The sequence below is a fragment of the Phragmites australis genome, chromosome 22 (assembly GCF_958298935.1).
Source record: "Phragmites australis chromosome 22, lpPhrAust1.1, whole genome shotgun sequence".
Classification (NCBI taxonomy): Eukaryota; Viridiplantae; Streptophyta; class Magnoliopsida; order Poales; family Poaceae; genus Phragmites; species Phragmites australis.
In genome coordinates, this window is record NC_084942.1 from 8093644 (window position 1) to 8165732 (window position 72089).

At 41.7% G+C, this 72089-nt stretch overlaps 3 protein-coding genes and 1 pseudogene across 4 annotated transcripts; 3 read left to right on the top strand and 1 right to left on the bottom strand.

Annotated features, from left to right (window-relative positions):
- The first annotated feature begins 1681 nt into the window (after positions 1-1681).
- On the top strand, positions 1682-13325 carry LOC133904985 (MAG2-interacting protein 2-like). Its single transcript, XM_062346661.1, has 11 exons — positions 1682-1865; positions 2299-2386; positions 2463-2651; positions 3863-4058; positions 4171-4397; positions 4643-5600; positions 6164-7367; positions 8241-8600; positions 8678-9908; positions 10062-10327; positions 10576-13325. The coding sequence occupies exons 1-11, from the start codon at positions 1794-1796 to the stop codon at positions 13171-13173; spliced, it is 7389 nt and encodes a 2462-aa protein (XP_062202645.1). The 5' UTR covers positions 1682-1793; the 3' UTR covers positions 13174-13325.
- A 10283-nt stretch (positions 13326-23608) lies between these two features.
- Positions 23609-24529, top strand: LOC133904244 (uncharacterized; annotated as a pseudogene).
- Positions 24530-25005: 476 nt separating this feature from the next.
- LOC133904243 (bZIP transcription factor 1-B-like) lies at positions 25006-33397 on the bottom strand. 2 transcript variants are annotated; one of them, XM_062345700.1, is made up of 13 exons: positions 33271-33397; positions 31907-32033; positions 31744-31812; positions 31245-31331; positions 30426-30509; positions 30273-30332; positions 30032-30201; positions 29888-29942; positions 29555-29594; positions 29234-29466; positions 25712-25789; positions 25502-25627; positions 25006-25426 (listed from the first exon to the last, which is right to left on the bottom strand). In XM_062345700.1, the coding sequence occupies exons 2-13, from the start codon at positions 31961-31963 to the stop codon at positions 25331-25333; spliced, it is 1155 nt and encodes a 384-aa protein (XP_062201684.1). In that variant the 5' UTR covers positions 31964-32033; positions 33271-33397; the 3' UTR covers positions 25006-25330. The 2 variants fall into 2 exon arrangements, with proteins under 2 accessions (XP_062201684.1, XP_062201685.1); XM_062345701.1 differs by lacking the exon at positions 33271-33397 and adding an exon at positions 33066-33257.
- A 23717-nt stretch (positions 33398-57114) lies between these two features.
- Positions 57115-62816, top strand: LOC133904284 (receptor protein kinase-like protein ZAR1). The gene is made up of 2 exons (XM_062345749.1): positions 57115-58831; positions 61756-62816. The coding sequence occupies exons 1-2, from the start codon at positions 57283-57285 to the stop codon at positions 62487-62489; spliced, it is 2283 nt and encodes a 760-aa protein (XP_062201733.1). The 5' UTR covers positions 57115-57282; the 3' UTR covers positions 62490-62816.
- The last annotated feature ends 9273 nt before the right edge of the window (positions 62817-72089 follow it).

The window sequence follows — 72089 nt, forward strand, 5'->3', positions numbered from 1 at the left end:
TTGCTTCGTTGCTCCGATTTGGGCAGTTCTTACGCCCAAATCTTCCTGAATTTGTGTCCTAACTTGTTCTAGTGTTCGTCTCATATGTTTTTTTTTTGTTTAGTGTCTGTTCTTAGTGGTGCTTGTTTTCTCATTTGTAGAGGAGTTTGTTCCAGAAGAGTTTGAGAACATCCAAGATCAAGACTTCAGAGATTTCGAGCAACTCATCAGAGAAGGCAAGTGCCCTTGAATATTTTGCACCTACTTTTATAAAATTTTGTTTTACAAATTGCATGCTCGTCAAACATGATATTTCATTGTTAGGGTTTACTAGTTTTTCCTCAATCTTCATTGTAACCGTAGATTGGTTTTCATGTTGGATAGAATGTGCTTAGTTATGCTTACTCATGGGTAGTATAGTCAAATTATGTTGATATTGATGAACCTTGGTAAAAGTGCTTAGGCTAAGATAGTAGGGTCTAGGCAAGTTGGTATGTTGGTTGGTCTGTGGATGTATTCTAGATAGAATTGTGGGCTTTCGAATATTTGGTTATTACCCCGTTGTTGGGTTGATGACGGTCTTGTCCAGATCATGTTAAGGACCAGTTCGTGGAGCGACCACCTATAAAAATAGTACAACCATAAGCCTAGTATGGGACGAGCTTAGCTCAGTAATTCGTTTTTCTCTTAACATTGTGAAGATCATTTGGTGGTACGGGGACGAAAGGGTACTTCCTGGAACCGTAAGGTGCAAGAGGGGGTTTCTGGGGTGGAGAGTGTACTCCACTTATGTACGCGGTGAAACCTCAGTGGGTCAACACGTGTTGAGAGAGGCGTTGGAAAGACTTTGCAGTGGAATCCTGGCTGCATACCTCGGAAGTGTGTAAGTGTTTGATCGACACAAGCAAAAAGGAGGACTTGTCTTGTGGGTGAAGTGTACGACCTCTGTAGAGTGAAAACTGATATATCAGCCGTTCTCACGGTCATAAGCGGTATGGACTCCTCACATGATTAGTCGGGTGGTTTTTTTAGTTGGTTATGGGTTGGAGTTGGTGGATCACAGCGGTGGGAATTGTGATTCAAGTTAGCTTTTATTTAGAGGTGGTTGGAACCTTGGTTGTGAAGTAAGGTGGTGGGAACCTTGGCTCTTGCCTTAGAGAAATCATTCGTATAGAAGTAATTTGCCTTTATAATTGTTTATAAATAAAATAGCATTTATGCCAATAAACTTTTGAGTTAAGTCTATCTTGATTTTTGTCCTCGTATTATAATTTTTCCCACACTTGCTAAACATTCTATATACTCACGTTTGCTCTCTCCTCTATAATCTTATTGCGGCTCAAAAGCTAGAGCTAAGTTCTAGGCAGATGGCTTTTCAGTCGACTTCCTATGGAGTTAGGCGTCGTGCTAAGTTTAATTTTTACTGTTTTGTAATATTTTTTGACTCTTGGGTTATTGATGTAATAAAGTATGTTATATTAATGAATATTGTGTTTGCTATTTATTTATGACGTCACTACGTGTATGTAATTTAATCTTGGTATAAATGTAGTTTATATTCGGTTTGATTTTAAAATTGAGTGTGACATTTAGTTTGACCGTTAGATAAAAAAAATATGATTAAATTAAGATCTCATGAAGATCTTTGGTAGAAATGTTTTATAAATATACCTCTCAACAGCCATAACCCAGCCGACGCAATCTCACGGGGAAAAAAAGGGGAGAAAGAAGGAACCATTAAACGAACCCCCTCGACTCGAGCTCGAACTCGGAGGGAGGAGATCTCCGGCGAGGCGAGGCGCGGGCGGGCGGCGATGGCGGTGGGGGCCGACGACGCGCTGTACGAGATCCGCCACCACGCGTCAGGATCCCACGTGATCCCCCATGTGAGTCCCGTGCCCTCGCCGCCCTCCTCCACCTCCTCCCATGCCTTCTCCAGAGCTCCAACCATAGAATGCAGTCGCGGGCGCGTCTGTGGTAGGAGGAGATGCGCGTGCCCGTTCCGACCGTCGCGCTGCTTGAACACGAATTTCTTGGGGTTTTCTGTTTCTTTTCGTTCCTTTTCTTTTTGTGGGCAGGTTTGTCGCATGAGTTCGTCGCATTGGCTGGCAACTTCCTTTTCCTTATAATACATTGATTTTTCTGGTCATATTTCATCGAACTATCTCGGGTTATATGCTCGCTATTTGATTTTGTGTATGTTGTTGCCATGGTATACAATTTGGTAATTTTACAAGGTCGTGGTATTCTGAGAGCTACAAAGGTTTCTGCGAAATCTTGATTGTTTTCTTCATCGTAATATAATTCTTTCGAACTCAGCGAGAAGAACACGACGGCGCGGCAACAAGTGGTGGCAGCTCAGGTGCTGGAAGAGGAGACGGCGTCCTCTCCTATCTTTCCTTGCAAGGTACGTGATTTCTCGCATCGAAATCCTTCACGGAGCAACCCAAGGAGCAGTTCTGATTACTACTCCACCCTGGCAGGTGTGAACAAGCTCAGGGAGAGGTGGTCTAGGTACAACACTTCGGGGAGGAGTAATGGGCGGACGAGGGGGAATGGCGTGTCTTTGTTTGTTTCGCCGAGTGCAGAGTATGTGGCTGTAACTGTTGGGAATCGCATCACCGTCTTGAGGAAGGGCAATGGCTATGCCTCGCCTTGTGGTGTCTACACAAGTGAGTGAGCATTCTACCTGTTCCCAAGTAATATTGGGTTTTATAGTGTTACTCATTGGCATTAAATTGCAAGAAAGGTCTGCCCAGTTCTCATGCATGTATAGAGCTTTTTAGCTACTTTTATTAGGGTCTGTTTGTTTGAGATTCTGCTAGCTTCTTCTTAGAAGCCAGAAGCTCAAACAAACGGGGTTGCTGAAAAGTAGCTTATGGAGAAGTCAAAAGCTTACTTCTGAAAGCTGAGAAGCTAGTTGGGAGCTACTTTTCTGGCTTTTGGTGTGCGGAGAAGTTAGAAATTTGTTGTAAAAACCAACAAGTAAAATCCAAAAGCAACTTTCAGAAAAGCCAAAAACAGTTTTTCAGCTAAAAGCCAAAAGCAGAAGCCCAAACAAACGGACCCTTAGATTGAAAGATCACCTAGTGCCCTAGTGTTTGAACGTTTAAGTCCGTTTACGAAAAGTGATATCTGTGATGATGTATTTCACATTTTCAATGAAACTTGGTGTTTGTGGGAGCTGTCCATTGTTGGTCTAGACTTTAGCATTTTCACGCTTGTAATGTTAATTAGATGTAGTGCTGACATAGAAGTAGGGTTGTTGTGACTCTTCATTTGCCTAGTTTGCTAGTTCAGATGCAAGGATATGCGGAGGCACCAAATTTTAGTGACCCAGTTGCTGAGGATTTGGGTGAAGTTATTTCATGCTGGGGAAGAAAAGTTGAACTGATAATTGAAAGGATTTCAGTCCATGCAACATTTTGTTATCATTTTTGCGCATCTAGTACATATTTTTGCAGTACTCATTATGTTTTCATTTCCTCAGACACCAAGAGGAAATTTTGGGAGCTTAGGTGCCAGTGTTTATTGTTGTTATTGGAAATGTTGTGTACTATTGCCAGTTTGCTACAATCCTAGACAGTACTAATTTGCCTCCTTGTACCGTTATTACTTTTATTTTGTACTATTACTAGTACCTTTATTATTATTGTTTTCTCATCATCTTTTTAGTTGGATCTTGTGGGTTTCATTTCTAGCCTACCCTAACTTGCTTGGGACAAAGGCTTTGTTGTTGTTGAAAATGATGGTACAATTTGAAGCATCGTTTTATGTGCAATTCTGCTGCAGTAGATGTCACAGGATTATGATGCAGAGTACTAGAAGTCTAGAACTGCTCTGGTTATATACTTTAACCATTTTTTTAATTGTTTATGGTCAGATAATGACAGAATGACATTTTTCACAAATGGGGCTTGTCTGGAGGCTCAAGGCATTTTTGGTGTGGTGGATGATCTGAGCACACTTTACTTGATCAAAGAAAATGGAGATTTATTAGCAAGGAGAACATGCAATCAGTTGAAGTTATCTTCTCCCATCATTGATTTGGTTGTGCGGGATGGCTCAAGCTTGCAGAGGTGATTCTCACTTGTTTTCAGTTAGAACCTTCCCCCTTAAAGAGAATATGTGTACTTGTTCATTTCTTAGTATATTTTGACAGTAACTAATAAAATCCGTGAATGTTTATAGGCCGGGTCTCTATATTTTTACAAGTGACTGCACGGTTCATAGATTTGATTACACTCAAGAACCTGAGGCCAATTTGTGCAAAATTCCCATATCCACTAAAGATGTGATGTCAGCTAGAACTCTTCAGTTACCTCGGAGTTTGTCGTGCATTGATTATCATCAACGTCATTCACTACTTGTTCTAGTTGCTGATTCCAATGTCTCGTTCAGCTCCAATGGCTATTCTGGTATGTCCATGCACTGATTTGTTTTCAACTGCTACCCCTATAACTATCAGTGGTTGTCAATTCTGCACCACATAGCTTTATGTACAAAATTCTGCACTATATAGATTATCTGATAATCTTCTCTATTGATATTAAATTATCATCTTGAAAGAACATATGGCAGGGTTTTATATTGTAAACTTCACATACCAAGAACTTCTGGTCAAATGGTGCACTTGTTTCTAATTTTCAATCTTATATTTTAGGAACCTATTTTCTATATGTATTGCACTTCGACGGAAATCTGGAACTTAGTCTTTCATTTCAAAGCCTGGAGTTGGAAGGGGTGTTCTCTCCTCCAAAAGATCAAACAACCTTTGTTTCATCCCCAAAAATCAGAATCTCACCTCAGGGAAAGCATATTGCTACGATGGATTTGACTGGTTCTGTAAAACTCTTTGCACTTGATGGTGACGCATGCACTTTTTCGCTTCATCCTCTTGGAAATAGTACACGCTTGATTGATGTTAAGGACATCAGTTGGTGGACAGATAATATTCTCCTGGTGGTAAGAGAGGAAGGTAGCATTAGCATGTACAGCATAGCTGAAAACAAGGTAGTCTCCAAAGATGACCCAGTTTTATCTACACCACTATTGGAGAAGGCAAATGCTACTGAAGGACATGCTTTTGTTTTGCAATCTAGCAGATACGAAAGAAATACTCCACTTGACAAGCAGATGCATAGTGACTCTGAACCTAACCTACCTAGTGGCTCTGGGGGTCATCAAACTGAGTTGGATAAAATGTTTTGGAGCCTGATATCATTCTCCAAAGTTACAGTAACAGAGATGTATTCTATTCTTATCAGAAAGAGTCAATACAAAGAGGCCTTAGATCTTGCTTCCAGATATAATCTAGATAAGGATGAAGTACTTAAAGCACGCTGGTTGCACTGTGACGGAGATACTCATGAGATAGACTCGTACTTAGCAAACATTAAAGACCAAGTATTTGTATTATCAGAATGTGTAAATAAAGTTGGGCCTACAGAAGTGGCTTTAAGGGCTCTGCTTTCTTTTGGCCTTCGTATAACTGACCAATACAAATTTTCAGAGTTGAATAATATCAGCGATGGCTCAGCAATGGACAGTCGCATCATTAGGCTTTGTTTATTGTGGCACAGAGACATGCTAGAGACATTCTTGGGAATTAATATGGGAAGGTATGTTGTTGCCATTCTTTCTTTGGATGAATAAGCATTTACAACTATACTACAGTTGTTGAGCCACATTAATCTTGTACAAAAACACATTTAATAAATTTAACTTAGTTTGTCACTTAGAGGCATAGAGCATCTTCGATTGATAGTGCAATACTTGAATTGCACTATGGAGATTTTCTAGTACTGATATCCCTCAAGCGATTTGGCTTAGCTTTTCACTTATCACCTAATTGAGATTAAGCCAATGCCAACTTGGCTCTTAGTTTTTACATGAAGGAAAAAAGGAAAAGGAATGCAGCCATTACTAAGTTCAAAGTACATGCTTTGTGACTTTTTTCTAGTTTACTGGGGACTTACATTTAAAGCTTACAGGTTGGCCGGTTTCAATTCTTCAAATCAGTTTCCACTTTCTCTGCACTGTCCAACAAAGTTAGCTTTTGTAGCAAAATACTTCACACAGTTAATTACACATATGATTGTGTACAACTTGCCACTTTATTTGGACTTCACTTACTTGCTGTGTGCTAGTTTCTTCTAGCTAAATGCATTTTCTTGCTGTGCAGGTACTCATCAGGAGAATATATCAAATTCCGTTCGATGCCCCTTGTGGAAACTTCCATAGCTTTAGCCGAAAGTGGCAAAATTGGGGCTCTTAATCTTATCTTCAAGCGTCATCCATATACTATCTCTTCAAATATTTTGCGTATTTTGTCTGCAATCCCAGAAACTGTTGCTGTTCAGACTTATAGTCAGTTGCTACCTGGGAAATCCCCTCCTAATATTGTCATATTAAGAGATGGTGATTGGGTTGAATGCAAACAGATGGTGTCATATATAAACAGTTGTCCTGCCCAGTTGGACAAGATTGGAGAGATCAAAACGGAAATATTTGTAAAGCACTCAACAGGCTTTTCATGGCCATCAGTTGCTGAACTTTGTGAGTGGTACAAGAACAGAGCAAGGGACATTGACTGCTTAAGTGGACAGCTAGAAAATTGTCTGACTATGATAGAGCTTGCATGTCAGAAGGGCATTGTGGAGTTGCAGCCTTTTTGTTATGACATTAAATGCCTCTACCAAGTTGTATATTTTAACGAATTGAATGAGTTTGTAATGAACCTTGTGTCATGGGAAGATTTGCCTGATTATGAAAAGTTCAAAATCATCCTTAAAGAAGTCAAAGAAGAAACAGTTAATCAACGACTAGAAGAAAGTGCTATCCCTTTTATGAAAAACAGATTTCACTTGATCTCCTCAAGTAATGACTGCAAACAAGAATCCTACCTGGTTAGGTGGCTGAAAGAGATTGCTGCTGAAAATGAGCTTTCCATTTGCTTATCTGTTGTTGAAAATGGCTGTGGGGAGTCGCCAATTAATGGGCTTTTCAAGGATCTTGCTGAGATGATAGAAACAGCTGTTCACTGCGTTTACGTGTGTGCTGCAACTAACCAGTGGAATACCATGTCATCAATATTATCAAAGTTACTCCATAAGGTAAAGAGAGAGAAATATTTATTGGCTAGTGAAGAAGATTGCAATTTGAAAGATGCCAAGCAAGCTCTTGGTGCTTCTGTGGTTTCTTATGATGAAATGCAACGTGTGTGCTCTGATATCTTATCTGGTTTGGGCAATCGTCCTGAAGATTTTCATGTTTGTGATCCAGTAGCTTACAAACTTAATAATGTCAAATATCTTGATATATTGGAGAAGTGGCTAAAAGTTGCTGAAGGCCATGTAGAAGTGGGGAGGCTATTTGCTTATTATCAGGTATTGGTACCTCTTTAATAAAATTGCTGCTTCTGTATTTATGAAACATGGTCTTGCAATCGATCTACTTGCTCATCTTCAGCAGTGCTTCTCTATGTAGGAAAACCTCCACGAATATGTCACCCAAAAACTAAAGACAATCTTTGTTGTGTGCTTTCCTATCCATGCTTGGAAAAACTCAGTCTGTCTCTCCTCCATCCTCTTCCATAAGACCAAATCCAACCAAAATCCACCGGCATAATTGCTTCCACCAGTTACCTCTCAGAACCACCCCTTCATTGGCAGAATAACCATCACTCTCGAAATTCCTTTTGTTGTAAATAAAGGCAATGCTCCCATTACTTCCTCGACCTCTCATATTCTAACTGCCAAACAGACTTTAAAGATCTTTAATTCAGCAGTTAATACTTCAATTTGTTTAGTCAGCTTATAAGAAGCTTGAAGCATTGGCAGCCATGGATCTTTTTTATGGGAAAGGTACCTGATCTCCAGGAATGATTTCTCAAGGTCCAGAACTTCCAAGCTGTTCCCGAAGATTGAAGGAGAGTTCTCTTTAGTCTTTATTCTCTCCTTTCTCTTCTTTGAGGGGCTTTACCAGCACTAGTAGATCGGGATAAGACAGCACTGGGGAAGATGTGTGCGGATCAGCTGGGATGGGAGAGCATGTGAGGCAGATGTTGTTCGTAAAGAACTTCCATTCCTTCAGATATTTATTTTCACATTGGTGCGCTTAGAATTCTAAAGCTTCGCTAACACCTATGTATAAACTACAAAGCTTACTAGCAGTTATTCCTTTCATTTTTTGTGGATTGTTTACTTGTTTGCCAATAGTTTACTGCTAGCAGTGCAATTGATAGCTGAATGTGATCACAGGTCCCAAAACCAATACATTTCTTCCTCAGTGCTCACTTAGATGAGAAGAATGTGAAGCAACTTATACGTCTGCTTCTGTCAAAATTTGGCCGACATCAACCTGTTCGATCGGACATAGAGTGGGCTAACATGTGGCGTGATTTGAAATTCTTCCAAGAAAAGGCATTTCCTTTTCTTGATTCAGAATATATGCTGGCAGAATTTATCAGAGGCCTTTTAAAAGCTGGTAAATTTTCACTAGCCAGGAATTATCTTGGAGGAACAAGTGCAGTTTCATTGTCCACAGAAAAGGCCGAAAATCTTGTGGTACAAGCTGCGAGGGAGTATTTCTTCTCGGCTTCAACTTTGTCTGGCAATGAAGTGAGTTACCAAATTGTTTTTGATCCAATACTGATCTTCCATTTCATCTTTGATTAATGCTATGCAATCATTTGCAGATTTGGAAGGCCAGGGAATGCCTAAATCTGTTACCTAATAGCAAAAATGTTCAAGCAGAAACTGATATAATTGATGCTCTTAGTGTCAGACTTCCTTATCTAGGGGTGACTATCCTTCCTGTTCAGTTCAGACAGGTAAAGAACCCTATGGAGATCATCCGTATGGTGATTACAAGTCAAACAGGGGCATATCTTCATTTTGAAGAGATTATTGATGTTGCTAAACTTCTGGGATTAAAAAGTGAAGAGGAAATAGCTGCTGTGGAGGAAGCTATCGCCAGAGAAGCTGTGGTAAATGGTGACCTTCAACTAGCCTTTGATATCTGTCTAAATTTGACAAAAAAGGGTCAGGGTGCAGTGTGGGATTTATGTGCTGCAATTGCTAGAGGTCCTCCGCTTGACAATTTGGATACAGGTACCCGTGAAAAGCTATTGGGTTTCTCTCTCAGCCATTGTGATGAAGAATCTGTCGGGGAATTATTGAATGCTTGGAAGGAACTTGATGTTCATGATAAATTTGAGCAATTAATGATTTCAGCAGGAACGAATCCTCCCAATTTCTTGATTGATGGATCATCAGTCACACCATTTCCTGTGCAAAGTGTGCAAGACATACTTGACCTGAGAGATGACAGTAGCCATGATAGGGACAAAGACCATGTGGAAATTGTTAAGGAGATGCTGTCCAAAGTTTGCATGGACTTATCAAATGAAGATGCACATACTTGGGAATCTATATTGGCAGAAAATAGGAAACTCTTGTCCTTCTCTGCATTGCAGTTACCATGGCTTTTGAAATTGTCCAATAACGAAGAGCAGGATGGTGGAAACCAGACTTCAAGAACAGATCGTACCACTAGGAGATATCGATTTTCAACAAAAGTGGAAGCAACAATCAGCATCTTATATTGGTTGGCTGTAAATGGTTTTGCTCCCAATGATAAGCTTATCATGATTCTTGCAAAGTCTATAATGGAGCCTCTCGTTGATGAAGAATATGATGCACTTGGCTGCTCAGTTCTTTTGAATCTCATGGACCCTTTCAATGGTGTGAAAATAATAGAGGAAGAGCTCAAAAAACGAGAATGTTATCAAGAAATTAGCAGCATAATGAATATAGGGATGCTTTATAGTTCCCTCAACAATTCTAAGAAAGAGTGTTCTACTCCTGAGCAGAGGAGAAATCTGTTGCTTCACAAATTTCATGAGAAGTTCACCTCAGTTGATTCAGGTAGGTGCACTACAAACAACAGCGTATCAATACAACCTCTAAACTCTTAGTCATTGTCCTACCTGTGAATACTTAGTCGAGCTAGTCGTTCTATTGTTTGAATAGTTTGTGCTAATGTATGCCATATTCATTTTTTTCCATTTACTTTGGTAGACGAGTTAGACCAGATTGATATGGCACATACAACCTTCTGGAGAGAGTGGAAATCAAAGTTAGAAGAAGAGAAACAACTGGCTGATCAAGCGAGAATGCTCAAACAAATATTGCCTGATATAGACACATCTCGATTCTTGTCTGGCAATGCTAACTATATCAAACAAGTTGTTTTCTCCTTTGTCGATTCTGTAAAACAGGAGAAAAAACACATACTCAAGGAAGCAATAAAGATAGCTGAGACATATGGCTTGCAACGAACTGAGGTTTCTCTCTCTCTCTCTCTCTCTCTCTCTCTCTCTCTCTCTCTCTCACACACACACACACACACACACACACACACAGAGTCAACATGTTTTCTTTGCCGATTTCTTTGATTCAAGCTGCTGTGTGTAATCCGCCGCATCAGCGCACATCATTCAAAGCTGTAGAAACATCAAATGTTCTAGTTTTCTTTTGATACAAACTTCTCTGCCCTGATATCGAATAATCTTATATTGTTGCTTGGTTATAGGTGCTTTTACGATTTCTCAGCTGCAGTCTTGTCTCAGAATATTGGGATAACAATGACATATTGAGTGAAATTTCTGAATTCCGGGAGGACATTGTCAGATCAGCTAAGGGTGTGATTGATATGATATATTCAGATGTCTATCCAGAGATCAATGGGTATAATAAGCAACGCCTCTCCTACATCTATGGAATTCTTTCAGCATGTCACTCATATCTGAAGAGGACTAGTGAGATAGAACTGAGATACCCAGAACATGTCCATACACATAAGCTTGAACCATTTCAGTATTATAAGGTCCTTGAGGAAGAGTGCAAGAAAGTATCTTTCGTTGATGGCTTGAACTTCAAAAACATTGCTGGATTGGATGATTTAAACTTTGAGCATTTCAATGAAGAAGTATGCAAGAATATCCATGCCTCTACCGTCAGTGCTCTAGCTGATATGGTACAAGCTCTAGTCAGTATGTATGTTGATGTACTGGCCAAGGGACTCATATCACGACAAGGTGTTTACAAGCATTATGTTCTTGGCTTGCTGGCATCTTTAGAAGGCCGCAATGAAGCAAGATCAAACTGCACAGATTATGAAAAATTGCAGGCAGTCCTTTTTGAAATTGAGTTGAACTATGATAATTGCAGGGAGTACATCCAAGCTCTTCCAGCCACAGATATTTCATACATTGTCGGAAAGTATTGCACCCTCTGTTTTCCTTGTAACTTAGCCAGAAACCATCCACAGGAACCTTCATGGAAGAAACCTTTGACTGCACTGGTAACATTTTGGACTAAACTTGTTGATGACATACCGGGGGAGTCAATTGATGACTGCTCGTATGAAAGGACAGACTACTTGAATTCGAATAGGTTATCTCACTGCATGAGGGCTTTCAGACAGCTGTTAATAAATGATGACATCACTGTGCATCAAGGTTGGGATGCCATCTCCATGTATGTAAAATTTGGCCTTAGCAGTGGAGTGATGATGAACACATCATACTTTTGTCGAGCTATGATTCTTTCTGGCTGTGCTTTTGAATGTGTAGTTGAAGTATACTATGGAGGACAGGGACAGTTAGGGAGTGAGAGTGCAGATCGAAGCAATCCTTTGGATCTCTTAGAGCTATATAATGCTGCTACAGATGAGTGTTTATCGGATTTGATTGAGGGCTCTTGTGAATATCAAATATTGCTTCATAAGTTGCTGTTGTTTCTGAGCCGGTCAACAAAAAAACATTCTGGCATTCTTGAAATGGTAAGATCTGGTGTCTGGGGGAAGTTGATCAGCTTTTCGGAAAATATGCAGCTAGAGAGCCAATTACGGGTCTATGCTCTACAGCTGATGCAATGTATCACAGGAAAAAACCTTAAAACCCTTCCAAATGAGATGGTTTCCCAGGTTGAGCCATGGGAATCATGGTATGAGCATGGAGCAGGTGCTGCCATAGCTGATGAGAGTATCAGCTCCTCTAGCAGTATCACTGGAACTCTAGTGGCTCTTAGATCTACTCAATTGGTGGCTGCAGTTCTGCCTGATGCCAATATTACACCAGAAAACCTAGCAACTCGTGACTCTGCAGTATCTTGCTTCTTACGATTGTCAGAACATGCTTCTTCTGTTGAGAGTGTTGCTGTTTTGGAAGCAGTGTTAGAAGAGTGGGAGCAACTGTTTTCCCCCAAAGAAGAGTATGTTCCATCTCATGACTCACCAAAAGAAACAAGTGATTGGAGTGATGGGTGGGATGATGGTTGGGAGGCCCTACCAGAAGAGTTGGATAGTCCAAAGAAAAAGCAAGATGGTGCATCGTTGTCTGTCCATCCCCTCCACGGTTGTTGGATGGAGATCATCAGAGAACTTGTTGACCTTGGTGAGGTGCAGAAGGTCATTGAACTTCTGGATCGAGTGTCTTCGAAACATAGCGTGATCCTAGAGGACGAGGAAGCATACCATTTGCTTGAACTTGTATATGATCTGGACTGCTTTGTGGCTCTCAAAATTGTTCTGCTGCTCCCATATGAAGCTCCAAGGCTGCAGTGCCTGCACATGGTTGAGGTGAAGATGAGGGAAGGAACCATGTCCACCTCATCAAATGCTGACGATCATGAGCTTCTTGCCTTGGTTCTGTCATCTGGAACTATGCAGAAGATCACTACAGAAGAGGCATACTCCAAATTTTTCTCTTATGTATGCCATCTTGTCGGACATCTTGCAAGGTTATTCCAGGCTCATCTCCTTGTACAGTGGAGCGATGAAGCCAGGTCACCGAAGACATCAGAGATAAATGGGTCGTTACTCTTTGGTAGGGTCTTGTTTCCATATTTCATATCAGAACTGGTCCTCAAAGGCCAGTATCTGTTGGCTGGGTTTGTCATCTCCAGATGGATGCACACCCATCCATCCCTGGGCCTGATTGATATTGTCGACACCAGTGTGCGACGATTCCTGGAAGGTCAGGTTGCTCAAGCTCAGCAATTGGGAGGGAGCGAAGCTTCTTTTGCTGACAATGAACTGTCTGTAAGACACACAATCTCCACTGTGCGGTCGAAACTTGTTTCCCATCTGCAAGCCGCATTGGCAGCCCTTCCGAACCAAGGGTTTTAAACATGAAGTTTTGTGTACATTTTAACTTTATACCGTTGCTGTACTATCAGTGTAGCTGTAACACAAACTGTTTGCTTGAGATAATGGCGAAGGTGAATTGTGAAGTTTTCAGAATGTTTTGGAAAAAAGGATACAGAGTTCTTTCTTTTGCTCGATCAGAATTTACAGTACAGTTTTTTTTCTGGTTACATAGGTAAATGGTAAAACCCTATTTGTGCTTATCTATACACATTTTTATTGTATCGCAAACTAAGTCGTCATGAATTGGGATGCTATTATCCTCGTATACTGAGAAGATCAGTCCACAGGCGTGAAAGTGGCAGGACTGGTGCTGACAAGTGACAATGCTCGAGAAGTAGCGTCAGTGGGTGCTGTTGCCTTGTTGTACAGGTTGGGTAAAGTTGAATGGGCATGTTGATAGCCTGGGAGAATTTGCGATGCAATTTAGGGTGTGTTTGGTTGAGTGATCTGGCCAGCCGGGTGCAATTCAGGGGCTGACTAATTTAAAAATGTCTTTCTATCCATGCCTAGTGGAAACGTCAGAAATAGACGTACTAGGCTATTCTGGCTTCATTTTGGTTGTCATAGCCAGGTACAACTAATAAAAAATGCCTCTCTAGCCAAGCCAGGCCCCTTGGAAACGTCAGATGGGTGCACCGGTTGATGCAGGTGCCTGTTGGAAGCACGCAGAGGAAGTGTTTTCAAGTCGGTGGACTAAGGCCAGCCTCAACAGATTTTTTTCCTTAAGAGACTAAAATCTCATTATGAAGGGATTTTTATTTTCTTCAGTACTCTAACGGTTTTTCTTCACGACAGGATTCTCAGGATCATTTTTTTCAGGACGGGATTCTCTCTCCTTTCTCTTTGCGATTCCCTTCGAAGGGAAGCTGTTGGAGATGAGAGAAAATAAAGGGAATGAGAACGGAGAAGGAAATCGGGAAGGGAACGAAATGAAGGGAATATGGTTGGGGATGGTCTAAGGCCATGTTTATTTTTTGCATTTGGTTCTGTTACTGTTAGAAGTAAAAGTCAAAATAAACGGGGTTCTGTAAAAGTCAGAAGACTGTTTCTGAGAAAAATAAACTAAAGCTGAAAAGTTTGCTGAGAGATATTTTTTTGAGAAGCTATGTACTGAGAAGTTAAAAATTTGTTATAGAAGTTAACATCATATCTCCAAAAGCGATTTTTTGACCAGCTAAAAACATAACTTTTTTAAAAAAACTAAAAACAGAAATCCAAACAAACAGGTCCTAATCATGATTAGGCAACCAATCAGCCTAGTCTACCGGTCTAGTAGAATCACCTACATATTGCAGTTCATGTGTTGCTGTTTAATCTAGCCCCAAATTTCCTTCTGCCGCCTGTATCTGGCTACGAGCGGGAGAGGAAAATTTTCTCCCGTCTAGTGGCCAGATTGCCACTGCGCTTGTCTCCGACCTCTGGTCACTGGCCCTCCACGAACATGTTAGAAATAGTAATTTAGAGTTATGAGAAGAAGATAGTTATCGTTTATAAGTAAAATGGTGTTTCTCTCGGAATTTAGGATGAAGTGCTTTTGCTCTCTTAGGAAACAGTATCAAAAAAATGCATCTTTAGTTACACTTCTTAATTGAAAATTGCTACAGATGGGATCTCCAACTGCTCATCGCCCATGGATGCGGCAGCATCCAAAAGGTGCCTCCAACATGAGCCTGATGTTGGATGGAGATGGGACCTCCAACCAGAGCGGTAGCCGCACATGAACCAACCTAATGACATTGATGTCAATGAGGTAATTCATTAATAGATGAATGTATTTGTTGATTTATGATGGATGAATATACCGTTTTTCGGTAGTTTCTATTTCCCTTATGTGAAGATGGCTTATCCTTCGGAGGGTCTAACGACCGATGAACCAAGGGGGCATGCTGGCAGAGGCCCAAACAAGAAGCCTAATGGCTGATATGTCATCACAGAAATCCCACAAACTAGGGAGTCTATTTCACCTGTGGGAGCAGTGGCACCATAGAAGCCATGTTGTGGGTATATCGCTAGGTATTGATTGCCCATCTCCTATACGAGTTAGTGTGAGGAACGGTGATGTCCTAAGAAGTTGGTGAATTATGACACTTAGAAATTTAAACAAAATGGCTCTAAAAACTTCACAATATAAATATATCTCAATTTCTATCTAAATATGCTCTAGGTTTATCTAGTGTGTCTACTCTACCTCTCAAGAGGAGTGCAACTTACTCTAGCAAGCTAAATTACAAGTATGTAAATGCGAAAACGTAAATAAGGTAGAGAGACAAACTTGGCATAAGGGATTTTTATCTCGTGGTATCGATGGCATGAATGCTACCCTAGTCCACGTTGGAGCTCCACAAAGGATATGCTTTCGGTTGTCAAGTCTCTTCTGGTCATGGCTCTTAAGTTACCAAGTTACCAAGACAAGGTCTTAAGCACGATGAGCCACCAAGCTATCAAGGCAAGGTCTCACCACTAGCCTCTCTTCCGGTCACTTGTCGTCGTGATCACTTCAGAGCTTGAGCCACCAATACAAAGGTCTCTATATCCCCATACACGTATCTTGCCGCCGCTCCACACCAAGTCAGAGCGTCAACAAGCTTGAGCCTCCAAGACCTAAAATGCCGGTAAGTCACCAAGACTCTAAGGTACCGATGTACTACTCGGTATTAGCTAGGATCACTCCTTGATCCCTTCTTCAAGCTACAGTACCCAACTAACACTCACTCTAGGCATATAAGCGCAAAACACTCTCTATTCTTGTGCTTAATTACCTTGGATAATCACTTTAAGCTCTTTGGTGGCTTGATTGTCTTCTCAAGTGTGTATAAGCTTCCTCTAGACTCCAGCAGCATGCAACATCTTCAAATGATTGAGTAGAGGGGTATTTATAGCCTAAAACCTATCAACTAGCTGTTTTTCCAATGGCTCAGAAAAGCTGTTAACATCGGATGATCTGGTGAGAACAATACTACTAACACCGCATCATTCGGTGAGTACAAATTCAGATTCTAATCATTGGAACTCCACTCACTACCTCTGTAAACACCGGACACTCCGATGCACCTTCAAATCCATCACCGGACCTTCTGGTGAGTTATCTTCAGCTATCCGAACCTTTGCAGCCTCTCTATGTAAAATGCTCCGGTGCATTCATCCAGTGTTCGTTCCAATCACATCGGATCATCCAGTGAGTTAAATCTTCTCTTCTTTTCCCTGAAAATGCTTCGGTGCAACTATCTCTATGATCACCGGACTATCCGGTAAGTTGACCTTCATTCCTCAACACTTGCAGTCGCCTCTACAAGAAATGCTCCAGTGCTATACTCCGATGTGCATAAACCAAGCACCGGACTTTCTGGTGGGTTGATCTTCAGTCTTCTGCACTTACATTCTTCTCTGTAAGAAATACACCGGTGTTACCTAGTACAGATCACCGGACTATCTGGTGAGGTCATCAGTCTTCTCCTCCTTTGTCACAAATACTTCGGTGAGTTTAACACATAGAGCACCGGATCATCTGGTGAAGCTAGCAACCTTCACTTTGCCTCTGGACAAAATACTCCAGTGAGTTTAACCCCTCTGCATCGGACCTTCTAGTGGGACAAATCTTCTTGGAACTTTTTAATTCAATCAAACTTTGTCCCGGCTACGGTGGCTTCTTAATGTATTGTATCCATAAGACCTACTAACATATATTTTTGACAAATATGTTAGTCTCAATGACTATATTATCATTAATCACTAAAGCATAATCATGACATAATAAGGCTATTTTCGCTAAAGTTGGACCAATAACCGAGAAAACCTAATGTAGCGAAAATGGCCCTATTAGGCCATGATTGTGATTTTGATGATTAATGACAATATAGTCATTGGTACTAATATTTTTGTCAAGAATTTATGTTAGTAAGTCTCATGGATGCAATACATGAAGAAGCCATTGAAATCGGGATAAAGTTTGATTGAATTGGAAACAGTCTGAGGAGAAATGACTTCACTAGATGGTCTGGTGTTCACATGGTTGAACACACCGGAGCATTATGTCCAGAGGTATTTGACCTCACCGGATGATCCAGTGCTTAGAGGAGGATACACACCAGAGCATTTCCACTAGAGAAGGTTGCAACTGTTGAAGATCGAAGGTCAACACACCGGAAGGTCCGGTGACGAAGAGAAGTGCACCGAACAATACACCAGATAATGAATAGTGCAAAGACGACGAAGAAGAAGACCCCGCCAGATAGTTCGGTGATTGATTTGAACACACCGGAGGAATGCACCGGAGCTTTGTTCACAAAGGGGAGAATGCAGTGACCTCACCGGAAGGTTCGGTGCTTCGAAGTTCTATACACCGGAGCATATTTTCCAAAGAGGGTTGCATTGGCTCGGCTAGCTGATGATAACGCACCGGATGGTTCGGTGATGAAGTGATGTGCACCGGAGAATACACCGGAGCAATTTACTCAACGAAAAGTCCGGTGATGAAGATGGAGTATACACCAGAGTATCTGGTGTTCACAGAGGTTTAAGTGGGGTTCCAACGGCCAGTTTGTGAGAGTCTACTCACCGGATGATCCGGTGTTAGTACTACTGTTCACACCGGATCATCCGGTGTTAACAACTTTTTAGAGCCATTGGGTTAATGGCTAGTACGTGAGTTTGAGGCTATAAATACCCCTCCACTCAGTCATTTGATCGTGCTGGAGTCCAGAGAAATTCATATACAGTGATTAGTGCTTATAGGCAAAGAGAGTGAGTTGCTAGGTGATTGCTACCTAGAGAGTGGATCAAGGAGTGATCCAACAGTGTACCTCTTTGTATGCTGGCAACTTGGAGTCTTGGTGATTCGTCGGCAAGCTTTTTGACCCTCCGACATGGTGTGGAGCGGCCGTAAGGTGATTGTGTGGGGACGCGGAAACCTTTTTGCCTTTTTGGCTCAAGCTCCGAATTAATCACGACGGTGAGGAACCGGAAGAGAGGATAGTGGTGAGACCTTACCTTGGTGGCTTGCTGGCTCATCCGGGTGGAGGCCTTATCTTTGTGACTCGGTGACTCAAAGGCCGTGATCAGGTGCCTACTGAGAGTATATCCTTTGTAGAGCTCCAACGTGGACTAGGGGTGGCATTCATGCCATCGATACCATGGAAAAAAATCCTTGTGCCAAGTTTGCTCTCTCTACCTTATTTATATTTTCGCATTTACTTACTTGCAATTTACCTTCTTAGATAGGTTGCAAGCGCTTTGATCGGTAGAGTAGACACACTAGATAAACCTAAAGAACATTTAGATAGAAATTGATATAGGTTTATCTTGTGTTATTTTTTGGAGCCGAACTAGTTTTAAGTGTCATAATTCATACCCCTCTTAGGATGTCACCGATCCCTCACACTTAACCTTGGTCCCTACGAACCTCAAGAATGACGTGTGGGTGAGCTGAAAGAGACATTCCAATTCCTTGAAGGATCCGAACCACTTGCGAAGAAAGTTGTGATATCCGCCATGGGCATCTCATTTAAGGATTGGAAGACCAAACTGAACAAAGAGTTTGTGAAGAAGGGTCTAACATCGGACTTTGACACATAACAAAAATTGTGACTAAATTGGGATACCTTTGTAGAGTATAGGACGTTAGAGAAAGCTATAAATCAAGTCAAGTAAACAAAGCCAACTCAGATAAGAACATTTACCCCCACAGACTTGGCATAGATGAATACTTGAAGAAGATACCACTATGGGAGAGACAGGAAGAAGAACTAACTAATAGTGGTGTCACATCTGTGACAGTCTATGATCTAAACACTAGCTGTTTGGGAGGGGAGCTACACTCTCAACTGATGGCAGCTTATGCTTCAAAAGCCCTCGCAAAGAAGAAGTGACCCAAAAGCTTGAAGATGCCCACGTCCAATCTTTTCAAGGAGCCAAACTAACCTTAGCCTTGGGAGCCAAGGAGCACTCTGGTCGCACGTGAGGGGTTGGTGTGGTTCCATACCTCCACTCATTCCGAGAGCACACCGACACTTATAAGAGTTGGAAGAGAAGCAAAGTCGAACAAGAGTAAATGATGAGACGAGTGGATGCCCGCATAGACCAAAATGTACAACAACAAGCACAACAAGCAGTATAGCTAGCCTTGAGCCTAGCGCAAGCCAACAATAATGCTTTAATCACCAGCCTTGATGCTCGTCGGAGTAGCTACATGTCCATGGGACTTTCTGACAATGACTTAGACCATTATTTTGTCGATGACATCACCGTTCAAACATCATGCAAGCTAAATATGCCCATTTTGAACATTTCCCTTGAGGTGGCTATGGACATGGTTTATCCAGGCATGGAGGGTGATGTTTTGCACACCCACCTGATACCATTGGGCTTCGCTAGGGTCCAGGTGGATGAGGTACATCCCTGCAAAAAATGGGATAACAAAACTAGCCGGTGTCGTCCACCATTTCATCATCTGGTGCAAATGTTACACAATCATAGACACAGAAGATTGTGGTGAAGATATTGGTGAAGAGGTGGACTCGCAACCAAGAGACCTCCTGCAACCATCGCCTCTTACGAGAAGTCTAACTCCTCTACCACCACCTAAAAACAAGTCACTATCACCACCATGTCACATGTTCACAGATTAATGCCTACCTTTTAGTTTCTATACGTGCTCACATATTAATTTTTTTCAATTATTTAATCACATCGCATGAAGCTGAACATAAGTAGACTACTACTCCATGAAATCGTAGCCATTCAAGAACAGCTTGCTTGGTTCATCAATAAGCAGGTTATCAATCCAAGGCACGAGTTTCATGACTCGGACTACTTTGACGTGGAGCTCCATGAACATCTTAACCACTTGCCTCCTTGTACATCTCCTTCTTTCAAGACTCATAACTTCCCTAATATGACACCTTCTAGTAAGTAGAAATATGAATTAAACTAAAATTATTTCACATTATTGTAGATCCTTATTCTAAACTTGTTGAAAAACTATGGTGTATGATTGAATGATGAAACCATATGTGGCTGATGAACCATATGTGGATCATATGTGATATATGGGAATGATGAATTTATGTTGTATGCGTGAATGAGATGTGAATGAACTATGCTTATATATTGGTGTGTGCTATTTTCTATTCTAGACGGCGTGGATAGCAATACCTAAAGCTAGTTTTGTATCTCGGTGTACAGAATTATCAATGTCAGTTCATGACATGAACTGATAGTGATAAGGGATACCAATATCGGTTCTTCAACCGAAGTGATAATATGATAATCCCAGATTATCACTACCGTCTGCTCATTGTCGGTCCCAAAACTGGCAGTGATGCCAGTTCGGAACTGTCAGTGATGAGGTGTTCTATGGTAGTGAATGAAGATAAAGAAAGCATTGAGGAGCATGCGCTTCATGATGGTGGAAATGATCCCACTTTTCGGCCTCCACAAGATGAAGATGATGAAATGAAGGAGGTTGAATCTGGAGCAAGGATTAAAGAGGTAGGCACCTTCCAGTTGGATGTTGCTTTGGATGGTTGAATGCTGATGTGATGATTTAGGATGTCCTGGGCTTTTGATGTGGTCAAGCTATCTTCGTTTAGTACTTAGTAGTTACCACCATGGACTTTTATTTTTAAGAACTTGTTTAGTTATTATGCACTTTAATGTTAGCACTATTGTTTAGTGATTGCCTATATGGTTGGTTGGCTGCTATGGCTGCCTTTATTTGTTGACTTTAGCTCTTTTCATATATGGTTCTTCATGTTGATGATCACTTGCTTGTTCTTACCTTTTTAACTTACTTAAGTATGTCTTGTTGTCTAGCTATTTATATTTCTATTCTTCATGTTGCAAGTTGTTGCTTCCCAATTTCAAGCAAAGAAACTCACCAAGAACAATTACATGTTGGGCTCAAAACAGGTAAGTGACCAACTCCTTATTCTTGAATCATGATAATCTATTTGTGTTATCTCTATTGCATGAATCCATGATTTGCAAGATGTTAATGACCTCAATATATGGGTTATATAGTTAGGTATAGATAGTAGTATAAGCACTGGGTAGCCTGGGGCCCACTGGCTGACTTGGTCAACTAGCCAATTGACTAGTTGTGACTAGTCGTCTAGTCAGTGCCCAAGCGACTCGACTTGACTTTTTAACTTGCAAACATTATGCAGGGGTTGTGAGTGTGCTGACCTCCCTCCTCCCTTTTTCTCTCTTCAACTTATTCTGCTCATATCCTTGCCCCTAATACCTTTGTCTTTGTGTCCCCTTCCCCTTCCCCTTCCCTCCTCCCATTTGCTCTCTTCGACTTACTCCGCTCCTATCCTTGTCCCTGATGCCTCTATCCTTCAGTCCCCTTCTACTTCATGACCGCGTCTCCTCCCATCTTTGCCGGATCTGGACGCCCCATGTGTTCCTCTTTGCCCATCTTCGCCAGATTTGGGCTCCTCCCGGTGTGTGTCGACTGGATGTGTAGGGTGGCGCATAGGGGTGACGACAGCAATGTCGCAGAGGGGGAGTGTGTTTGTGGAGGAGGGGCGGTGGAGGTAGGCGTAGAGGGGAGTAAACGAAGCAGTTCGCGCCCATCGCCGAGTTGCTCCGTCGGGCCGCACAGGAGTACAGTACAAATATTTGAGTATTTTCATTTATCGGCTAGTTAGTTAAAGTAATTTACTCTATGTAACTGTTCTGATAGTATTTGATTTATTTTTATGTCAGCTATCTGGTTTTTGCTTCAATGCTTTGCATCATATGACCAAAAAGTCTATTTTAGGTGTAAATTTGTCCCATACATAATACTCCCTCCGGTCACAAATACTTAACATTTTGGACAATATTAGGTCAAACATTTTAAACTTTGACTATCAATAACTTTTAAAATATTTGGTTTGGAAAAATGAAAATCATGTGTAGATTTAGCTCGAAAAATACTTTCGTGGCTCAAAAATTGTTTTACTAATTTTGGAGGTGCGATGGGTCAGTTATGAATTAATCTAGTCACAACACATTTACACAATCATATATGTTACGATAACTAATTCATGAGTTCATGTATTTTAAAAGACATAGGATCATGTAAGAAGACTAACAAAATTAGTTTCATGATTTTTGGATTAGCAAAAAGTAAACTATGCCTTTAACTTAGTTTAACAAATACATTTTCTCATAGAATTTTTTTAACTTTTTTATGATTATAAATACTTTTATCATGTAGATTATGTTACAAGAAAACCAACAAAATTTGTTTCACTTGATTTAAAGCTCAGATGAATTAGTTATTGATTTTATAAGATTGAGCCAATTTTTGGATTTTTTTAACTTCATTGAAAATCAAGAAAATCGCTCAATAAATAAAAAAATGCTCGGTAACCGGTCCTATTCGATCGATTACCGAATGGGGAATCTGACATTTTGTTGTCCAAATTTAGCAAATAAATTTTGTACAAATTTCAACCGAATTTCGAGCGGCTATCACTGTAACCATGTATTTTCAGTTACCGTTGGGAGCTATTACCGTTTTAAAAAGGTAAGTAAAACCCTGCATCTAACCATCCAACTAAACACCCAAGAACTGCATACATGTTAGCCTGGCTTGGTCTGGTCCTGAGTCTAGCCTGGTTAGCTGCAATCAATTTGGCTTGACTGGGGGGGAGGGGGGGGGGATGGCTCAAATAGCTCTCGGACCTGCGGGCGAATATTTTTATTCACATTGACCCCTCACGCTACTTCCTTCCACCCTCCCTTTCCCTAACCCGTCAAAACTTCCAGGGTGAAGTGTTTTTTTTTTCTGTCCGCTCCAAATACTGTAGACAGATGATTTACCACTTTAGGAACTTTTTTGGAACGATGGAATTTCTGTAAACTTTTGCTGTGGAGCCTTTTGGAATATAAGATCCCGATTGAAAGTTGTTTATGATTCCCTACTCTCCACTCTTTTCCAAGATACTCCTCTCAAAAAATCTTCTACATTTCTCTTATAGCACATTCACACAACTTTGTATAAATCCATGCAATTTTGCTGCATAATTCGCAATAACCCTTTTCTTTATACTCTGCTATTCTTAACTTTTTTTAATTCAGGGTAACTCGTGTGGAAAGTGCAAAGTACTCCTTTCTTCGTTAGTTTGTCTCTCAAGGTCAGGTAAGCCCGAAGTACCAGGTGGCTTTGGGGCAATAGCGATGACAATTGCATCGCAGCATCCAGCGAAAGATATCTCAGCTTCTGGAAGCAATAGAGCCTATTTGGTTCATACTAGTGCAGCAACAATTAATCCTAGGAATGTAAGTTTTGCTTTTGTCAGTAGATCGATTCAGAACTCAATCAACTAAAAATACACTTCCAACATGCCAACCCAGCAACCCTAAGATCTGATAATAAAGCAGCCTGCAAGAGAATCAGGAAGCAAATAGATATCTCACCAGAGCCATGGCTTCCTTCCTTGCTGCCACTAGCCTGTTCATCACTCTCATAATGTCAGCCTCCAACGCCACCGCTGTTGCACCATCCCCACCGGTGGTCAGCAGCGACATCACCACCACAGCACAGGAGATGGGGTGCGGGAGATGATACTGTACAACACCACCTTCCTGATGCCCAACGACAGGCTGATGTCTACTATGTCGATCCCCGAGAGCCAGGTGCTGGAGTTCCTATCGAGGCATTCCATCTCGGCGCCACTGATGTTTGATGACCTCATCAGGCTTCCCAATGGAACGGTAGTTCCCACCCACCACTCAAGCAACATGATCAATAGTAACCAAAAGTGGGCATCAGAAGCTCTACTTTAATGACATCGAGCTCAACAGTGCTGATCTCTGCCACTTAGGGGATTTGTTCAGGTGCCATGGAATAAATGGAGTGATAGGGCCAACAGCAACAAGGAGAGGACAACGGGCGACTTGCACTAGCTATGTTGCTCCAACTTCTGCACCACCAGAGACACCTTCAGCTGCAAACCAATCCTTGGACACATCTTCTCTACCATTTCCAAACACAGGTTCTGCCTCGATTCCTGCCCAGGAACCTGCAGCAGAAAGCTCTCAAAGTTCAGACACTTCTACACCACAAATTGGATTGCCTTGTACTACCTTAATGATATCACTAATGCTTTCATTTTCTAAATCTGGATCCATGACCAGATTCTTGCTCAATGAATGCATCTTCGTTCATGGAAACTTAGTGCAAGAAAGTAGGATTTTGTATTTGTTATGTCTTAACATCGTTTTTGAGAAGTCTGGTTGCCCTATTATCTTGCTATGTGTAATACCATAATAAAGCATTATTATAGAAATTTGCTAAACAGAAATCCAAGAAATATCAAGTGCTCCCAGTAAAGCATTCATAGTAATTGACTATGCTTGCCTCATCTCATAGGAGAAATTCCGATCATGTAGTTACCCCAGAACCTTCTTCCTGTACACAAATTAAACAATATCATTAATTAAAAGTGCAAGAGCTAAACGTTTTTACCAGAATCAGGATAATCTTTTAGCAGCGTGAAAAAACAATTTCAATAAAATATTCTACTGCACATTCTGCACAGGAGATGAAAAGAACTATCATTGAGCAGAAAGAAGCAACATGCCTTTTAAACATACCTATGGCCGGCAGTTTATCTGCATATAAACAGCATATCTCGTCTCTGCTCCCAGTTTAGCATAGCATAAACAAGCAACACAATAGTTAGCGTAGAGGTTGGCACATTGAGCAGTTCCTCCATTTGTGAGCAGTATTATAGCAAATAAGTGGGAACAAATTGATGCAAGCAAACAATTTTGATAACGTAGGCACCAATGCAAGCCTGGACCAATGTTCAATCTGACTTAACTAAAAGATAGCGATATTTCTCCAGGTATACATAACAATAGCAGTCAGCAATACAGATGTGCATATTTGAGTTTATCCACTATTTCTGAAAGATACAGTGAACTGGGTCACAACCTACATTTTCAGTCACGTCTTGACTTCTAAAAGATAAGCCAAGACAGATCTGAAACAGGAAGCAGCCACACACAAGGTTGGCATTGGCATTATCACAACCTGGTAACGATTAACTGCAATAAAGTAAGGAGTTAATACCCATACTACAATTGTGCCTCCCAATAATCTAGTTAGGGCTATGCTCTGTGACTATTGCATGTAGCAAAATTAGTTTCCTTTTTTCTGGCTGTCATCGCCAGAATGTTGCAGCTTATTGTCAAGTCTTGCCTCATCAGTTTTGTGTTGATTGTCTCCAAGTTTTTCCTATAGAGCAGAAAAAAAGAGCAAAAGTGTTAACATATATATTTCAGCATAACAAGGACGAAGTGGAAGGCCAACCTTTTGTGAGTTATTCTTTGATAGAAGTTCCTCATACTCTTTTCTGATACGGTTCACTTCATCTCGAAGTGAAGCATTTTCCTGCTTTAAAACTTCAGCACGTTGGGCCAACTCCTCACATTCAGCCTGCAAAAAACTCACAGTTGTACTCCATCAATCAGAGGTTAATAAGATGCCATCCAGTATAGCTAAAGGTGAACTAACAACTACCTGCTTACGCAACCTAGATCTGCGAGCAGACTCCCTGTTGGACTGCTTTCTTCTTTGCCTTTTGAGTTCACGTTCATCCTGGATCATGAGATAGTCAACATAACTAGTTTCTCCAATTGCCAGAACTACTAAAGGTTCACGTTTCTCCAATTGCCAGAACTACTAAAGGTTCACATTGGTATCCACAAAACTACAATAATCACAGAACCTATCATGCTGGAAGGATTTCAATAGAAACAATGCAAAGAGAGAAAGTAAATAGCATTTCATGGACAACAACAAAAATACATGCTCCTTTCTTGCTCTGTGTTCACAGAGCTGAAACTAGAAGTACATTGGACCAGAGGGAGGACCAGAGGGAGTAGCAAATATATGAATAAATTCCTCCTGTGCCACTGAAAATTCATCCATTCCCTTGATGTGTCAATGACATATGGGCCTGGACCCACATGTCATTGACACACTCAGTGGCATATAAGGGAATGGATGAACTTTCAGTGGCACATGAGGAATTCTCTCCAAATATATCCATACAACAGTTTGATTTCAGTTTCATCTAGAGAGTTCATTTAAAACATAGATTTTCTAATTTCTATTGAATATCCACATTGCAAAGGATCGATTATATGGTACATATAAATATAGAAGGAAAAGGTGGACAACACAGTACTTACAAGGCAGACCTAAAAAGGAAAAGACAATTTTCCATGGGTGCAATTATAGTTCTAAGGAAAATGGAGTAGGCATCTTGATCGACAAGAGCCTCAAGTATGGAGTGGTAGACGTCAAGAGGCAAGGGGACCGGATTATCCTGGTCAAGCTGGTCGTTGGGGACTTAGTTCTCAATGTTATCAGCGCGTATGCCCCTCAAGTAGGCCACAATGAGAGCACCAAAAGGGAGTTCTGGGAAAGCCTGGAGGGCATGGTTAGGAGTGTACCTATTGGCGAGAAGCTCTTCATAGGAGGAGACCTCAATGGCCACGTGGGTACATCTAACACAGGTTTCGAGGGGGTGCATGGGGGCTTTGGGTATGGAAGCAGGAATCAAGAAGGAGAGGATGTCTTAAGCTTTGCTCTAGCCTACGACATGATCGTAGCTAACACCCTTTTTAAAAAAAGGGAATCCCATCTAGTGACCTTTAGTAGTAGCCAACACTCTAGCCAGATCGATTTCGTCCTCTCGAGAAGAGAAGACAGGCGTGCTTGCCTAGATTGTAAGGTGATATCTGGAGAGAGTGTTGTCCCTCAACATAAGCTTTTGGTGACTGATTTCCGCTTCCGGATACGTGTCCAGCGGGATAAGCGCGCTAAAGTCGCTAGAACGAAGTGGTGGAAGCTCAGGGGGGAAGTGGCTCAAGCTTTCAAGGAGAGGGTAATTAAGGAGGGCTCTTGGGAGGAAGGAGGTGATGCAAACAATATGTGGATAAAGATGGCGACTTGCATTCGGAAGGTGGCTTCCGAGGAGTTTGGGGTGACGAGGGGAAGTAGAAGCGAAGCGAAAGATACCTGGTGGTGGAACGAGGATGTCCAGAAGGCTATCAAGGAGAAGAAAGAATGTTTCAAACGCCTACACTTGGACAGGAGTGTTGACAACGTAGAGAAGTACAAGGTGGCGAAGAAGACCGCAAAGCGAGCAGTGAGTGAAGCAAGAGGTCGGGCGTATGAGGACCTCTACCAGCGGTTAAACACGAAGGAAGGGGAAAGGGACATCTATTAGATGGCCAAGATCCGTGAGAGGAAGACGAGGGATGTCAACCAAGTCAAATGCATCAAGGATGGGACAGATCGACTCCTGGTGAAGGAAGATGAAATTAAGAATAGATGGCGAGAGTACTTCGACCAACTGTTCAATGGAGAAGGTGAGAGCTCTTCCATTGAGCTGGACGACTCCTTTGATGATGCCAACAGGCGTTTTGTACGAAGGATTCAGGAGTTTGAGGTCAAGGAGGCTTTAAAAAGGATGAAAGGAGGCAAGGCAATGGGCCCTGATGGTATCCCTATTGAGGTGTGGAGATGCCTTGGAGACATAGCAATTGTATGGCTAACTAAGCTTTTCAACCTCATTTTTTGGGCAAACAAGATGCCCGAAGAATGGAGGCGGAGTATATTAGTACCAATCTTCAAGAATAAGGAGGATATTCAAAGTTGTACTAATTACCGTGGGATTAAGCTGATGAGTCATACGATGAAGCTATGGGAGAGTCATTGAACACCGCTTACGAAGAATGACAAGCGTGACCAAAAATCAGTTTGGTTTCATGCCTGGGAGGTCGACCATGGAAGCTATCTTCTTGGTACGACAACTTATGGAGAGATACAGGGAGCAAAAGAAGGACTTGCATATGGTGTTCATTGACTTAGAGAAGGCCTACGATAAGATACCGCGGAATGTTATGTGGTGGGCCTTGGAGAAGCACAAAGTCCCAACAAAGTATATTATCCTTATCAAGGATACGTACGATAATGTTGTGACAAGTGTTCGGACAAGCGATGGTGACACCAATGATTTTCCAATTAGAATAGGACTGCACCAAGGGTTAGCTTTGAGCTCTTATCTTTTTGCTTTGGTGATGGATGAGGTCACAAGGGATATACAAGGTGATATCCCATGGTGTATGCTCTTTGCAGATGATGTGGTGCTAGTCGACGATAGTCGGACGGGGGTAAATGGAAAGTTAGAGCTGTGGAGACAGACCTTGGAGTCGAAGGATTTTAGGCTTAGTAGAACTAAAACTGAGTATATGAGGTGCGATTTTAGTACTACTAGGCACGAGGAGGATGAGGTTTGCCTTGACGGGAAGGTGATACCTCAGAAGGATACCTTTCGATATTTGGGATCGATGCTGCAGAAGGATGGTGAAATCGATGAAGATGTGAGCCATCGAATCAAAGCCGGATGGATGAAGTGGCGCCAAGCTTCCGGCGTCCTCTGCGACAAGAGAGTACCACAGAAGCTAAAAGGCAGGTTCTATAGGACGGCAATTAGACCTGCGATGTTGTATGGCGCAGAATGTTGGCCAACTAAAAGGCAACATGTCCAACGGTTGAGTGTAGCGGAGATGCGCATGCTGAGATGGATGTGTGGCCACACAAGAAAGGATCGTGTTCGGAATGATGACATACGTGATAGAGTTGGTGTAGCACTAATTGAAGAGAAGCTTGTCCAACATCGTTTGAGATGGTTTGGGCATATACAACGCAGACCCTCAGAAGCGCCTGTACATAGCGGAAGAATAAAGCGTGCAGATAATGTCAAGAGCGGTCAAGGTAGACCAAACTTGACATGAGAGGAGTCTGTAAAGAGGGATCTGAAAGACTGGAATATCACCAAAGAACTACCATGGACAGGGGTGCGTGGAAGTTAGCTATCCACGTGCCAGAGCCATGACTAGACTTGCAAGATCTTATGTGTTTCATCTCTAGCCTACCCCAACTTGTTTGGGACTGAAAGGCTTTGTTGTTGTTGTTGTTGTTGTTGTTGTTGTTGCAATTATAGTTCTAAGGTTAGAAGTAAGAACAAACCTGGATCCACTGCTCTGCTGGAACCACAGCGCCTGGAATGGTAGTTGGGGTCGCTTTGCCATGAACTCCAGGAGTGGAGCTTGTTGTGTTGGCCCAATAGTCCATCCCTATATTCAAGTTTGTAGTTGGATCAAGTACTGGACCACTTGATGGCATTGGCATGATTGCGATAGTTTGGTCCAATTTTCCCTCAGATGGCGAGCGTGATACACCATTCTGGGAACTTTGAATATCTGATTGAATGCAACATTATTGCACAGCAAAATTAAGCTTCAGAAGATGCAAAAGGAAAAGCAGTCGCAGATATATTCGTAGATATACCTCCCTCTTGTTCCTGTCCACTTTCCTTATGATGGGAATCCTGTAAAGATTATACAATGATAAAAAGATATTAGGACTTCTCCCAAGCTAATAGACACTAAATCATGTAGTATGTGAAAAATCTGTAGGCTACTTGCATTTAAGTTTTAAATTCAAATATAAAAATTGTGTGCAAAACTCAAAAAGTAAAACAAGTATGCTAGTATGGTCAGAATACTTGGACATCACGCGAAGTATATTCAATAGGATAATAACACCAGGTGAACGATCTCCCATGGATATCAAAAAAGATAGTACCATTTTTTGCAATTAAAATGAAGGAGCAGAGCTTACATTCTGAGAATTTGCTTCGCTTCCTTCGCTTGAACTTTCACTCTCACTTTCCCCACTGCAAAAAGCAAGCAATTATTTTACTAACGCACATGGAAGGTTGTATACAATAAGAACAAATGTTGCTTAAGTTGACAATAAACATACCTTTGAGAAATGGCACTGTTAGCTGATGCTCCTAAGGTCTTACCATGTTCGGTGGGGCTCTTTCCAGTAAGCATGTTCAAGCTACCTAAACTTCCTTTGGATCTTTTAGTGGGACTTTTGTCTTTGCCTTCAGAGGGCTTACCATCCGTTTCACCAACAGCAGCAATTCCCTAGAAAGTCTAGGTGCATTAGACTCTATGATAAGCACAAGAAAGATGAGGATAAGATTGCCTTGTCTTACAGTAGCATCAGCATTGCCATTTGGAGAAGTCATGGCATAATGAGTAAATGGATGCGCACCCTGCACAATAATGCAATGACAAAATCAAGGTCAGCATTACTATTTGAACTGAACAAGTATATACTGAAAAATACAGAAATGTGTTGAGCATACCGGGGGCATAGAAGGGTGAGCATATACTCCAGGAGGGTACATGACATATGGCGGTGGTGGGGTCCCATATGGTGGCATCATAGGCTGAAAGAAAGTAATGAGAAAAAGGTGAACCATAAATAGTCCTTAGTTATAACACCAATTGCGCATTCATCAGCAAAAAGATCAATTTATTTGAACAATTGAATTCATCTTCCAAAATATCACATCTATGGCACTGAAATCAGTAGTACTTTTGGTTCAGATTTATTTTACAAATGTGAAATGTCATCTTAAGAAAATAAGGAACAAATTCACATTGTAATGAGTATTTTACTATTTTGTACTCCGACCGGTCACGAAAACATGACATTTTGGACTGATTACCAATATCTTAGAAAATATTTAGATTGGAAATATGAAACTCATATGTGAAGATTTATTCCAGTAGAAAATAGTTGGCAAAGCTATGATTTGGAGACCATCTCATGGTCCAAAACATCAAGTATTTGTGACCGGAGGTGGTAACAATAATAGTGTCAACAGGCCTGCTGTATATAACCCTCCTAACAGACCATCATCCTGCTGACAGCTATGCAACCACATTCGTGAACGTAGTTAGCAACTTGGTATCAGGATTATTAATGTCAAAATTTGCATTGTACTATACAAACAATTGTTTCTCTTGAATAGCTATGTTCAACCATTTAAAGCACATAATTAGTAACTACAAGTTTGACCTACACTTAGATAACATTCCAACATATAAAAAAAAAAGCAAAAAACAACAAAAAGTAGTCAGCCACAATTATATATTAAAAAGAAGGGTCAAAACCTTACCTGAGCTCCCCACATGTAAGGATGACCCTGTGGACTTGATGCCACAGGTGAGGGGAAGAATCCATGTGGCGGGATTGGAGGATATCCCTACAAAAACGAACATCAAACATAATTACTAACATAACCTCATAGCTGGCACAATATCTCTATTCATAATATAGATGGATAAAGAAGGCAACCATGTGCAGCAAGAAAAGAAATATGATGCACAACAAACATTTTTCCGTTTCTTGAACTCATAATAAAAGGGCGGGAAAGTATATAAACTGTTCTGATCCTCTCTCACACAATATTGCAATCCAAAATCAGCATAGATTGCTTTCAACTATGTCTTACATTGTGTTTATCTTTATCCTTTGGGGGAAGAATTATACCTTTTACTAATTATAGAAACAAAAGGTTGCTACTTGATACCTACATATTTAGTTCCCTCTTTCCTCCTGCTGCCACACGAGTGGGATAAATGTGCCTCTTAAATGCAGAGGGGGCGCTCACTAACCTGAAAGCTAGACCAATCTGGGTAAACAGCCGGTGTTGCAGCACGTGAAGTAGCAGGTGGTTGTTGCTCCTGTTATATATATAAACGGACAAGTTTTTAGCAAAATTAAGCATTACCTTCTTTTTAAGAACAGAGAAAATGCCACAGGGCCAGAATTTAAAACCTGAGTTGCAGATGCCTTGCTTGCCTTAACCGGTGTATCAGCTCCACTGCTTCCCATGGCGACTCACAGAAACATGGCAGTGATCAGTCCATTGTCCAAGGACACATGAAGTGGCATAAAGAAAAACCTGAATTGGCAAAACAAAAGAGCAACAGGGTAAGATAAAATATAACAGGTAAAATATTTCTAGGACCACCCTACCAAGGACACATCTATCTCAGTACCTCAATGCTTCACTCACCATGAAGGAACAAAATACCTTCCCAGAAATAGCAGTAGTTCCCAATAGTTTAAATTGAATCATGTAAACTAATAAAAGTAAATGACGGTCCATTTAACAGCTCGAAACAAAAGTCATAAACATTATCTTAAATCTTCATCAAGTTGACCAATAAAGAGCAAATACAACAAATCCTAGCAGTAACCAGACAATCATAACATGGAACTTAAACTAGACTCTTATCACAAGTGTCGCTTAAATCAGCTTCAATCTGCATGATATCAGTGGTTACTATCACTTACAACACAGGACAAGCCATCAAACGCTAATCACTGGTAATCCCATTGATCAATTTCTATGTCAAAAACAAAGAACTTCTCTATAGCTCAATATCACCATTTGCTACAGTACATTATTACACCACCCTAAACCCTAACTTGGTAACTGATCTTCTGAAGCTAATTCCACATATCACGTATAGAAACTAACTAAATGATGGAGCAGAGTCGCACAAAACCCTGGACTTAAAAAGATGTGATTGTGCCATGCAAGTATTAGATCCCCAATGAGCCTTCAACACCTCCCAATTTTGAACAGGCATAGTTCCAAAAGCCTGGCACAGCGACAAGAATTACATGGGGAAAACAACAGCCTTGACCCAGAATACAAATAAAGGAAATTGCAGTCTCGAGACTTGCCATCAATAGGAATTGCAGTAAATATCAGATCATTTCAATCCAACCACATAAAGCCCCTCCAGCTCCGGCAAGGCGCAACTAACCTAACGAAACCAATTGGCACTAAGTTGGCCAGTTCCCCACCACGAATTACACCTACCGAACCCTAGCTCCCTCCATTCGAAATAAAACCCTAAGCTAGCAAACTCAGAACCTCTCACCCTAAGCGACCGTTGCTCCTGCGCAAATTCTAACCACTCACCAAGCCCCTGCTGCCAAGCAGGGGCGAATCTACCACCCCGGAGAGCTCTGGCAGTCGCCAGAGGTGGCCAGCGGCGGAGCAACAACCACCCCCTCCGGTGGCAGATCTACGACCCCGAGCGAAGCAACGGCGAGGGAGAAAACCATCAGAAACGCAGTCTCCCTCGATCAGCATCAGGGGGGATAGAAGGGGAGCGCTGACATACGTTGCGATGGGAAGCCGCGTGCGGAAGGCGGAAGCCGAGACTGAGTGCTCCGGCCGTCGAATGCGCGACGCGTGCGGCAGGAAGAAGGCAGAAGCCGTGACGGAAATAGGCTAATTGTGCTGTGTTGGAGAGCACCGAGAGCCCTATCTTTATTTAGGATATATAAATACGATAATATGTTTAGTTCTCCTTCCAGTTATAAATATTTGCTGTTTTGAAAAATATCCGATCAAAATTTTAAAATGTCTACTTAAAACATAAAAATCATATGTGTAGATTGTTTTACCACTAATTTCTTTTAGAATATGTGTATAGAATCTAAGAAATTCATAGGATTATGAAAATATTATATTATGTAAAAAATGTCATGTATTTTTTTTATTTTTTTATTAAAGAGAGTAACATAAATCAATTTCTCCGATATAGGTTAATTTTAGTTCTAGATCCGTCACTAATTAAGGTTCAACTGATCCCCAATTATTTGGGAAAATTAACTCTTGGGTACCAAATCCTCGTATCCTATTCTTGGTTACCTAATCAAGAGATAGAGGAGCGATTATACTACTACACAAATCCGCAGCGAGTAAATTGAGAGAAAGAAATATTTGGATTTGACGAAGAAGAAAACTAATCTGAAGCAGGGGCGGATCCACCACTCCGGTGAGCTCTGGTGACAGCTAGAGGTCGCCGGCAAAGCACACCCAACCCATATCGCCCCGAGGTTGTAGATCTACCACCCTAAGCGAAGTGACGGAAGCGTTGATGGCATACCGTTGTGATAGGACATACATGTGAAAGGCATAAGACGAAACATCGGCCGTTGAACGGGCAACTCGTGCAGAAGGCAGCCGTTGAACGGGCGACTCGTGCGGAAGGCAGAACTAGTGCCACTTACAATTCAGTTTGCAAAGCACAATTAGCATTTGCTATGTATGAGGAACTTCACTATTTTTTTTCATTTCATTTCATTTATTAAGTAGTGGATTATTGACCTTCACGTGCGCAGATCAATGTAAGTCCATATGGATTTGTGGACACATGGCTTATTTCAGGCATCTGTCTATCACACTTGATACTCATTTATCCATTGATTTTCCTCACCTACCCCATGATTCTTTCCACCTATCTCTCCAGCATGTATTTCAACATAAATGAACGGTCCTGATAAATCATATATAGGTAAGGATTAGTGAAAATTTCACATTCCACGTACGCACTATGATATAATGGCTTTGCTATTCTTCATACGCTTGGAACCAACTGATCTCCCGTGTTGATCTATTCCGACTCACTATTGTCATCTTCCTCTCCCTGTATGGACTTCAAATTTGACTTTATTTGTGGTGACTAAGAGCTCTTTCTGATGTTAATTTTTCTTTCCCTCATACTTTAGTCAGCATGTGTTGTATAGTATATATGAAACATAATATATATACAATGTGAATTGCTATACTTCTTCCCACGCTACATTAGATCTTATATTTCCTTGGAATATACTAGAGATAGTTTTCGTGTCAAATATTTAAAATGTTTATATGAGAAATATAGAAATCATATGTGTAGATTTTTTTATCATTTTTCTAAGAATATGTGTATAGAATCCAATAAATTATAAAAGTATTTTCATGACAGATTAAGTAATGTCTAAAATGTCATGTATTTTTGACTGAAGAGAGTAACATGGGCCAACTCCTTCACCATAGGTTAATTTTAATCCTAGATCCGCCACTACTGTCAAACCCAACGAAAACCTAACCATACGCCAACAAAACGAATATCACAACTGCTCATTCCTTAGCCACAAAATCACACCTAAACCCTAGCAGCCTCCTCAATCCAGACAAGACATAAGCTCAAACTGAGAAACCAAGTTGAAATGTGCCTTGGTTTATATGTGATGAGTGATTGATAAATGTGTTGATTTGGTTTGATAATTTTTGGATTGCGTGAGCATGTATATGTACTGCAATTATGATCATGACTAACTAAAGTTGTAGAGGAAATGGAACTAGCATGTTCATTTCTGAGTCCAGGAAAATTATATATGTTAGATGATCCGGTGTTGAGGAAAATGAACACACCAGATGGTTCGGCGTTTAGATGGTGTACATGCTGGAGCATTTCAACTCGGAAGAAAAGGTTGAAGTACATGCCGGATAGTCCAACGATGGGTACTGTGAATGCTGGAGTATTTCTTGCAGAGAAGTTACAAATCAGCTCTGGTGGACTTACATACGTCGGATGGTCCAACGATGGAAGATGTGAACACCGGAGAATAGACTGGATCATTTGTTACAGAGAGATTGCAAAATGGTTGTTTGTTGAAAATGAACACGCTTGATGGTCTGGCAGAGAGGATTCCAAACGGCCGATCTGGAGAGTTGAACAAGCCGGATGGTTCGATGCTCAGGAAATGTGGACGTCGGTCTGTGGATCATCCGGCATTCACAATTCTTTCTGGGATATGTCTTAAGCTGAGAATTTCAATTCAGAACTAACTGAAGATGGTTTGGAGATATGTGTTTTTTTGTCTTGTGTTGTGCAGGTGATGGATGCAACTTGATGGCCGACGGCAGGATGATCGGGGCCAAGCGGGGTGCTTGGTGTCGTACGGTCGAGGAGGCCGGGTAGAATCAAGGGTGATCTTAGCTATGTACATGGAGATCAAGCAAAGCATGGAAGGAAAGATGAAGACAACGTTTTGATAAAGTCAAGTGAAATGGATGCCTATGCAAGTAACAAGGCGGCCCGGAGGGATCGGGAGCGGGAGAGACTTGCCGGCAATCAAGATTGCAAGACAGAGTATACGTGTCAACATTGGGTTCTTTTCTTGGGGTCAGAGCAAGCGACAATGAGTCACGCTTTGAGAAGCATGCACAGTTTTGCAATTTGGCCTTAAAATCGTGGATGGATGGAGTGTACATGGTATCATCACAAAGCTAGCATAGAGGCTAAGCTAAGTTATGAAGGCGTCATGGCCATCCGAAAGATGGAGAAAAATTCAGACAAAACTACCCTCGGTGGTAGGTGAGAGTGCATTGTTAGGGAAGGGAAGTTTAACGACAGAATTGCTTAAGAGTTAATCAAACCTCCTTGGCCTATAAATAGAGATGTATGGATGGTGGTTAAGGCAGAGCCTTAGTGAGTTTTTGGAGAGTTTTGAGAGTCTTCCACTTGTGTTATGTGGAGAGGGAGAGAGGAGTGCTTATCGTATGTTTAGGTGAGAGCTTTTGTGAGAAAAATACTATGTAATCTGCCAAAAGAGGGCGTTTCTCTGAGCATAATGAAGAGAGTTTTTTTTTACATATGCTTGAGTTCATCTCCTTCTAGTCTCCTACTTTTGGCTCCCATGTTTTGGTGCAAGTTTTTAGTGTTTTCTTGTTGGTTTTCATTTTTCTTAAGAGCTGCTCATTTTGGGTCGTGTGAAAGGTGTTCTTCCTATTGCTAAAGGGTTAATCTTTTCATATGAACTGGTCTTGAACCATCCCAATCCTCTGAATCCATTAACTTAAAGAATCTCCTTTTCTCGTGGCTAGTTCTCTTGTGTTTAGAAGTTTTAATTCTAGGTGATTGCTTTCTTGCGCTATGAATCTTGATATGGCCTTAAATGGAACCTAGAGTTCTCATCCATCGAAGAAGAGCATTAGTTTTGGAAGTCTTGCATTCTATTCTTGTCTCTCTTGCTTTCACATGTGTTTTTGAGGTACGTTGAGTTAAAGAGTAGGAGAAGACCATCAATTTCATAAGAAATTTATTTAGGCGCCTATTCACCCCCTCTAGTCCTCGTTCTCAGTGCTACAATTGGTATCGGTGCGCATGGAGGCTTATCTTCTAAGTCAAGGAAGTGCAATATGAGAGTTTGTAGACTCCAACTATGAGATCCATGTTGCTCGTACTACTTAGATCTAAATCGGACAATATGAAGCTAATAACAAGGCTCGAAATATATTATTCACAAGGCTGAATCGTAACGAGTTTGACAGAATCCAGCACCTCCGTACTACGCGAGAGATTTGGACTATTCTTAGTGTCTTTCATGAGTCACTAACCAAATCAAGGCTCGACATCAGAGCACGTACAATCAAGAATATCATATGTTCGTGCAAGGACCTGGAGAATCTTTGGATGCTATGTTTACTAGATTATATGGAATTGTTAGCTATCTTAGATCCACCAGTGTTTTGCCCCACTCTGATCATGAGAGGGCGATCAAACTTCTCTATACTCTTGACTGTAGCATATGGGAAATGAACATCTCGAGCATTGAAGAGTCATCCAGTTATGACACATTGACTTGTGATAAACTTTTCAGCCAGCTCAAATCGACCGAGATAGCCAAGACGGCTTGGATAAACTAGGAAACCCTCTATCTCATAACATAGTGTTGGTTTCAGGACCTAGCGGTGGTAGTCAGTCTGAAGTTGGTGTTTCTTGTGCTAACCCCTTAACTGGTAGATTTACTTTGTCTTCCTTGGTCTCTATCACAGAAGAGCAGGTGGATGTGTTTGACGATGAGGATCTTACACTAATTATGAAGAAGTTCACCCGCTTCTACAACAACCGCTGAGACCGGATGAGGGGTGGTTCTCTAGCCTACTTTGGGTGTGGTTACACTACCCACTTCAAGGAGAACTACCCCAACCTCAAGAAGAGAAAACACCGCAACCACAACCACGATAAGCACAAGAAGTCCAAGAAACCCTTATTTAAGAATCGCAATAAGATGACAAAGAAGGAGCCAAGACAGCTTCAACGGCATTTGTGGCGGCGCAGCGATGTTGACACTTCCTCAAGTGGGGAGGAGAGCTCGGATGAGGAGAAGCAGCCCATGAAAAACAAGAAGAAGGCGGAGGACTTCACTAGTCTTTGCTTCATGGCGGACGATAACGATAATGACCCTGAGCTTGACTCTTCTGAGGTATCAACTTCCTACGACTTCCTTCCATCACACCTACTCCCGAGCTAGCTCCTGCTTCTTCTACACCAGCAGAGAGTCATGTAGCCTCTACTTCTACTTCAGCTGCTTTTGATCCTACACCAGCTACATTTGAGAGGGAGGTGGTCTCACAATGCGAGCCCCTTCGGCACATTCAGTGGATACATCCCCCTCAACAGATGATCAGCGACATTGGTGAGAGGGTAGCAAGATCCAAATCTGCTCATCATGCCCATTTCACTGATTCTGCATTTATAGCTTCTTTTGAGCCTCATGATGTTGGACATGTTCTTTCTGATTTAAATTGAGTCAATGCCATACAAGAAGAACTAGAAAATTTTGAGAGAAACTAAGTTTGGGTTATTGTAGAGTCAACCCCAAATGTTCGCATCATTGGCACCAAATAGATTTTCAAAAACAAACAGAGGGAACATGGGTCTATAATGAGAAATAAGACTAGACTTATAGCTTAAGGTTTCACTCAAATAGAGGAGATAGATTTTAGAGAGACCTTTATACTGATAGCTAGACTAGAAACCATTAGGATCCTTCTTGTATTTTTGGCATCCCAAGATTTCAAGCTGTAACAATAGATGTCAAAAGTGCATTCCTAAATGAGTTTGTAGAGTATGATGTCTATGTCAAGTAACCCCCGATTTTGAGCACCCCAAATACCCATAAAGAATATACAAGCTTCAGAAAGATTTGTATGTGCTTAATCAGCCACCTAGGGCTTGGTACGTGTGATAATCCAAAATTCTTAAACCTAACATTAAGAATTCATGAGCATCATTATCATTATAATTAAGGTTTTGAGAAAGAAATTGAGTGCATTTAAACATTAAACATAAATTGTTAAAATTAATTTAAATGGTGCTTTGTGAAGGAGCTCACAATATTGTCATGCACCCTAGGGTTGGAAATAATTTTAGAAATTAGTCCATACCATATAAAGATTATTAATGAATTTTCCAAAAAAATTAGAAATTATTTTGAATTCGTAAAAATCTATGCGAGTTAGAAATAGTTGCATTTTTGAAGAATTTTAATTCAAATTTGGCTCAGGATTTTTGGGTCAAACTACTTAAAATGGGTTGCATAGGAATAATAGATTCCAACAAAATTTGTTCCACGGGTTTTGAAACAAAGGAAGACCATTTTTTAATTAGAGATGGAGGGAGATCTTTTCTCAGCTCGGCCACTGTTAATCTGACCCCACCCGTCATCCCCTCTCTCCTCTGTTTTAGCCAAGCGACTTCGAGAGGGCCACCACAACTTTTGTTGACCACTAAAGTCGGTCACCGCCATGTCGCCGGCCACCGAGCACCTTCCAGGGCGTTCAACCGTCGCCCTTATCTCATCCCCCTCAGTCTCTCTCACTCTCTCCCTCACTCCTCTCTCTCTCTTTTCATCACCACAGAGCTCAACCGAGCAGCACCAGAGCGCAATAGCAAAGCTCCTTCTCTCTCTCGCCTCTCTGTCTGCTCTCTCTTTCTCATTTGCTCTCCATCTTAGCACAACACAGAGAGCAACAATAGATCAGCACGTCAACTCCACCACACCGAGCAGCACACCACGTGCAGAGCTACAACACAGAGCTGCACCGCCGTCGACCAAATCTCGTGCGCCACCGATGAATACCACCGAGCACCAACCCCAGAAGCAAGTAAGAGGATGCACGAAGCATCTCCGAGCTAAATCATGCGTGAAGACCAATCTTCCCTGACCGAATCGACCTTCGCGCATGTTTTCCCTAACTCCGGCGGCTTCCTCCGCCACCCCATCGTCGACCCACGGCCACACCGCGTCTCTAGTCCAACCAAGCCCGTGGTGAGCTTCCTCAAGTCGCCCTCTACCTTTGGCATGTGTCGCTTTCCATTTTGCTCGTCGCCGGCGCGCATGTCCTCGTAAGCCACCCACCGTTGCCGCCTCGGTGCACGTCACTGATAGAGCTGTAGCTAGGCCCATTGGCAAATAGGCATGTCGTTGAGACTGCATGCTTACGTAGGTGCTGTAGGAACTTTTTGCACCATTGTTGCACCGCCGACGTGCCGAACCGAGTTGTCGCTGTGCTGCCATTGTTGTGCACCATCACTGTTTGCCTTCTAGTCATCGTTGTTGGCCACGTCCACCTCAGTCGGGTCCGTTGTGCCCTCACTGTCGGCGAGCATACATCGGCCGTTCAGTCACCCCTGTCGTCGGCCCTCTCTCTCTTTCAATTTTGACTCGAGTCAAATAATCTCAAGCCCACGTTAGTCTCAATAGCTAGGCAACCTTGGGTGCTAAAACTTTTGGTGCTTTTTAAATCGGTTAAATCAGAAAAATGCAAAAGCGATTTATTGTTATGCTACGGCCGAACTTTTCAAAAATGTGTAGAAAAATGAGTATAGCTCCCAAAATTGTGAAAAAAAATATTTTTTAGCTTTGTAGGATCATTATATACGTGTTAAAAATAATAGGACCAGTGATATATGTACTTAAATTCATTTAATTATTTAAATGTGTTTAAGCTTCATTAATTCATAATTAACTTTTGGTAAGTCCAAAATTGGTCAAACCAATTTTGTAAATCTTATTAATTTATACCCTGTTCATTAAAAATAATCACCCTCATGTTAAGCATAATCAATTCTCTAATTAGGTTTAAGCTTTGAGCTAAGCTTAATTAATTCAGAAAAATATTAAATGATTAACGATAATCCAAATTTAAGAAATCTCGGAAACTTTAACTCATGACATGATGCATTGCATCTCCATTATTATCATACACTGTGAAGCATCTTTCATTGTATGTCATCATACTCGTTACGATGCATCGTTCTTTATTTAGCAAACGAGGTTTCAAAGACTCGCGAGTTTGAACACGAAGGTGAACCAGTGCAGTTCGTGAGTGAACAACAGGTAGCACAAGGCAAGAATCTATCACATCTCTCCTATATTTTGGTGAATTACTGGAGAATTTGTTAGATTTTGTTATATGTTGTATATGCATGTGATGATGAGTCGATGTTAGGAATCAGGTAGATCCTATTTGTTGCATAGCAACTACCTTGATGAAGTTGTTAATCCTGATCCTTGTAACATGGATATTTTCATGACATGATCCAACTTAAAAGTGATGCATGATATCGACTCGCTATACATGCAAACTTACATAAAGCATAATGTATCAATTTAGACTTCACAATTCAATCAAAGGGTGCAATATGCTTAGATATTTGCCTTGTTGCTCTGGGGTTTTCCTAATACTTCCTGCACAATACTCGCAAAACTCTGGGAGGTTGGCGTCGCCTTCACTCGCTTGGATTATCGGCACAACGCTTTCTAAACGGAATAAGAATGCATTGCATAAATAATAAATGATGAAAAAATGTGCAAATGATGTATGCTTGATAATACTAGAGCGTCGTGCTTCGAAAACATTTACAAAAGATCGCTAAGTGATTAGGATCTCGAAGTTTGAAACCCCAGACAAGCTAACCTAAGTCCATCTAGCTTTCAGAAGCTGGTGGTCAAATCGACATTGAACTGGCAGTCAGACTGCCAACGTGCAGAAGGTTTTGGCCTCTGGCGGTCAGACTGCTGACCAACGGTCAGACCGGCCCTAGTGGCGGTGTGACCCCTGTATAGGGTTTTCAACTTGAATTCTCCAGACCTAATTGGCGGTCAGATCAGACCTATCGACGGTCAAACCGCTAGACCTTGCTGGCAGCACCTTTGCAAGGTCGCCAGCGAGAACTCCGGCAAAACCTTCAACGACGTAGGGTATCAAAATACTCTATAAGACTAGTGGAGTGCTTCTAAAGTAATTTGGATAATATTCACCGAGCTAAACTCAAAATACCCTATGGATTGGATCTAGGCTAGGTTGAACTTGGGTCTAAATGACATGAGAGTCGAATCGAGCTCAAAAACAATGGGGAAATAATAGGGTATGCCTCACCTTAGTGTATGATAGCTTCCTAGCGGATCAATCCACTCTGGAGAAGCTCAGGTTTAGAGACCAGACTTGAGGTTGGACGAGCATGCCTCTGGCGAGGGAGAAGAGGGGAGAAGCTCAGAGAAGTCCTCTGGAAGCTTGGGGAGGTTCCCACCGTCGATCTTCGGTCATCGTGGACGTCGAGGTGGAGCTCTCCTTCTTTCTCTAAGGTGGAGTGGGAAGAGAGTGAGGGAGTGAGTGTGTGAGAGAGAGCAAGAGAGAGTGATCGATTCACTTAAGTCGAGCCCCTGTGCTCTGGCGGTCAGACATCGATAAGTCTACGTGGCTGCATACCTGGTGGTCAGACCATGGGTAAACCTTATCAGACTGTGAGGGTGGATTTTGCTGAATATTTCTAAGTGTCCCCTTATCTTCACTCTCCACCTTTTTCTAAGCATTTGGGGCTTCTCCAAAGTGCTCTAAACTATCTCTAAATTACTTGAAACACATTTTGACTCAACTCGATAAACAAATACATATGATTACATGCGATGATGATCATGCATGCTTAATTACGTAATTAGTATTTTAGAACGTGCCAGACCGCTTGCATCATTTAAGCAACGTTCATGGTGTCCGTTGCTTAAACACTTTTCGTACTTCCACATGTCAATCTAATGGTAAGATAAGCGACTATCGTATGCCATGCTGATGCTTGACTTACGACTCTATGACGCGAAGAAAAAGTATGAGAAGATGCAAGGTGGCGAGGAACCGGAGGTGTCCGGGATATGCTCTCGGTAACCCTGGTGCCATTGGGGCGTGTGCAAGTAGGTAATTCTGAATATAAGAAAGGTTGTCTCGGGGGCCAAGAGGATGGACCCGAGTTGTGTGAGTAAAGATGTACCCCTGCAGGGTGTAAGAATAATTCGAATTGTCGCGCTTTTGGTCATGAGTATGATTAAGTTTCATTGGACATCAATCGTAGAGTTTTGTTTAGTTTGGAAAAAGGGAAGGGAAAGTATGTGGGCTTCTAGGAGAAGCGTGTGCTGATACTTATTTAAGATGAGCAAGTTTACTTTATTGAAGAGATGTTTATTGCCGGTCAATGCTAGTCATTCATATCTGTATATTTGTTAAAGTACTTTTCGCTGAGTCAACTTAACTTTATGGCTATTCCTTGTTATTCAACTCAATGCATTATCCTTAGAGTCGAGTATATATATACCCATATTATGTAAGTCTTGTGAGTACCTTCGTACTCAAGGTGCTACCCTTAAGTTGATGTAAGTATCGATGAACTTGTATACGAGTATTTTTATTCCACTGATGCTAGATATGGCTAGGAGTAGAGATCGAATGTCTGAGCTAGTCCCGGTAGTGCCTTATGGGCAATAGTGCCACTGGTCTTTTGTTTTATTAATATCTTTCCGCTGTGTTTGAAAACTCTATTACTAAGTAGACACAGTACTCCGAACAGTGTTTGTAATAAAAGTTATAACTTTTGTACTCTATGCATATCTTGTGATGAAACTATGTTATAAATGGTATATGCTGCGATTTTGGGCTTTGTTGAGCATATATTGAGACTATTAGAATTACTTCCATTTTATTGACTTAATTATCGATTAAGCCATGTGTAATTTGGTCAGGTCTGATAGTATGATAGACTTAAGTTCTTTAACGGGTATGTGATGGGGTCAGTGGATAAAACTTTATTTACCTTTAAGCATGACAATGGTTTCCTATTTGTTCAGATATATGTAGATGATATCATTTTTTCGGCTCTTCTCATGCTCTTGTGGCTAAGTTTCCAGAAACTATGAGTAGGGAATTTGAGATGTTGATGATGGGCGAGCTCAAATTCTATCTTGGACTGCAAATCAAGTAATGCAAGCAAGGTACATTCATTCACCAGATGAAGTACACCAAGGACTTGTTGAAGAAGCTCGACTTGAGAGATGCAAAGCCCATGACGTCACCGATGGCTACCTCGACCATGCTTGATTCAGATGAAGATGGTGAAGAGGTAGACCAGCGCGAGTACAGGAGCATAATTGGCTCCCTCATGTATTTGATGGTGACAAGATCTGACATCCACTTCATCGTCTGCTTGTGTGCCAGCTTCTAAGATTCACAAAGGACGTCTCACCACCAAGCGGTGAAGTGCATACTCTGGTACCTCAAGCACACCCTTGAGTATAGTCTTTGGTTTTCTGCATCTTCTTCTCTCTCTTCGTGGTTTTTCGGATACGGATTTTACTGGTTGTAGAATTGACAGGAAGAGTACATCTGGTACCTGTCATTTCTTGGGTACTTCTCTTTTGTGTTGCTCTTCTCACAAATAGTCTAGTGTTGCACAGTCAATAGCTGAAGCTGAATATGTTACTACCACTAGCTATTGTTCTCAAATATTGTGGACGGTTGTTACCTTGAGGGATTTTGGGTTGGACTTCAAGAGTGTGCCACTTTTGTGTGACAAAACCAGTGCCATCAGCTTAGCTAATAACTCAGTCCAACACTCTAGAACCAAACACATTGATGAGAGATTTCATTTCTTGCGATACTACAATGAGAAGAGAGATATTGACTTGAAATACATAGATACCTAACACCAACTTACCGATATCTTTACCAGGCCTCTAGATACAAACAAAATTTGCCTATTTGAGGAGAGAGCTTAGAGTTTGTCATCCCTATGAAATTGTGTGAGGGGGAGTTGCAGCTGTATATACTCTATCTTACTTTTATTGTATTTGCATTGCATCTCATTTTGTAAGATAATCATAATACTTGTGCTTTTACTTGTATATTTTTAGCATTTTCAGGTGCTAGATTTGAATTTGGACTAAGTTGAGTAATTGTGCAGAGTAAGATTTTAATCTTAGACTTTTCTTGATGCTTTGACATAAAATATTTCAAGCAAGTTAGCTTTACTAAAGATGAAATTTTACAATATTATGAATCATGCAGACTATGAAATGCTACATTCTTGATCACTATATTCGTAATTGCTTTGGTTTAGTCAATGCTTGTGTTAAGACTAGTTTGATGAATATCTTGCTCTAGGCTTCTTGGTTCTAGACCGTGGATTAGGGAATATTGCACTATATTTTCTATCTTTGTCAAATATTTAGCTCATGATAGAATCTTGGGGAACATGTGTTCCTTGTGTCGCAAAGACATTACTTGACTTGATCTTGTGAAAATTTGATAACTTGTGAAAATTGAAAAATCTTGTAGAATCAAATTTCTTGTGCTCAAATGTGATCCAATACATTTGTCTTGAAGCCTCGAGCTATTTGTCGTACCCAGTCGCGTGACACTTTACTTGGATAAGAGGCAACTTGAGTATAAAAATAAAAATAAAAACAAAAATGCCAAAAATGATCAATTTTGTTTTAATCAATTGATCTAACTGAGTCTTGGTTTCATATACGAGCGTTCCCAAAGCCTTCTGTCTTGAATGTGTGTTTAGCTAGTTTGAGATTAAAGTTGGCTAGTTCTTAATGCTTGTATTGCCTCGGTACGAGTGAATGCTTATGTGGTGATCTCATTTAACATGATTTGGCTATGTGAACCTAAATGAGCCAATAATTCTTCAGTTTAGCTTGTGAAGCTTCATGTTCTTGTTTAACTGTATCTTTTCGAGCATTTGTGCAATTGAGAGCTCTGCATTCTACTCTCCATAGCCCTTTGATATTTTTAGATTGTGCCAATGCTTTGTTGTCTATTTGTGAAAGCTCATTAGGTTTGCATATTCATGCACTTCATGACATTTTTGGTCCTTGATGTTTGCATTACCAAAGGGGGAGAAACATATGCACTAAGCAAAAAAAGATTCTTGCATGATGAAAGGAGAAAATATGAAAAATGTGCATTCATCAAGGGGATCTTTTGCATATTTGGCTGATTGATCCTTCTTATGCCAAGTGATATTTTTTTTTTGCTTGAGTTATTGGTCACTTAGATAAGCTTCTTTTGTTGGAAATTTTCAAACCAAAATCTTTGCACTTTAAGGGTTGTCAATGCACTTATCAATGGGAAAATTGAGAAACCAAGTTAAAATGTGCCTTGGTTTATATGTTATGAGTGATTGGCAAGTGTATTGATTTGATTTGATGATTTTTAGATTGCATGAGCTTGTATATGTACTACAATTATAATCATGACTAACCAAAGTTGCAGAGGAAATGGAGTTGATGTGTTTGTTTCTAAGTCTAGAAAAATTGTACACATCGAATGATTCGGCATTGAGGAATGAACACGCCGGATGGTCCGGTGTTCAGATGGTGTACATGTCGGAGTATTTCAACTTAGAAGAAAAAGTTAAGGTACACGCTAGATAGTCCGGCGATGGGCACTGTGAACATCGGAGTATTTCTTGTAGAGAGGTTGCAAATCAGCTCTGGTGGACTTACATGCGCCGAATGGTCCTGCAATGGAAGATGTGAACGTCGGAGCATACATTGGATCATTTATTGCAGAGAGATTGCAAAATGGTTGTTTGGTGGAAATGAACATGCCGGAGGGTCTGACGATGAGAAATTGTATATGCCAGACTATTTCTTGCACAGAGAATTCCAGACGGTCAGGCTAGGGAGTTAAACATGTCGGATGGTTCGGCGCTCAGGAGCTATGGACGCCAGATGATCCGGTGTTCACAATTCTTTCTGGGATGTGTCTTAAGCTGAGGATTTCGATTTGGAAGAAACTGGAGATGGTTTGTCTTGTGTTGTGCAGGTGATGGATGCAACTTGACGACTAGCGGTGGGATGATCAGGGCCAAGCGGGGTGCTTGGTGCCAGGAGATCGAGGAAGTCGGGCGAAGTCAAGGGTGATACTAGCCATGCATATGGAGGTCAAGCAAAGTACAGAAGGAAGAATGAAGATTGTGTGTTGACAAAGTCAAGCGAAAGGGGTATCGGTACAAGTGACAAGGCGGTCCGGAGGGATCAAGAGCGACAGAGACTTGCTAGCGGTCAAGATTGCAAGACAGAGTACACGCATTGACATAGGAATGCTCGCTTAGGGTCAGAGTAAGTGGCAGTGAGTCATGCTTTGAGAAGCGTGTAAGGCGGTTTCGCGATTTGATCTCAAAACCGTGGAAGGATGGAGTGCACGTGGCATGATCGTGAAGCTAACATTGAGGCTAAGCTAAGTCATGAAGGCACCACGGTCATCCGTTGAACGAAGAAAAATTCAGACAAAACTACCCCTAATGGTAGGTGGGAGTACATTGTTAGGGAAGGATAGTTTAGGGACAGGATTGCTTAAGAGTTAAGCAAACCTCCTTGACCTATAATTAGAGGGGTATGGCTGGTGGTTGAGGCAGAGCCTTAGAGAATTTTTGTAGAGTTTTGAGAGCCTTCCACTTATATTATGTGGAGAGGGAGAGATGAGTGCTTAGCCTATTTTTAGGTGAGAGATTTTGTGAGAAAAACACTTTGTAATCTACTAAAAGAGGGTGTTCCTCTGAGCTTAATGAAGAGAGTATTTTTGCATATACTTGAGTTCATCTCATTCTAGTCTCATGTTTTTGGCTTCTGTGTATTTGTGCAAGTTTTTGGTGTTTTTTTTGTTGATTTTCGTTTTCCTTGAGAGCTGCTCCTTTTGAGTTATATAAGAGGTGTTCTTCCTGTTGCTAGAGGGTTAATCTTCTCATATGAATTGGTCTTGAACCATCACAACTGTCTAGATCCATCAACTTGAAGAATCTCTTTTTTTGGTGGCTAGTTCTCTTATGTTTAGAAGTTTTTCTTTCAGTTGATTGCTTTCTTGTGCTATGAATCTTGATATGGCCTTAAATGGAACCTAGACTTCTCATCCATCGAAGATGAGCGTTAGTTTTGGAAGTCTTGCAATCTGTTCTTGTCTCTTTTGCTTCCGTATGTGTTTTTGAGGTGCGTTAAGTTAAAGAATAGGAGAATACCATCAATTTCATAAGAAATTTATTTAAACACACATTCACCCCCGTCTAATCATCATTCTTGGTCCTACACAAACTCCTCGAGATCTCCGAGCCACCAAATCCCTCACCCACTTATGTCCCCTACCCATCGTGCGGAACTCAATTAAAAAAATGTGGCCAGATCCGGTGGGCGGGGTACCTATCTAGGCCCACGAATCGATGAGACGATGGACGGTAGGGGCTACAAGGCTTCAGGATCAAGGCGTGGGAGAAGGGTAAAGTTGAAGGGGAGCGTGGGATCACCTATGTACGTCTGTCTACTTGGGAGCTAGGTGTAGCAGGAGGAAGAAAAAGAGGAGGATGAAATTGGTATGGGCTGGTATTGGGCCAAACAAGCACACTTTGGCCCTAGCCCAATCCAGTAGCATTGACTTTTTTCCTTTCCTCGAGTTGTTTTGAATGCTTTTACTTAATTAAAGGGTGGAATTTGATATAGAAAATAAAGGGTGAAATATTTTGATTGTGTTCCTTCTATATATTCATAAAAAAGTTACTCCAACTTGATGTTATGCCTGAGAAATGACTTTGATCACCAACTTTTATTATAGTATACTATAGCTTTAAAACCTAATAAACTCATATCGTTTATATGGATCCCACATATGTGCACATATATATATATATATATATGGATACATATATGTATCTATATATATATCCATATATATGTATACATGTACGTATATATACGTATGTATATGTATCAATATATATACATACACATATTTTTTTTCAAAATTCTAGAAAAATAGCGAAAGGAATAATAGTTATATTGATAAATCGGCTGAAATAATCTAAAATGTATAGGAAAATATCTAAAACTCAAAAAAAGTTAGTTAGATTCGTATTACTATCGTATGTTAAAATTATGTTCATGCATGAAAGTACCGATGTTTTCCCTAAAATTAAATGAATGTGTTAAATATTGATAAATTCATAAATAAATATTGATTTGTCTAAAAATGATAAATCCAATTCTTTTATAGGCACGGCGTAGGCATGCTAATCCGCCTAGTTATCACTTGGGTGCCCCATATTCAAGACTCAGTTCATCAGAAGTCAAAATTGAAGCACCGGTGTTTCATTGCTGCTGCTTTGTTCGAGTCTTGAGCATCACTGCTTTCTAATGCTTCATTAGCTAGAGATCCTTGAGGAAGACAATAAGCTATAAACAAGTTAATAATGGCTGAAACCTGTTCTATACTGTCATATTCTAATCCAACGGGAACACCTTTTATCTCTATGAAATGCATGGTCACAATATTGTTCTAATTGGCAAAAAGAAAACATAATTAAACGGCCATGAGCATGGGGCAGAAAATGGAAATCAAAGGATAGAGTGATGCAGGCAATGCCGTTCCTTCATCTGCTACCGGAGATCATCATGTCGGAGAGCTTATTGATTGCCTCTGTTCTTATACCTGTTATATTTAGGAATTAAACTAAATTAAATATGAAAGTGTGTATTTTTTTAACAATCTAAAAATCTTATTATAAGCACTTTGATTTAATGATGACTGGTTTTACCGATGCACTGAGACCAGATAAGTTTACCGGTGTGCACTTTAAGAAAAAACAGGTCAAAACCATCATGTGGCTTATGGCTATAAACTGCTACTATGTCTGGCAGGTCTGTATGAACTCTTTCCTCTGATAAGGAGAAGAAATTTGAGGAAGCCAACATACTCTTTGTAGGATGTGTCCTTATCGCTCTTGCCGATCATCTTTAGCAGTATCATAACTATAAGATAGTTGATAATCAATTGGTAGTCAAGTAGGCTCATGAGATTCAGTGCATCGAAAGGAACTCGAATTCCTAAAATGTGAATTACCCAACATGTTTGTGGCCGAGGAGCATCATTGCCAAATTGCCTCCCTCGTGGAGGAATTTTTTCACTACTCTAAAACACAAGAGATAAGAAACCTCTGTTGAGAGTATGATCGTGTCTCTTGATGTTGAGGAGAAAGCTCAGATTAAGAATGTGCATACCAAAGGAGACAAGGGATAGTCTAGCGCAAATATGGTGTAACAGTCATCTAACTGCAAGTTCAAAGGAAAAAAATAACAAGGCTAAACAAACCACCAACTTCAACAAGAAAAAGAAGAACAAAGATGATTAACCTTATTTCATGTGCGGGGAGGTTGCCATTGGGCTAAAGATTGCCAACACCGCAAACAGAAAAAGGTTAATCAACAAAAAAAACATCAAGTCTGTCAACGTGACCATTGGCAACATTAAAGATGAAGCTACTAGGTATGGTAATTTACCTATTGTTCTTTCAATGAATCAGTTTATCAATTGGTGGATTGATATTGGGAATAATATATACGTGTGTGCGGACATTTCAATGCTCTCTTCTTATGAGGTCACTCATGATTCTTCCGTCCTAATGGGGAATAGATCATATTTTTTTTCGTGGTGTTGGCATGGTAGATCTGAAGTTTACTTCGGGAAAGATCATGGAGTTAAAAAAACAGGCAACATGTCTCTTCAATAAATAAAAATATAGTTTGTGGTTCCCCTGTCTATAGAAACGAGTTTATGTTGGTATTTGAGTCTAATAAAGTTGTCATGTCAAAACATGGACTTATTATTGGTAAAGATTATGAGTGTGGAGGATTGTTCTGTTTTTTCTCTTATGATTTCTGCAGTAAATATGTGAACTATATGTGTGACAATGTTAATGAAGATGAGGCTAGTATTTCGCACTCACGATTATGTCAAATAAATTTTGGTTGTATATCTCGACTTTCTAATATGAATTTAATTTCAAAAATTTTCATTATCAAAGGTTCTAAGTGTCAAAATTGTGTGCAATCTAAACAACCTCGTAAGCCTCACAAGGTTGTCAAGGAGAGAAATTTGACACCACTAGAACTTATACATTCAGATATTTGCGAAATAAATGGTGTGTTGATGAAGGGTGGAAAAATATATTTCATGACTTTAATTGTTGATGCGTCTAGATTTTGTTATGTGTATCTGTTAAAGTAAAATATGAGGCTATAGACTACTTTAAAATCTGTAAAGCAGAAGTTGAAAATCAATTGTAAAGAAAAATCAAAAGACTTATGTCGAATCATGGTGGAGAGTATTTCTCTAGTGATTTTAACCTGTTCTATAAGGAACATGAAAATATTCATGAGAAAACACCTCCTTATTCACCCCAATCAAATGGGGTAGCTGAAAGGAGAACCATACCCTTACTGACTTGGTTAATGCCATGTTGGACACCATGGTATTATCTAAGATACGGTAGAGGAGGCATTATTAACTATATGTAATGTTCTAAATAGAGCTCCTATTAAAAATAAAGAGAAAATCTCATATAAAGAATGGGAATGAAGAACACCATCGGTTTCTTATTTGCGCAATTGGAGATGCTTGCTAAAAGTCAATCTACCAATAACTAAAAAGCACAAACTGGGACTTAAAATAGTGCATTGTGTCTTTCTGAGATATGCTCATCGTAGCAGTGCCTATAAGTTTTTAGTAATTAAATATGAGGTACCTAATATGTTTGTCGATACTATTATGGAGTCTAGATATGCTACTTTCTTTGAGAGCATATTTTCTATGAAGAATATACATAACACTTCTAATCAAACCTCTAAAATAATCCCTAAATCTATCACTCACTTGAGTATTCTGAACAAACACATGAGCTATTTTTTAGGAGGATAGCAATGAGGCTCTAAGGAAGAGTAAAAGACAAAGGACAATAAAGTCATTTGATGATGATTTCACTATGTACCTTGTGGATGACACTCCTAAGTCTATTTCAGAAGCATATGCATCTCTAGATGCAGACTACTGGAAGGAGGAAATTCGTAATGAGATGGATTCTATTATCACCAATAGGAGTTAGAAAATCCTAGATTGACCTTATGGTTGTAAACCTATACGTTGTAAGTGGGTGTTCAAAAAGGATCTTACATGTGATGGTATTAACGAAAAGTATAAGGCTCGACTTGTACCCAAGGGTTATACCAAAAAAGAATGTGAAAATTTCTTTGATATTTATTAAACTTTCGCTAGCCTAGCCACAATAAAAGTTCTACTTTCCTTAGATGCCTCATATGGTTTTTTTCATTCATCAGATAGACGTTAAGATAACTTTCCTTAATGGAGAGTTAGATGAGAAATTTATATGGATAAGCTTGATGGGTTTATAGTAGAAAATCACGAGAATAAGATATGTAACCTATTGAAATCTTTGTATAGTATTAAACAAGCTCATAAGTAATGGTATGAGAAGTTCGATAGAACTTTAACATGTGCGGGTTTTGCAGTTAATAAAGCTAATAGATATGTGTATTATCGTCATGATGGGGGTGAGGGAGTTATTCTGTGCTTGTATGTTGATGGCATACTGATTTTTAGGATAAATCTTGATGTGATTAATGAGGTTAAGTCATTTTTGTCTCGATATTTTGATATGAAAGATCTGGGAGAGACTGACGTAATTTTAAATATCAAGTTGATCAAAGGTGAGAATGGTATTACACTTTCGCAATCCCATTATATGAAAAAGATCCTGAACCACTTTGGCTACATGAACAATAAGATCGCTTCAACATCTTATGATTCTAGTTTAATATTTCGTAAGAATAAAATGATTGCTAGGGATCAACCGAGATACTCCCAGATAATCGGACCACTTATGTACCTAGCTAATGCTAGAATGTCTGATATCTCATTTGTTGTGAGCAAATTAGATCGGTTTACTTCTAACCCGGGTAATGATCATTGGCATACGCTTAAGCGAGTCATGCGCTACTTGTTAGGTACTATGAATTATGGACTTCACTATACTAGTTATCCATCAGTACTAGAGGTTTATAGTGGTTCAAATTGGATATCTGATATTAATGAGATTAAGACCACAAATAGATATATATTCACTCTTAACGGTGCTGCTGTTTCATAGAGGTCTTACAAACAGACTATATTGATGAAGTCAACTATAGAAACAGAATTCACAACGTTAGGCATAGCTACTATTGAGACAGAATAGCTAAACTCTTGATAAATTTACCCGTGGTTGAAAAACTAATACCAATTATCCTTATAAATTATTATAATATCGGCCCAAACCTAGATGGAAATCATCGGTGAGGGAGTAGACGGGGAGCCATATCAGAGCATCGCCACCAAACAGTGCTGTCCGCCGTTGGGGACGCGAGTAGCACCTGAGGGCAATGGATTCAATCAGTGTAATTTTAGGGGGAAACAACTTTGAATTTAAGCCCTATAATCAGAGGCGATGGGTGGTCGAGATAAAAAATTCCCTACCCAACTGGTGCTTTGTATACTAGTATAGAAGTATAGAATATAAATTGAGCAATTAGCAGCACATCTGGAGTAAAAAGCAGTGCAGCAAGGTTTACTCCAATCTCTTTCTCCGCTCTCTGCCCAAATTCGTTGATGTGCTGCCTGTCGGGCAACTCATGATCCCTGAATTTCTCCTCTCATTGGTGGCAATAGAACCATCCATTCCATTCCCATTTATTTAGGAGTATTATCTTTTGTGAACTAACATGCATAATTTTTGTTCTTATCCTGTTGCACTGAACTCGTTAAATGTTCAATTGGTTACTATGCTGTGACGGTTGGTAACCGAGATAATTTTGTGGCGTCTGCATTGTCAGGGGCATGTTTGTTTTCTTACCACATTGTACCACATTTGCGCCAAAAAGTTGGCGTGCCACTGTTTTTTTAGGAACTATGGAAAAATGAGGGAAGAAATTAGTCTCTTACAACCTGACCCATTGAAGAGAAAGTTAGGTACGCCAAATGTCGGGCATTAAACTAAACACTAACCAAAGTCGGTCAAATTTGTCTGCCCAACGTGTGCCAAACTATGACCGCAAACTCAACAGGCCCTTAGTGTTTGAAGAGCCCCTTTTAGTATGAACAATAACATATTTTTTGTGTCATAAAAATTGTCTTTCAATTACATAATTAAATGGATAAAAATATTCTCATTGTTAAAAATCCTCGAATTTAAGGCTAAGTTTTATATTCAGCACATGGCCCTAAATTCTCAGGTACCGTCTTGCTAAGGTGATTTTTAATATTAGTATAGAGTTGCGCTTAAAAAATCGTGTCTGTATTTGCATTGGATTCATCAAATCAATATGCATATTGTTTTTTCTATGCCTTGTTATTTTGACTTAATGTGAGTGCGTGTTCCTTTAGGTGAAATAAATAAATTAGAATGGTCATATGCTCTGATTAGATAAAATGACCTTAATATCTTACCACTAGACAAGTTATCAGGTTGTTTGAATTTCTATTTGTTTAGAAAATACAACACCAAATGTGGTCAGGCCACTGTTCTATTTGTATTCAATCTATTTTACACCGTTGCCCAGCCCACGCATGTAATGACGTGTCCGGCCTATGGGCTTACCATTGCATTGCTATGCCACAAACATGTGGGCCTGCCATTATAGTTCCTATCGGACATGATGGTGGTAGGGATTTGTAGATCTACGAAGTACAAATTTGAACGTGTGGCTTTTCTAAACAAATATGTTGTTTTTACGAAATTTTGCCTATTCTTCTTGCAATTAGGGTCGGAATTATATTAAACTTGAAAAAAATACATCCCAATATTACGTAGAAGTCCCTAAGAAATGAATAAATTACAAAGATAATACAAAAAGCTTCTCTTTTTCACCTCTAGTAACTTTCATCGTTCTTCACCTCTCTCTGCAATAGCTGAGCTAAGCAAAACATTAAAACCGGAGTTAAAATCTTATACCAACTTTGACAAGGAATCCTAACCCTTGGATAGCCATAATAGTCAACGCAGTGAATCCATGGTCAAGACATATATGAGACCCTTAATGAACATCAGTATTCTCGTCGAAAGAAGTAAATAATCAAGTCTGACGCCATCTTCTAGGGATCTACCGGATCTAGTAGCCTAGAGACAAAATCCACAAATAACGGTGATGGAGCCATGACCGAAGCCATAACCCATACAAGGGGATGATGTTGCCGCCATTGCCAGAGAAGAGGTAGAGAAACGACTGTGATTTCCTTATCAGAGCGAAACTACTGTGTAGCCTGCACCTGCTTACTACATGCACTCATCTTGAGAGGTTGTCTGACAAGTATATCTGAAGGAAGATTGTGTTATCATGCTACTGCAGTCTGCACTACGTACTCAACGTCTCAACTGATGCACTACGCACTACTGCAGTTGATAACTAATAACGTAGCTGATGGATACTCCCTGGAAATTCCTGGTAACTCTATGATAACTCGAGGTTCTACCAGTTTCACAGTTCTGGATGCGAGGTACAGAAAGGGTGAAAATGATGCATGCAGTAATTGTGCAGCTATTGTGTACTCCCAAGCTGATAATAATGTACAGCAGACAGAGCACACAGTTGTCTGAAAAATCCGCATTGCGAAGAATAAGAACTTTTTGATAGTACAGTATTTGGTACTGCCAATTTAATCTTCAACACTATTAAGAGAATTCATCAGGATCATGAAACTAACAAGCTGTACTTGCCATCCCCACACCAAGCTACCACATTGCACAATGCACGCACACCATCCACCTGCTGCAATAATCACACCGCACACCTCATTCGGGACACCGAGAATCATAGCTGCTGCTAATTGATCGACGACAGAATCCACTACTACTAATTAAGACCTGCAAGCATGCATGCACATCTGCCAATCATGTTTCATGTCTGTCAAGATCTCTGCTAGCTGCTAATTATGATCGATCAAAGACGGAAGCTAATTAAAACCAGCAAGCATGCATTTGCATGCATCTTTATGCATGTCTGTAAGCAAGAGCGGATCTACAGGGCGATCAAGCCTCCTACCGGTACAGCGAACTTGGGAGCCCCTAGCGCCCCATTCATTTTTTTTAAAGATTTTTTCAAACTATTTCCTCTATCCCACCCTCTTGACTTGAAGACCCTAGCTATAGAAGTAATTTCTATAAGATCCGGTCCTTAAAAAAGATCCTTTTATCTATAATGACACATGTTCACTCTTTCTTCTCTTCAGATTAAATATTAGATTATGGAATGGATAGTATGAATGGGATCTCACGAGGATATTTCTAGATCGAATCCTATAAATTTGCTTCCCGTAGCTATCACCCGTTGCACTCTACTACAGGAATCACTAAACTCTAAAACAGATACGCACAATTATAAGTGGTTCTTTGGAAGGTGAAAGAGGAAGAGAAAAACAGCGCCCTACTTACCTTCCCTGCCTCGGTCAGTGTCCGTAAGGAGATCCACAGCACAAGATCAATTAGCGTCGTCCGGGAAGCGCGCGAGGACACCAAACCAACCAAAGGCCGCACCGCACCTAAGCGCGCGTGATTAGGCCGGCCGCCATCCAGGCTTTGGCTCTCCAAAACGTCCTTTCATCATTCCCCTCTATCCTACACACATTGTACAAGATCACAGTTCAACTCGCATTCCTTTGCTTCCCTTCTACTCCCCTCCTCCATTATCTCTCTCTCTCCACATTTGGTGGCCCGGCCGTCTTGTAATGAAGACCACCACCATTTTCCATCTCCTCCACACGTAACCACCTCCTCACTAAGGAAAAGGAAAATATCCATCACTACTAGCATGCGCTCCACACTAAACTTTCATCAACATCTAAAGTGGCCACTTACAACTGATAAAACACATGGCCCCACATTCCCCCTCACTAAAAAGTAAAAATCAACGACAGCCCGGAAGGAATTCGTAGGTTATTTATCAAAAATGGTCCGCTACCGTCGACGGATCGCAAAATGTGTGAACCGATCGTCCGATGAAAAATGCATACAAACGCCATATCGGATCAAGAAATCAAGGGTCAAGATCGTCTTCGGATCGGCTTTTCTTTACCCCCTCCACCAAAAAAAAAAAAACCAATGGAGAAAAGAAAACATGCATATACACATGACAATGGCGAAAACATTTCTTTACAAGGATGAGTTACAAATTAGTTAGTTACCTGCAAGGCCCCCACATGACTAGGTGCCAACATATACACATCTCTAGTCCTGCATGATGCCAATCAGAGCCAGAGCAAGTGTTGGCCTCTCTCCTCTCTTTTCTTCTCTTCTCTTGCACACACACATACCTCTACTAGGCAGCTCCTCAACAACACAGGCAACTTAAGCAAGCGAGAAGAGCGTCAGCTAATGACCACACTTCCGGCCACAATTCTCCTCCTCCTGCTCCTCCTCGCATTGCCACCGCCGGCGGCCGTGGCGCTCACGGCCGAGGGCCTCGCGCTGCTGGCGTTCAAGGAGGCGGTGACCGACGACCCGTGCTCGGCGCTCTCCAGGTGGTTCGAGTCGGACCCCGACCCGTGCCGGTGGCCGGGCGTCACCTGCGCCAACGCCTCGGCCCCTCCGTCGCCGCACGTGGTGGGAGTGGCCGTGGCGGGCAAGAACATGTCCGGGTACATCCCCTCGGAGCTGGGCTCGCTGCTCTTCCTCCGCCGGCTCAACCTCCACGGCAATCGCCTCGCCGGCGCCATCCCCGCCGCGCTCTCCAACGCGTCCTCGCTCCACTCAGTGTACCTCTACGGGAACCGGCTCACCGGCGGCCTCCCCGTCGCGCTCTGCGACCTCCCGCGGCTGCAGAACCTCGACGTGTCCGGGAACGCGCTCTCCGGGGAGCTGCCCCTCGACCTCCGCAACTGCCGCAGCCTGCAGCGGCTCGTGCTCGCCAGGAACGCGTTCACCGGCGAGGTGCCCGCGGGCATCTGGCCGGAGATGGCCAGCCTGCAAAAGCTCGACCTGTCATCCAACGCGTTCAACGGCTCCATCCCGCCTGATCTCGGCGAGCTCCCGAAGCTCGCCGGCACGCTCAACCTCTCGCACAACAGGTTCTCCGGGGTCGTGCCGCCAGAGCTCGGCCGGTTGCCGGCGACCGTCACCCTCGACCTCCGCTTCAACAACCTCTCCGGCGCCATCCCGCAGACGGGTTCCCTCGCCAGCCAGGGCCCCACCGCATTCCTCAACAACCCCGGCCTCTGCGGCTTCCCGCTCCAGGTCCCCTGCCGCGCCGTCCCGCCGCCGACGCAGTCGCCGGCGCCACCAGCGACAACCAGTCCGTTAACCTTCACCTCGTCGGACCGGCACCAGCCGCTCAAAACAAGCCTGATCGCGCTCATCTCCGTCGCCGACGCCGCCGGCGTCGCCCTCGTCGGCGTCATCATGGTGTACATATACTGGAAGGTCAAGGACCGGAAAGAAAACCGCCTCCGCAGCCATGACAACGACGACGGCGGCAGCAGCAAGAACGGACTCTGCCGCTGTATGTTGTGGGGCCGCGGCGGCACGGACGACTCGGGTGCGTCCTCGGACAACGACGAAGAAGCCGGTGGTGGCGACGGCAAGTACAACAACGGCAGCGAGGGGGAGCTGGTGGCGATCGACCGCGGGTTCCGCGTGGAGCTGGACGAGCTGCTGCGGTCGTCGGCGTACGTGCTGGGGAAGGGCGGGAAGGGGATCGTGTACAAGGTGGTGGTGGCCAACGGGACCACGCCGGTAGCCGTGCGGCGCCTGGGCGGCGGCGGCGGGGGCGCGGACCGGTGCAAGGAGTTCGCGGTAGAGGCCCGCGCCGTGGGGCGTGCGCGGCACCCCAACGTGGTGCGGCTGCGCGCGTACTACTGGTCCTCCGACGAGAAGCTCGTCGTCACCGACTTCGTCGGCAACGGCAACCTCGCCACGGCGCTGCGCGGTAAGCACACACTACCACTGCTGCTGCTAATAGTTTTTTTTTTTGTCAGGTTTAGATGCGTTGCGTTGTAGTTAATTGTTTATTAGCGTTGGCTTATTCCGAATTTTCTTATTGGAGAAACGTGGTAGATGCCGCGATCGTGATTTGATTAATGCCGTGATTTGATTTGGCTAATTTTGCACCAAAGCACATGCCACATCCAAAAAAGAACCTACTGAAAACTCCTGGAAATGTAGAATGTGCTACGCAAAATTTCAAAATCAAACTCAATAGTAATTGCAGATATCGTCCATTCATCATCTTTTAGTTTTACTCTCTGCATCTTAACTGAGAATTCTACCCTCTGGCTTTCGCGGGTTCTCAATACATTTTTTTTTTAGGTTTTCACGTGTAATTTGTGCCCCAAAAAATAGCCTCAAATTTGCATTCATATAAGGATGAAAAAAACACAAGATCCAGTATACAACATACTGGTGCGTACAAGGGATGACACAGCACAGTGTAGTATTAATGATGATCCTTGGTAGCACTCCAACCGCATATTGTAGTACAGTAAACTAGATGTTGGGTGCTTGCAAAACTGGCAACAATTTTCGACAATAATTTCTGAAATGTAGTTCAACAAATTTTTTTAACATATATCAATAATATCGGAAACAAAGTTTAACTGTTTCTGAAACGTTCACAAGTTAGCAATCTCCTATATTTTTCCTCCACCCAAATATATACAGTAGTGTACAATTAGAAACATTGGAAATTAAAAGGAACTCTGTCGAGGTTATATACTAGCTTTTATGAAAATCTTCTTGTCTGGAGTACCGACCGGCAATAATGCACTATTTCCGAAGAAAAATGTTAGGTTCTATCAAGCTAGTTGCATTTCAACTTTTGTTATATCTTTCCTCGAAAAAGGGTTACATATTTAAACCTAGAGAACATAAAAACGAGATGGGTTTTTCCCATGCCTCTGAACGGACTCGATCGTCATCGTCAGCAAGGAAATTCCCATAGCCAATTGTAAGAAGCAATCATGTGACCTCCTCGAGAGTATAGTGATAGAGCCTCAGCTTGAGACCAGCAAGAAAGCTTCCAAATATGGGGCTGAAGGAGGCACACCGGCTTGTCCCCCTGGCGGCTGGACCACGTTCATCCATGGCATGCTCGGCATCGATCTTTGCAGCTGGATGCACGGATGGTCCTTGCATCTCCCCTTTCTGATCATTTTCCGGTGTTCCTGTTACCATTGTCTTTTGACTCGCCCAGAAGTAACTCCTCGAAGGACTACTAGTCGGCGCATGACCCTCAATAATTTGGGGTCCTCACCAATCAAACATGCATGCCTGGTAGCAAGGGTCAGGTGTATATTTACTCAAGAGTGTAACAAATAAATTGGTTCAAATAGCAGTGGCTGAACCCCCAGTTAGTCCCATAGCAGTAGCATGTAAGGCCAAGCAATGGAATCTGCAAATGGCAGCCTGTGTGCACAGGCAGGCACCATGTTTTTATGCAAGACGCAAGTTCTTGTTTCTGTCCCCGAGAATACAGGAGAGCTGCGTATCATCAAGCGATATTCTTCTACATCAGTATATATTCGCTTGCGCGCTTGAATCAATGAAAAGTACAAAGATAGGTACTAATTAAAAGAATGTACCATATATTAATTACCTTGCTGATGATTTATTAGATAGTTTCATAGTACAACTGTACAAGAAACGAGGAGGGAACAGAGTGGCATGCTATGCTAAGATTAGTGTTTGACAAAAGCTTTACATCACATCTTACCAAGCTGACAAGCTCCAGAGCAGCAGCCTTTCTCACTTGGGGCACTACACGGGCAACACAAGGGCAGAAAAGGCCCGCCGACGGAATGGAAGGTCCCTTTCGTCCTTCCTTTCCACCCTCCTGCAGCTGCAGAGCAGAGCCTGGAACAGAGGAGCCAAAAAAAGCAGAGACCTTTCTAAGCCTGAACCTTTGTCACTCTCGTGGCCTAACAGCATGCATATTATTCTCTCCTGGCCTGGGGCTAATTGAAAATTTGAAATCAAAGACAATGAAAGCTATTCATGGGAGAGAAAAGGTGAAAAGAAGGTGATGATTGGGCATGTGTAGCAGAAGCACGCCTGGGTGATGCATGATCAGAACGCTAATGATTAGTTGTTGAGGCTGGTAATGCCAGATTTTGGGGCTTTAAGGGTTAATGGGACAAAGCTTGGCAACTTTGCATGCATGCTCTTAGAGAAAGGAGAGTTTTAGAGAGCTAACTAGCATGAGTGGTGTGACAATAATTTCTGAACAAATGTTTCATTTGGGAAGAGCCTCTCTCTTTTTCGTTTCTATTTCAGCTCCATCTTTGAGTCATGCAATATCACATAGAAAAAGAATTATTGGTCACTGTGCAAGTGCCTTTGGGGCATTCACAAGGAAAGATGCATGCAGATGCAGCAGTGCCCATGAACAGTGAGCAGGCAGCCATGGCTCATGGCTGCAGCAAGCAGTGTGCACTGCTGCACTTGCTGGCTTGCAGGCGTATTGCCTGGCCTCTAAATGCATCCTTTTTTTAACAACGAAATGTATCCTCATTTACCTTCAGTTTTCAGCAATATTTCAACCATGTAGTCTCTATGTACAAAATAGAAAAAAAAACATGTATGTATTCTCCAAATGATCCATTGCACAACTGGTTGCTAGTAGCCATGCAAAGCCAAACTGCGTGATGCGATCTAGTTCATGCGTGCCTAATTTTTTTTTTTTACCAATTTTTTTGTTGATTTTTCATGCAGGTCCAACATAATTTGCATTTTTGACAATACAGAATTTTGAAGCCATCGCATATCAATCCACATTGGTGAAAAAAACATATCAATCCACACAGAAATATCAATGCAAAGTTGACTAACTGTGTTGACCCTTGACTTTTCTTACAGGTCGGCAGGGTCAACCCGTCCTGTCCTGGTCAGCGCGGATGAAGATCGCCAAGGGCACAGCGCGCGGGCTGGCGTACCTCCACGAGTGCAGCCCGCGGCGGTTCGTCCATGGTGAGGTCAAGCCCTCGAACATCCTCCTCGACGCCGACTTCACCCCGCGCGTCGCCGACTTCGGCCTCGCCCGCCTGCTTGCTGTCGCCGGCTGCGCCCCCGACGGACCGCCGTCCTCGGGCGGCGGCGGCGGGCTCCTCGGCGGCGCCATCCCCTACACCAAGCCTGCGTCGGCGTCGGACAGGGGCGGCGGAGGGTACCATGCGCCGGAGGCGCGGGCGCCCGGGGCGCGGTCGACGCAGAAGTGGGACGTGTTTTCGTTCGGTGTGGTGCTGCTAGAGATGCTGACGGGACGGGGGCCGAACGACCATGCGTCGCCGTCGACGTCGGCGTCGTTCTCGGCACCGGTGTCAGGGTCGACGGCGACGGACCGGTCCGGGAGCGGGGAGCACGGTGTCGTGCCAGAGGTAGTGCGGTGGGTGCGGCGCGGGTTCGAGGAGGACGCGCGGCCGGTGGCGGAGATGGTGGACCCGGCTCTGCTGCGCGGGCACGGGGCGCCAGCGCTGCCCAAGAAGGAGGTGTTGGCGGCGTTCCACGTCGCGCTGGCGTGCACGGAGGTGGACCCGGAGCTCCGGCCCAGGATGAAGGCCGTCGCCGACAGCCTCGACAAGATCGGCTCCTGACAAACTCATACGTTCAGCCATGCATGCATGAATCTTCTTGGTTGCACACAACTAAACAAGTGATGCTCACACAAACTCGTCTGAGATCCTTTTTTTCTATTTAACTTTCTCTTGTAATTCAGGTGTTCAACTTTCTTTGCTTTGCTCTCTTGTAATTGGGGTTTTATATTTGTTGGCCATTCTTTTGTGTGCAATTAATTATTTCCGTAATGATATGGACAGATCTATATATGAAGGAGAAGGGTATTTCCGGCTCTATTTTTCACTAGACAATGAGGGATGTGTATATTTTGAAGTTGTGCTGTTATGTTGTGTTCACTAATTACGTAATTGAGTTGAAATATGTTACTCAGCTCCGGCCCCTTGCTGTTTTCGTTCTATAAACATACAATTCGGGCCTGTATGGAATGATGTTTTGTTGTTTCAAGCTTATTATTGTGTCATAAACTTCTAACGTGGTACTTCCTGGTCACAAAAAACATGATGTTTCGGACATGAATCTGATAAAACTTTTGAAACTTTGACTATCAATATCTACCAAAATATTTAGATTGAAAATATGAAAAATCATATATATAGATTTGTCTTGAAAAATAGTTTCATAATATCAATACTTAATCGTGTTTTTTAAATATATTGGAATATAATATAATGGTTAAAGCTACACTTTTAAGACTATGTTATTGTCTAAAATATTCAGTATTTATGACCGGAAGGAGTATTTGTTTAAGCAAACTTAATGTTCAGCTCTTGTTTATATGTGCACTTTCAATTCAAATTAAAAGGTCTCTCCCAAACACCTTCAACTCTAATAAAAAATACTCTTAGATAGATGCCCGATGAGGCTCCAGTGAGGCAGCAACACGCGAGAAGAGGAATGTGATGGGGGAGCCTGAGTGTGGAAGGTTGGTGGAAACCACGCACACCCATCACCATGTTCTTAGCATGGACGACCCCAAGTGTTGTTAATCGATAGCTGATGCGTGCATAAGTGACATAGATTTGTTAGGAATATCCGCAATGTATACGTGTTGTGGATACATATCCAAACAAGTAGTATGGTGGCCTTGAAGTCTGAACCTGAAGAGAGGGACTTCGAAGCCTAGGGATGACGAATGAAATACAAAGAAGATGTATATATTAGGTGTCTAGCATAAAATTGAATGCCCTCTTAAAGTCAAGGGTAGGGGCATTTATAGCTCCCACCCCAACTATTCCTTTGGCATTTACAATACCCTGGTACAGTGGAATATTCCCCATATATAGAGGTCATTTGCCTACTCAGCTCTAAATTGCTACTTATAAGATCACCCCTATATAGGCCCTTCGGTACTGGCTCCATGTACCGTAGGCACTATTGTATTAGTATTTCGGATGCAGAGCCTTTAGAGGGGTCACTAGGCAGGACTTGATTTCAGCGACCTTCGAGTCGATCCTCTCTTCGAAAGGACCTTTTGCATTGTTCCTTGCTCTCCTTTGACAGTCCGAAGCTTCCTTTCGCACTGTCCGATGGTTCCTTTGGTACTCATTCACGTGTCTTTAGCTTCTAGCCTTCATGTACTACACAGACTTCGCCCAAGCTTGGTCACCTAGGGGGACCATGTACCGTTCCCCCAACAATAGCCCCTCACAGGCAAGATCCGACTTGGGGGAGGGGGGGGGGGGGAGGGATCCATGACCTTTAGATGTTGGCATTGGTTTGTAGTCCCCCTTCGGCCGTTCAAAGTCTACTTCTGATTCAAAAGCTAGATGTCGTCCAGGAGGCTAGGGCTCAATATCTTTGTGTTATACTTTGGTGGTACAATTACTCGCTTGATCGCAGTGCCACACTTTCCATGCTTTATTTTAGCAACATGCTTGAGGTAGGTTGCCTTGTCTCGGGATCCATTATTGGGTTGCAATGGTTTTGGGCTGGCTTTTCTCACAAGGCATTGCTTCGATCACCGCACTTCCTCACGGCGGTAGGGCACATGTCCTTCGTTGGGGTACGAGGATTGTAGCAGCCCCTGGTTTCATTTGCGCTCTGTTGATTCATTCTTACCTCGCCACACTACGCGGTAAACTCAACCTCGTCGTGCCTCCGTCTTGCTTCATGGTTTTTTCTAACGTCTTCGTCACTCGCAAAGCCTTCAGTGTCAGCTTGTACCGTGGGTTGCCCTGAGAAAAGAACCAGGGGCTCAAAACTTCGAAGGGTATGCCATAAGTACCTGAAGGATTGAGATGACGGCCTAGAGGGGGGTGAATAGGCATTTTTCTAATTTTCCTCAAAACAAGCTAAAACTTCGCTTTAATGATATTAATTATGAAATTAAAGCTACTCTAAGGCAAGCAATAAGATGGAATCCTATATGAGATAAACACAACTAGGATTAACACTAAGCAATATATGAACTAGCAATAAAGTGAGGAAATAAGCGAAATAACCAAAGGTGGAGACAAGTCGATGTTGTTCCCGAAGTTCGGATCCTTGAGAGAATCCTATGTCTCCATGAAGGGGCTCGATCACACTTGAGCCGGGTCTCTTTCAACCCTTTTCCTCCCGAGGTTGCACAAAGCACTTATCGACTTCCTTGTGGTATTTCTTTCCTTGTGGAGGCAAAGTCCGGCCTTCAGAATCCTTCTCACGACGCACAACAAATATGTGGTGGCTCATGAGCAACTCCTAGCCGTCCAGGAGTCCTCAATCTCCAAGAGAAACAAATGCAAATGAAGAAGCTCAGAGATGAACCCTAGTGCTCAAAGATCAACTCTTTTCTTTCTAGCACTCAAACTTTCTTTTCAAATATCTCTCTAAAGATGAAACATTTTCTAGGGAGAGGAGAGTAGCTTTTGCTTCACAAGTATGTTCAAATTCGAAATGGACAAGTGTTAAGAGTGGAGAGGGAAAGGGGTGTGTAAATACACTTATTCAAAAACTAGCCGTTGAACACCTTTTCAGCCCACATCAGAACTTCTGATCCCTATGATCGAAACATCTGATGTATTCAAAATGACAGCATTGAACTTCACTTTCCAAACTAGAACTGGTAAAAATAACACATCAGAACATCCGATGTATATGGATCGGAACATCCGATCCAGAAAGTAATTCGAAACTGAGAGTCATATGTTCACGAAAACAGGATGTTCCGACCTTGATTGGAACATCAGATCCAACTATCAAAACTTCCTATATAGGATTTTAATTCAAACCTGAGAACTCTAAGTTGGTGAAACTAGAGGTTCCGACCCTGATCAGAACTTCCGATGAAAACATCAGAACATCCGATGTTAAATAAAACTACAACCCAAGAACACAGAGTTCTAAAATTTCGGACTATCCGACCTAATTGGAACATCCGATGTACACATCAAAACTTCCGATTTCACTAAGAAGCATTTTGACTCGATGTCCGTGTTGTGAACTTTTTCTCTCTCTCTAAATTGAGTGTAGATCATTTTGAGCACTAAGCTCATGACAAAGCTACTGCATTGCACCCCCTCTTAATAGTACGACGGTCCTATACTCAATTCAAAAATAAAAGAGTATTTTATAAAGGTAACACCATTCGTCATCTTTCTTTAATTTTTGGGGTCATCAATGTCATGATACTTACATCAATGGGACTTTCACCTATTTAAATACTTATTGAATACATTAGTCACTTAATCGTTTGTCATCAATCATTAAAACCCACATAGGGGGTCTGGATACACTTTTAGTACCCTTCGATCAATCTTCTCGGGGTGGAGCCACATGACCCCTGAGTTGCTGACGGAACTGGTTAGGAAGTGAAAATGTGCAACACGAAAGTTACTTGCCCTGCCTTGAAAAGCGTAGGGGTTCCCCTCTCTGAAGATGATAAGGTTGTTGTCTTCATTAGTTTGTTCAAGGCTGGGATTTGCGTTCCATCATCAAGGTTCTTAAAGGAAGTACTAGAGCTCTAAAACCTTAAGATCCAACAGCTAACACCGAACGTCATAGTGTGTTTAGGCATCTCTGAGTGGGCACTTCATGCTGAGGGCATGACTCCTTCTGCCGAAGCTTTTTCCTCCGTCCATTATGTCGATGGCTTGGCGAAGATGGTCACAGAAGGACAAAGTTCAATGTATGTCCTTCAGCAGTGTCTTTGTTCTGCTGAACCAAGATGCGAAGGTGCCCACGAAGTTGAACAAGAACCGCTAGGAGCCTTCATGGTCCTAGTGGTGGTTCTACCATAAGGTCCAAGGGATCAACGCTTCAGTCATCCTGCAGCGAAATCTTGTTTAAAAGAAACCTGGTGGTGAAATTAATGTTGAGCCAAGAGGTGCAACTACCTTTTTTTGGCAATGGTGGCAAAGAAGCTCCGCATGCGCAATCTGGCTGAAGAGTTTATAGCAGCAGGTATTGCCCCTTCAGCGCCAACTGGGACCTTCCATAGAGCTTTTCAAAAATTGATGTTTACAAGGTGATACTAGAGAAACTTGAACTTTTGTGAGCTCATGGGAGATGGACACACTAGCTGTTATGGAGATGCTTCCCACTGGTCATAGCTCGCAAAAACTCAACAGGAACACCATCAAAACGAAGGAAACAAGAAAATCAAGTTTTTGCCATGAAGAGGCCTAAATTGGGCAAAACTCTCAAAATCATTACTTGTGATAGGAGGTTTCCATTTAGAACTTTGTCAGATAATTATCCATGTCCTTGCACACATAAAGAACTCAAACAAATTCAAAATTCAAAGAAATCAAAAAAAGCTTGCAAGGGAACTAATAGAGGGATTAAACTAGAAACGGAGGCATAAGAGATTGAGACAAGCATTTCCTCGAATTTGTTCTTCCATTACTTCAAAAGAAATTAAGATGTATGATTACATAGGTAGGATTCACTCAAGAATTCACCATGAACACATAAAAGTGACTAAGCACGTAGCCTAATCAATCATCTCTCTGTCTCTTCCCCCAAACCTACCTCAAAACTGAAGTGAATGGCCCATTAGACCTCCACATCCAGCCATATCTATTTATAGCCTATTTTGGGACATCTTTGAAAAACACCCTGATCTTACAATACACTCATACATATCATTGAGGGCATTTTCGTCCAAATATTTATCTTTCGTCCGAATGCCATCAAGCCTTTCATGATTTAGCTTCACCTTGACACAAGATTTATGACGATGCCTTGTGCACATCCATCCTTCCCATGGTTTTGATGCCAAATCACAAAACCTTCTAGCACACTTCTAAATCGTGACTCATCGCCACTTTCTTACATCCTAAGAAAGCCTTCCGATGTCAACATGTGTCACCGCCCCTAAATCCCCCGTGATTCGTGAAATATAGTCCCCACCACCGCACTTCGACCGGTCCATCGCCTCCATCACGCGCCTGGGATAGGGTGTACCTGGTGTCCAAGCTCGCAACCGTCATCCTCAACCCCATCTCCGAGTGCGAGCACTAGTGGAACCATTCCTCTCATCTCCTTGTGAGCTATGTAATCACCGGTTATTCCTTGCTATTGTCCCGCCATTTTGATCACTGGCAAGTCTCTCCCAGTCCCACTCCTCGGGCCCCCTTGTCACTTGCATCGGCATCCCGTTTGCTTTGACTTAGTTAGCACATCATCTCCATCAACCTTCGTGTGCTTTCTACTCTCTCCACATGTATGGTGTGGATCATCATTGAATTCACCCAACATCCTGACCAACTGGTCCCAAACCTCCCACTTGGTCCTGATACTCTCGCTGTTTACCACCTCGCCGAATTGACTTTATTGACCTACACATCATGAAACAAGATAACACATTTTCTTCTCATCCAAAAATTTCCATCACCTTCATCAACTCTGGTTAGTCACATTCTCTAGAACCTCATAAGGATCTGCAAACCTTATTCAAAATTGCAAAGCCCTGTGCTTGAATGTAAGCTTCCATCTGTTGGGAAACGGGTAGGCTACACTAGCCTAAAACAACAATTTCTACCGCAATCACCCAGGAAACCATACTAGTAGGAGATCATAGATCGTTACCACTCGACGCATAGTACAACAGAAGAAGAGTTAGAGTAGGCCAATCCAACGTTGTGCACGTCAAACTCCTTGAACAGCTTCTCGAACAGATCCGCGACCAGCCACGCGCAGGTGGTCACGCTTGACCAACTCCGAGCAGGTGGTCGCTCCTCGACCAGTTCCTCAACTAGCTCTCGATCCGGTCTATCGCGGCCTCGACCAATTCTGAGTGGTCGTGTCGTGCTATCCGACTAGATCCAAGTGGTCGTGTTGTGCTCCGTGACCAGACGAGCAGGTCTATCGACTAGTGCATCACGATCGACGACCAGTCCCGAACACATTGCGATCAACTCACTGAGAAGATCAACGCCACAATAGCAGCAGCGCCTCTATGGTATCCACACGTACCGGGCAAAAATACCAAGCACCGATGTGCTAGCACCTCGCGCATAACTAGGGTTTTGGGAGATCATGTGGAAAGCTGTGACTAGGGTTTTCGAGTGTCTCAACCTCTCCACGCCCCACCCCACGCCTCTCCTTATATAGAGCTTGCTAATGAGCTCCTACGTTCGAAGCCCTTTAGGACTCTAACACCTTATGGATCACAATCCAATCAAACCCATATACAAATCCAATTCGCAAGTTTTGTTCCAACCCATTAAGTGTGTGACCCATTAGGTTCATGTACAAATGGTTACGACTCGGAAACCCTTTCTAAACCAAAATCAATAGCGGTCCCTAGCAGGACATGTTGACTCCCGAGTATACACAAAAGATCATATCAACTGAACCTTGATATATACATGCACCGATCCCTTCGCCTCACGATACTAGTCAAGCTCAAGGCGAGATACGTGTCACCCTTGTGATAGCTCGACCATTCACTCGATCAAGTAGTGGATTCATCGTGATTAACTCTTTAATCATATTGGTATGGCCATGTACCGCCTCAATCCAATTACCTCGAGGGGCCAAGAGATATCTCTCCTGTTATTAAGGAGGGGTAAATTCCATCTTGATTGCTCACACCCCACGATATGTTTCATGACAAACCCAAAAACTACCTTTATAACTACCCAGTTATGAAATAGCATTTGGCAGTCCCAAAATATATCACTACACATTCTAGAAATCAATGACGATCTCAGGTCTAAGGATCCTGTATGTATACCATTTGAGATAACAACTGATGGCACATCATAATAACAATCCCAGCAGTATCTCAAGGTGGGTCTATCCAACATTATGTTCTCCAACATGAATATCCACATTATTGATCTGATATCTTTATACCTATGATCCATGAAATATAATCATCAATTAATACATGTGTTGATCTTATGTATCATCACAATGATATACGACTAGGGATCGATTAAGAATAACATCATGATATAAATAAAGAGTTTTATGAACAAGTCACATACTTGTCAATTAAAGTAAACGATAGTTATTCTTGGAATAACATATTATTTAGAAGTACATGAACATAGACGTGTGATACAATCATCTCTATGATTGCCTCTAGGGCATATCACCTTCACCATCTTCACCTTCTAAAACTAAAAATCAACACTATCGAAAATAAAAGGTTTTGTAGATACCTATCTGGCGCTATGTTTTTAATTATCAGTTAAGATCAATTAGAAAGGTTTTAGGGAATAATATCACTTGTAGGATTGATTACTCTATAATATATCAATCAGAGGGGGTGAATGATTATGGAAGTTAAATTCATTTTTTATGATTAAAAATTCATCTTAATAAAAAAATCTAATTTAATCTTGTATTTCACTTTTAGACAGTCTGTAGACATATTACTAAAAACAATGTAGATCTAGATATGTAACTCTGATTGCCCTCAAATTTTAAAAGCAGAAACTAGACAAAGTTATAGAGCTAGCACAATAAGAATCACATCAATCAGATGTGTAGATCGAGTTATGAACCTCGAAAGCAAATTGGGACATAAGGTGACTAAGAACTTGATTAAACCCTAATTTCATATTTTAAGCAAATAATTATGAAAGTTTAACCAATAAAACTTTTTAGAACTTTCACTATATGCTCTAGGATAATTTTGGATGGATCAAACTAAGGCAAATCATTCCAAACCAAAAGATCCATTAAAAATCAAAACCGAAAAACAAAACGAAGAACACGAAGAGAAGAACCAAATCACTAACTCATCAACTTATGAAACATGATCTTCATCACATATATGAGTTCACAAGATGCACATGCACAACATCCTTACAATGATTGTCACAAAATCACAAACCATAGGTGGATATATCTCTTCTCCCTCTCTCTAGTTGAAATCCTATCAACTAAATCTCTCTAAATCAAAAGACACCTTCTAGGCATCTTTCTCTCTCTAAAACATAATCCTTAGGCTCTCCTCTAGGTCTTGGTGCCTTCCCTAGTCGTGTCCCCTTCTTTTTATAGTCCTCCAAAATGACTGTGGCTTGGAATTAAGTGTTCCAAGTTAAAACCGACTCAAATTGTGCTCAGCAGTCAGACCACCAGCCATGAACAGAACCTCTGTTGTGGACAAGTAGCCTTTGGTGGTTAGACTGACAATTTGGTGGTCAAACCACCCAGCGCGAACATAAACATTTCATGTCGGACCGCCTCCTGCGATACAACTGACCTCCTAGCGGTCAGACTCTTGACAAAGTCTACCGTCACATCTTTCAGCATCCATCTCCAGTGGTTAGACAACCACTGCACCCGGTCAGACCACCGTGTAGTCGATCATATTGCTAATTCGATGTGCACATCAAATGCATGTTGCCTCCATATGCATTATTCTCTAGCCTGAACGTTCCGCGTGACATCCTTGATCACTCGAACCTCAATTCCTCCCTGAACTTAGTTTCAATCCCATCACCGATCACATTAGACCTCAAGCAACACCGCACATGTAAAAAACATGAAATCACATACGATCATAAGTTCTTTCTAACTTGCCTCAAGATCAATTCATGCAACACTACTCACATGAGTATATTGTATCCAACATAAAAACACAACTACGCTACTAGAAGCATATCCAATCAACATATCACCATGCTACCATGAGCAAATCCAAGCAACACATGGGCATCACCTATGCCATTATACTAAATCACTTTGTTTCACTAATTTCAACACATAACCAATTTTTCATCACACATGATCTAACAGATTTGCATCATTATAGAGGACCATGCGAGTCATTCCATCCTTTTTATAAAACGAGGATGAATCTCGAATGCATGAGACTCAAGATTGAATATTACCTTAGGATAGGGAATGACGCGGATGGACACATCCTTGGGATCGGTCTCTGAGTCATCCAATATGACTCAAGTCCTTTTTCTAGCCCGAGACAGGGTTGGAACATCTTGGCTCGAGGGAAACCTTGTACTCTTTCTCCCCTGACCACTGGTTCCTTAGCCGAAGGGCCTTGTTGAATCAGTCCTCAAACTCGGGTCGAGCCAGGGAAGAATCTGCATAGACTAACAATAAGTCATGACTCAAAAGGATAATACAGAGGATACCAAAAATTGAAGGAAAAGTTACCTGAATTTCCACTTCCCTTACTTCGGGTGTGGGGGAACCGTCCAAATAATATTCTAGTTAAT

Bases quoted from the DNA above. Each gene is read 5' to 3' on its own strand.
- LOC133904985 (XM_062346661.1), top strand. From the start codon at position 1,794: ATGGCGGTGGGGGCCGACGACGCGCTGTACGAGATCCGCCACCACGCG. The intron at 8,601-8,677 runs GTGAGTTACCAA...AATCATTTGCAG, and splicing joins CAACTTTGTCTGGCAATGAA to ATTTGGAAGGCCAGGGAATG. The intron at 9,909-10,061 runs GTAGGTGCACTA...TTACTTTGGTAG, and splicing joins GTTCACCTCAGTTGATTCAG to ACGAGTTAGACCAGATTGAT.
- LOC133904243 (XM_062345700.1), bottom strand. From the start codon at position 31,963: ATGGGAAGCAGTGGAGCTGATACACCGGTTAAGGCAAGCAAGGCATCT. The intron at 25,628-25,711 runs GTAGTTGTTAGT...AGTTTTTTGCAG, and splicing joins GATCTAGGTTGCGTAAGCAG to GCTGAATGTGAGGAGTTGGC. The intron at 25,427-25,501 runs GTTGGCCTTCCA...TCTGCTCTATAG, and splicing joins CAAAGAATAACTCACAAAAG to GAAAAACTTGGAGACAATCA.
- LOC133904284 (XM_062345749.1), top strand. From the start codon at position 57,283: ATGACCACACTTCCGGCCACAATTCTCCTCCTCCTGCTCCTCCTCGCA. The intron at 58,832-61,755 runs GTAAGCACACAC...CTTTTCTTACAG, and splicing joins CCTCGCCACGGCGCTGCGCG to GTCGGCAGGGTCAACCCGTC.